Source organism: Carcharodon carcharias, chromosome 4 (genome assembly GCF_017639515.1).
Source record: "Carcharodon carcharias isolate sCarCar2 chromosome 4, sCarCar2.pri, whole genome shotgun sequence".
In the NCBI taxonomy this organism is placed as follows: Eukaryota; Metazoa; Chordata; class Chondrichthyes; order Lamniformes; family Lamnidae; genus Carcharodon; species Carcharodon carcharias.
Genome location: NC_054470.1, coordinates 196,725,607 through 196,797,695, shown reverse-complemented (window position 1 = coordinate 196,797,695; position 72,089 = coordinate 196,725,607). Strand labels below are relative to the sequence as shown.

The window sequence follows — 72,089 nt, the reverse complement described above, 5'->3', positions numbered from 1 at the left end:
TTTATATTTATTTAGGGAGGGGTCTGAATTCTGCATTTTATATTTATTTAGGGAGGGGACTGAATTCTACATTTTATAATTGTCTAGGGAGTGAACTGATTCAGCATTTTATAATTGCATATGGAGGGGACTGAACTCAGCATTTTATATTTATTTACGTAGGAGGCTGAATTCGGTATTTCATATTTAAAAAGGGTTGGGACTGAATTCTGCATTTTATATTTATTTAGGAAGGGGATTGAATTCTGAATTCTATGCTTATTTAGGGACGGGACTGAATTCTGCATTTTATGATTTTTTAGGGAGGGGCCTGAATTCTGCATTTTACGTTTATTTAGGGAGGGTACTGAACTCTGCATTTTGTATTTATATAGGGAGGGGACTGATGTCTGCATTTTATATTTATTTGTGGAGGGGACTGAATTTTGCATTTTATATTTATTTAGCGAGGGGACTGAATTCTGAATTTTCTATTTATATGAGGAGGTGACTGAATTCAGCAATTTATATTTATTTAAGCACAGGACTGAACTCTGCATTTTATACTTTTTTAGGGAGGGGACTGAATTCTGCAATTTATATTTATTTAAAGACCAGACTGAATTCTGCATTTTATATTTTTTTAGGGCGGGGACTCAATTCTGCATTCTATAATTATATAGGGAGGGGAATGAATTCTGCATTTTATATTTATTTAGGGAAGCAGCTGAATTCTGCATTTTATATTTATTTTGGTAGGGTACTGAATTCAGCTTTCTATATTTATTTAGGGTGGGGAGTGAATTCAGCATTTTATATTTATTTAGGGAGGGTACTGAATTCTGCATTCTATCTTTATTTAGGTAGTGGACTAAATTCTGCAATTTATTTTTATTTAGGGAGGGGACTGAATTCTGCATTTTATGTTTATTTATTGAGGGGACTGAATTCTGCATTTTATATTTATTTAGGGAGGGGACTGAATTCTGCTTTCTATATTTATTTAGGGAGGGGACTGTATTCTGCATTTTATGTTTATTTAGGGATATGACCTGAATTCTGCATTTTGTATTTATATAGGGAGGGGACTGATTTCTGCATTTTATGTTCATTTAGGGAGGGTTCTGAATTCTGTATTTTATATTTGTTTAGGTGGGGACTGAATTCTGCTTTTTATATTTATTTTGGTAGGGGACTGAATTCAGCTTTCTGTATTTATTTAGGGTGGGGAGTGAATTCAGCATTTTATATTTATTTAGGGAGGGGACTGAATTCTGCATTCTATAGTTATATAGGGAGGTGACTGAATTCAGCAATTTATATTTATTTAAAGACCGGACTGAATTCTGCATTTTATATTTTTTTAGGGAGGGGACTGAATACTGCATTTTATATTTATTCAGGGAGGGGACTGAATTCTGCATTCTATTTTTTAAATCGGGAGGGGAATTAATTCTGCAGAATATAATTAGTTAGGGAGCAGACTTAATTCTGCATTCTATCTTTATACAGGGAGTGGAATAAATTCTGCCAATTATTTTTATTTAGGGAGGGGACTAAATTCTGCTTTTTATGTTTATTTATGGAGGGGACTGAATTATGCATTTTAATTTTATTTAGGGAGGGGACTGAATTTTGCACTATATGCTTATTTAGGTAATGCACTGAATTCTGCATTTTATTTTCATTTAGGGAAGGGACTGAATTCTGCGTTTTAAGATTATTTAGGGTGGGTACTGAATTCTGCTTTTTATGTTTTTTACAGAGGGGTCTGATTTCTGCATTTTATATTTATTTATGGAGGGGACTGAATTTTGCATTTTATATTTATTTAGCGAGGTGACTGAATTCTGAATTTTCTATTTATATGAGGAGGTGACTGAATTCAGCAATTTATATTTATTTAAGCACAGGACTGAACTCTGCATTTTATATTTATAGAGGGAGTAGACTGAACTCTGCATTTTATATTTTTTTAGGGAGGGGACTGAATTCTGGATTTTATATTTATTTAGGGAGGGGACTGAATTCTGCATTCTTTATTTATATAGGGAGGGGACTGAATTCAGCAATTTATATTTATTTAAAGACCGGACTGAATTCTGCATTTTATATTTTTTTAGGGAGGGGACTGAATTCTGCATTCTATATTTATATAGGGAGGGGAATGAATTCAGCAATTTATATTTATTTAAGGACAGGACTGAATTCTGCATTTTATGTGTGTTTAGGGAGTGGACTGAATTCTGCATTTTATATTTATTATGGAGGGGACAGAATTCTGCATTCTCGATTTATTTAGGCAGGGGACTGAATTCTGCAATTCTTACTGATATCGGGAGTGGACTGACTTCTGCATTTTATGTTTATTTAGGGAGGGGACTGAATTCGGCATTTTTATTTACTTATGTGGTGGACTGAATTCAGCGTTTTATATTTATTTTGGGAGGGGACTGAATTCTGCATTTTATGTTTATTTAGGGAGGGGACTGAATTCTGCATTTTATATTTATTACGGAGGGGACAGAATTTTGCATTCTCGATTTATTTAGGCAGCGGACTGAATTCTGCAATTCTTACTGATATAGGGAGTGGACTGACTTCTGCATTTTATGTTTATTTAGGGAGGGGACTGAATTCTGCATTTTATTTTTATTTAGCGAGGGGATTGTATTCTGTATTGTATGTTTATTTGGGGGGGGACTGAATACTGCATTTTACATTTATTTAGGTGGGGAGTGAATTCTGCTATTTATATTTATTTAGGTAGGGACTGAATTCTGCTTTCTATATTTATTTAGGGTGGGGAGTGAATTCAGCAGTTTATATTTATTTTGGGAGGGACTGAATTCTGCAGAATATAATCATTTTGGGAGTGGACTGAATTATGCAGAATATAATTATTTAGGGAGTGGACTGAGTACTGCATTTTACATTTATTTAGGTGGGGACTGAATTTTGCATTCTATTTTTTAAATAGGGAGGGTAAATAATTCTGCAGAATATAATTATTGAGGGAGTGGACTGAATTCTGCAGAATATAATTATTTAGGGAGTGGACTGAATTCTGCATTTTACATTTATTTAGGTGGGGACTGAATTCTGCTTTTTATATTTATTTTGGGAAGGGACTGAATTCTGTTTTCTATATTTATTTAGGGTGGGGAGTGAATTCAGCATTTTATATTTATTTAGGGAGGGGACTGAATTCTGCATTTTATATTTATTTAGGGCGTGGACTAAATCCTGCAATTTGTTTTTATTTAGGGAGGGGACTGAATTCTGCGTTTTAATTTTATTTAGGGAGGGGACTGAATTTTGCACTATATGTTTATTTAGGGAGGGGAATAATTCTGCATTCTAGATTTATTTAGGGAATGGATTGAATTCTGCATTCTATATTTATTTAGGGAGGGGACTGAATTCTGCGTTTTAATTTTATTTAGGGAGGGGACTGAATTTTGCACTATATGTTTATTTAGGGAGGGGAATAATTCTGCATTCTAGATTTATTTAGGGAATGGATTGAATTCTGCATTCTATATTTATTTAGGGAGGGGACTGAATTCTGCATTCTATATTTATATAGGTTGGGGACATAATTCTGCATTCTAGATTTATTCAGGCAGGGGACTGAATTCTGCATTCTATATTTATTTTGGCGGTGTCTGAATTCTGCATTCTAAATTCATTGAGGGAGGGGACTGAACTTTGCATTTTATGTTTATTTAGGGAGGGGACAGAATTCTGAATTCTAGATTTATTTAGGGAGGGGACAGAATTCTGAATTCTAGATTTATTTAGGGAGGGGACTGAATTCTGCAAAATATAATCATTTAGGGAGTGGACTGAATTCTGCAGAATATAATTATTTAGGGAGTGGACTGAATACTGCATTTTACATTTATTCAGGGAGGGGACTGAATTCTGCATTCTATTTTTTATATAGGGAGGGGAAGGAATTCTGCAGAATATAATTATTTAGGGAGTGGACTGAATTCTGCAGAATATAATTATTTAGGGAATGGACTGAATAGTGCATTTTACATTTATTTAGGTGGGGACTGAATTCTGCTTTTTATATTTATTTAGGTAGGGGACTGAATTCTGCTTTCTATATTTATTTAGGGTGGGGAGTGAATCCTGCATTTTATATTTATTTAGGGAGTGGACTGAATTCTGCATTATATCTTTATTTAGGGAGTGGACTAAATTCTGCAATTTATTTTTATTTAGGGAGGGTACTGAATTCTGCATTTCATATTTACTTAGGGAGGGGACTGAATTCTGCATTTTATATTTACTTAGGGAGGGGACTGCATTCTGCATTTTATAATTGTCTAGGAACTGGACTGATTCTGCATTTTATAATTGTATATGGAGGGGACTGAACTCAGCCCTTTATATTTATTTACGTAGGAGGCTGAATTTTGCATTTCATAATTAAAAAGAGTTGGGACTGAATTCTGCATTTTATATTTATATAGGGAGGGGACTGAATTCTACATTTTATATTTATTTAGGGAAAGGACTGAATAATGCATTTTATGTTTATTTAGGGAGGGAACTGAATACTGCATTCTATATTGATTTAGGGAGGGGACAGAATTCAGCATTTTATGTTTATTTAGGCAGGGGACTGAATTGTCATTTTATATTTATTTAGCGATTGGACTGAACTCTGCATCCTGTATTTATTTAGGTAGTGGACTAAATTCAGCATTTTATTTTTATTTGGGGAGGGATCTAAATTCTGCATTTTATGTTTATTTAGGGAGGGGACTGAATTCTGCTTTTTATATTTATAGAGGGAGTAGACTGAATTCTGCATTTTATATTGATTTACGGAGATGACTGTATTCTGCATTTTATATTCATTTAGGGAGATGACTAAATTCTGTATTTTATATTTATAGAGGGAGGGGACTGAAATCTGCATTTTATATTGATTTAGGGAGATGACTGACTGTATTCTGCATTTTATAATTATATAGGGCGGGGACAGAATTCTGCATTTTATATTTATTTATGGAGGGAATTGAATTTTGCATTTTATATTTATTTATGGAGGGGACTGAATTCTGAATTTTCTATTTATATGAGGAGGTGACTGAATTCAGCAATTTATATTTATTTAAGCACAGGACTGAACTCTGCATTTTATATTTTTTTAGGGAGGGGACTTAATTATGGATTTTGTATTTATTTAGGGAGGGGAATGAATTCTGCATTCTTTATTTATATCGGGAGGGGACTGAAATCAGCAATTTATATTTATTTAGGTAGGGGACTGAATTCTGCATTCTATCTTTATTTAGGTAGTGGACTAAATTCTGCAATTTATTTTTATTTAGGGAGGGTACTGAATTCTGCATTTTATGTTTAGTTATGGAGGGGACTGAATTCTGCATTTTATATTTATTTGGGGAGGGGACTGAATACTGCATTTTCTATTTCTTTAGGGAGGGGATTGAAAACTGCATTTTATATTTCTTTAGGGAGGGGACTGAATTCTGCATTTTTATATTTATTTAGGGAGGGGACTGAATTCTGCATTTTATATTTATTTAGGGAGGGGACTGAATTCTGCATTTTTATATTTATTTATGGAGGATACTGAATTTTGTATTTTATATTTCTTTAGGAAGGGGACTGAATTCTGCATTTTATGTTTATTTAGCGAGGGTCTGAATTCTGCATTTTTATATTTATTTATGGAGGATACTGAATTCTGTATTTTATATTTCTTTAGGAAGGGGACTGAATTCTGCATTTTATGTTTATTTAGCGAGGGTCAGAGTTCTTCATTTTGTATTTATATAGGGAGGGGACTGATTTCTGCATTTTATGTTTATTTACGGAGGGGACTGAAATCTGCATTTTATGTTTATTTAGGGAGATGACCCGAATTCTGCATTTTATAATTATATAGGATGGGGACTGAATTCTGCATTTTATATTTATATAGGATATGGACTGAATTCTGTATTTTATATTTATTTTGGGAGGGTACTGTTTTCTGCATTTTATATTTAAAAAGAGAGTGGACTGAATTCTGCATTTGATATTTATTTAGGGAGGGGACTGAATTCTGCATTTTATATTTATTTAGGGCGGGGACTGAATTCTGCATTTTATAATTATATATGGAGGGGGCTGAACTCAGCACTATATATTTATTTAGGGATGGGGCTGAATTCTGGATTTTATTTTTATTTAGGGAGGGGAATGAATTTTGCATTTAATGTTTATTTAGGAAGGGGGCTGAATTCTGCGTTTTATATTTATTTATGGTGGGGACTGAATTTTGCATTTTATATTTATTAAGCGAGGGGACTGAAATCTGAATTTTCTATTTATATGAGGAGGTGACTGAATTCAGCAATTTATATTTATTTAAGCACAGGACTGAACTCTGCATTTTATATTTATAGAGGGAGTAGACTGAACTCTGCATTTTATATTTTTTTGCGGAGGGGACTGAATTCTGGATTTTATATTTATTTAGGGAGGGGACTGAATTCTGCATTTTATATTTATTTAAAGACCGGACTGAATTCTGCATTCTATATTTATTTAGGTAGTGGACTAAATCCTGCAATTTATTTTTATTTAGGGAGGGTACTGAATTCTGCGTTTTATATTTATTTATGGAGGGGACTGAATTTTGCATTTTATATTTATTTATGGAGGGGACTGAATTTTGCATTTTATATTTATTTAGCCAGGGGACTGAATTCTGAATTTTCTATTTATATGAGGAGGTGACTGAATTCAGCAATTTATAGTTATTTAAGCACAGGACTGAACTCTGCATTTTATATTTTTTTGGGGAGGGGACTGAATTCTGGATTTTATATTTATTTAGGGAGGGGACTGAATTCTGCATTTTATATTTATTTAAAGACCGGACTGAATTCTGCATTCTATATTTATTTAGGTAGTGGACTAAAATCTGCAATTTATTTTTATTTAGGGAAGGAACTGAATTCTGCATTTTATATTTATTTAGGGAGGGGACTGAATTCTGCATTTTATATTTATTTGGATGGGACTGAATACTGCATTTTATATTTCTATAGGGAGGGGACTGAATTCTGCATTTTATATTTCTATAGGGAGGGTACTGAATACTGCATTTTATATTTCTATAGGGAGGGGACTGAATTCTGCATTTTTATATTTATTTATGGAGGATACTGAATTCTGTATTTTATATTTCTTTAGGAAGGGGACTGAATTCTGCATTTTATGTTTATTTAGTGAGGGTCAGAGTTCTTCATTTTGTATTTATATAGGGAGGGGACTGATTTCTGCATTTTATGTTCATTTAGGGAGATCACCTAAAATCTGCATTTTATAATTATATGTTTAGGGGACTGAATTCTGTATTTTATATTTATTTAAGGAGGCGTCTGAATTCTGCATTTTATGTTTATTTAGGGAGGGGACTGAATTCTGCATTTTATGTTTATTTAGGGAGGGGACTGAATACTGTATTTTATATTTATCTAGGGATGGGACTGAATTCTGCATTTTATATTTCTTTAGTGAGGGGTCTCAATTCTGCATTTTATGTTTATTTAGTGAGGGGACTGAATTCTGCATTATATGTTTATTTAGGGAAGGGCATGAATTCTGTATTTTATATTTATTTGGGGAGGGGACTGAATTCTGCATTTTTATTTATCTAGGGAGGGTGCTGAATTCTGCATTTTATATTTAAAAAGGGATGGGACTGAATTCTGCATTTTATATTTATATAGGGAGATGACTGAATTCTGCATTTTATAATTATATAGGGAGTGGACTGAATTCTGTATATTATATTTATAAAGGGAGGAGACTGAATTCTGCATTTTATAATTATATAGGGAGATGACTGAATTCTGCATTTTATAATTATATAGGGAGTGGACTGAATTCTGTATATTATATTTATAAAGGGAGGAGACTGAATTCTGCATTTTATAATTATATAGGGAGTGGACTGAATTCTGCATTTTATATTTATTTAGGGGAATGACTGAATTATGCATTTTATAATTGTATAGTGAGGGTACTGATTTCTGCATTTTATGTTTATTTAGGGAGGGGACTGAATTCTGCATTTTATGTTTATTTAGGGAGGGGACTGAATACTGTATTTTATATTTATCTAGGGATGGGACTGAATTCTGCATTTTATATTTCTTTAGTGAGTGGTCTCAATTCTGCATTTTATGTTTATTTAGTGAGGGGACTGAATTCTGCATTATATGTTTATTTAGGGAAGGGCATGAATTCTGTATTTTATATTTATTTGGGGAGGGGACTGAATTCTGCATTTTTATTTATCTAGGGAGGGTGCTGAATTCTGCATTTTATATTTAAAAAGGGATGGGACTGAATTCTGCATTTTATATTTATATAGGGAGATGACTGAATTCTGCATTTTATAATTATATAGGGAGTGGACTGAATTCTGTATATTATATTTATAAAGGGAGGAGACTGAATTCTGCATTTTATAATTATATAGGGAGATGACTGAATTCTGCATTTTATAATTATATAGGGAGTGGACTGAATTCTGTATATTATATTTATAAAGGGAGGAGACTGAATTCTGCATTTTATAATTATATAGGGAGTGGACTGAATTCTGCATTTTATATTTATTTAGGGGAATGACTGAATTATGCATTTTATAATTGTATAGTGAGGGTACTGATTTCTGCATTTTATGTTTATTTAGGGAGGGGACTGAATTCTGCCTTTTATATTTATTTAGGGAGGGCACTGAATTCTGCATTCTATATTTATTTAGGGAGGGCATGTATTCTGCATTCTATGTTTATTTAGGGAGATGGCCCGAATTCTGCATTTTATAATTATATAGTGAGTGGACTGAATTCTGCATTTTATATTTAAAAATGGAGAGGACTGAATTCTGCATTTTATATTTATTTAGGGAGTGTACCGATTTCTGCATTTTATATTTATTTAAGGAAGGGGCTGAATTCTGCATTTTATTTTTATTTAAGGAAGGGTCTGAATTCTGCATTTTATATTTTTTTATGGAAGGGACTGAATTCTGCTTTTTATATTTATGTAGGGAGGGGACTGAATTCTGAATTCTATGTTTATTTAGGGAGGGTACTGAATTCTGCATTTTGTATTTATATAGGGAGGGGACTGATTTCTGCATTTTATGTTCATTTAGGGAGGGTTCTGAATTCTGTTTTTTATATTTCTTTAGGGAAGGGACTGAATTCTGCAGTTTATGTTTATTTAGGGAGGGGCATGAATTCTGCATTGAATATTTATTTAGGGAGGAGACTGAATTCTGCATTTTATGTTTATTTAGGGAGATGACCTGAATTCTGCATTTTAAAATTATATACGGAGGGGACTGAATTCTGCATTTTATATTTATATAGGCAGGGGACTGACTTCTGTATTTTATATTTATTTAGGGAGGCTACCAAATTCTGCATTTTATATTTATTAAGGGAGGGGGCTGAATTCTGCATTTATATTTAAAAAGGGAAGGGTCTGAATTTTGCATTTTTTATTTATTTAGGGTGGGTACAGAATTCTGCATTTTATATTTATTTTTGGAGGGGACTGATTTCTGCATTTTATGTTCATTTAGGGAGATCACCTGAAATCTGCATTTTATAATTATATGTTTAGGGGACTGAATTCTGTATTTTATATTTATTTAAGGAGGCGTCTGAATTCTGCATTTTATGTTTATTTAGGGATGGTACTGATTTCTGCATTTTATGTTTATTTAGCGAGGGGACTAAATTCTGCATTTTATGTTTATTGAGGGAGGGGACTGAATTCTGCATTTTATGTTTATTTAGGGAGGGCACTGAATTCTGAATTCTATGTTTATTTAGGGAGGGCACTGAATTCTGCATTTTGTATTTATATAGGGAGGGGACTGATTTCTGCATTTTATGTTCATTTAGGGAGGGTTCTGAATTCTGTTTTTTATATTTCTTTAGGGAAGGGACTGAATTCTGCAGTTTATGTTTATTTAGGGAGGGGCATGAATTCTGCATTGAATATTTATTTAGGGAGGAGACTGAATTCTGCATTTTATGTTTATTTAGGGAGATGACCTGAATTCTGCATTTTAAAATTATATACGGAGGGGAATGAATTCTGCATTTTATATTTATATAGGCAGGGGACTGACTTCTGTATTTTATATTTATTTAGGGAGGCTACCAAATTCTGCATTTTATATTTATTAAGGGAGGGGGCTGAATTCTGCATTTATATTTAAAAAGGGAAGGGTCTGAATTTTGCATTTTTTATTTATTTAGGGTGGGTACAGAATTCTGCATTTTATATTTATTTTTGGAGGGGACTGATTTCTGCATTTTATGTTCATTTAGGGAGATCACCTGAAATCTGCATTTTATAATTATATGTTTAGGGGACTGAATTCTGTATTTTATATTTATTTAAGGAGGCGTCTGAATTCTGCATTTTATGTTTATTTAGGGATGGTACTGATTTCTGCATTTTATGTTTATTTAGCGAGGGGACTAAATTCTGCATTTTATGTTTATTGAGGGAGGGGACTGAATTCTGCATTTTATGTTTATTTAGGGAGGGCACTGAATTCTGCATTATATATTTATTTAGGGAGGGCTTGTATTCTGCATTTTAAGTTTATTTAGGGAGATGACCTGAATCCTGCATTTTATAATTATATAGGATGGGGACTGAATTCTGCATTTTATGTTTATTTAGGGAGGGGACTGAAAACTGTATTTTATATTTCTTTAGTGAGGGGTCTCAATTCTGCATTTTATGTTTATTTAGTGAGGGGACTGAATTCTGTATTATATGTTTATTTAGGGAAGGGCATGAATTCTGTATTTTATATTTATTTGGGGAGGGGACTGAATTCTGCATTTTTATTTATCTAGGGAGGAGACTGAATTCTGCATTTTATATTTAAAAAGGGATGGGACTGAATTCTGTATATTATATTTATAAAGGGAGGAGACTGAATTCTGCACTTTATATTTATTTAGGGAGATGACTGAATTCTGCATTTTATATTTATTTAGGGAGATGACTGAATTCTGCATTTTATAATTATATAGGGAGTGGTCTGAATTCTGTATATTGTATTTATAAAGGGAGGAGACTGAATTCTGCATTTTATATTTATTTAGGGAGATCACTGAATTCTGCATTTTATAACTGTATAGGGAGGGGACTGAATTCTGCATTTTTATATTTATTTAGGGAGGGTACTGAACTGTGTATTTTATATTTATTTAGGAAGGGGACTGAATTCTGTATTTTACGTTTATTTAGCGAGGGGACTGAATTCTTTATTTTATGTTTATTTAGGGAGCGGACTGAATTCTGCAATTTATTTTTATTTAGGGAGGGTACTGAGTTCTGCATTTTATGTTTAGTTATGGAAGGGACTGAATTCTGCATTTTATATTTATTTAGGGAGGGGACTGAATTCTGCATTTTATAATTATTTAGGGAAGGAACTGAATTCTGCATTTTATATTTATTAAGGGAGGGGGCTGAATTCTGCATTTATATTTAAAAAAGGAAGGGACTGAATTTTGCATTTTATAATTATTTAGGGAGGGTACAGAATTCGGCATTTTATATTTATTTAGGGAGGGGACTAAATTCTGCATTTTTATATTTATTTAGGGAGGGGACTGAATTCTGCATTTTATATTTATTTAGGGAGGGGACTGAATTCTGCATTTTATATTTATTTAGGGAGGGGACTGAATACTGCTTTTTATATTTCTATAGAGAGGGGACTGTAATTCTGCATTTTTATATTTATTTAGGGAGGGTACTGAATTCTGTATTTTATATTTCTTTAGGAAGGGGACTGAATTCTGCATTTTATGCTTATTTAGCGAGGGTCTGAATTCTTTATTTTATGTTTATTTAGGGAGGGGACTGAATTCTGCATTTAATATTTATTTAGGGAGATGACTGAATTCTGCATTTTATAATTATATAGGGAGTGGACTGAATTCTGCATTTTATATTTATTTAGGGGAATGACTGAATTATGCATTTTATAATTGTATAGTGAGGGTACTGATTTCTGCATTTTATGTTTATTTAGGGAGGGGACTGAATTCTGCATTTTATGTTTATTTAGGAAGATGACCCGAATTCTGCATTTTATAATTATATAGGATGGGGACTGAATTCTGCATTTTATATATATATAGGTAGGGGACTGAATTCTGTATTTTATATTTATTTGGGGAGGGTACTGTTTTCTGCATTTTATATTTAAAAAGAGAGTGGACTGAATTCTGCATTTGATATTTATTTAGGGAGGGGACTGAATTCTGTATTTTATAATTATATATGGAGGGGGCTGAACTCAGCACTATATATTTATTTAGGGATGGGGCTGAATTCTGGATTTTATTTTTATTTAGGGAGGGGAATGAATTTTGCATTTAATGTTTATTTAGGAAGGGGGCTGAATTCTGCGTTTTATATTTATTTATGGTGGGGACTGAATTTTGCATTTTATATTTATTAAGCGAGGGGACTGAAATCTGAATTTTCTATTTATATGAGGAGGTGACTGAATTCAGCAATTTATATTTATTTAAGCACAGGACTGAACTCTGCATTTTATATTTATAGAGGGAGTAGACTGAACTCTGCATTTTATATTTTTTTGCGGAGGGGACTGAATTCTGGATTTTATATTTATTTAGGGAGGGGACTGAATTCTGCATTTTATATTTATTTAAAGACCGGACTGAATTCTGCGTTCTATATTTATTTAGGTAGTGGACTAAATCCTGCAATTTATTTTTATTTAGGGAGTGTACTGAATTCTGCATTTCATATTTATTTATGGAGGGGACTGAATTTTGCATTTTATATTTATTTAGCCAGGGGACTGAATTCTGAATTTTCTATTTATATGAGGAGGTGACTGAATTCAGCAATTTATAGTTATTTAAGCACAGGACTGAACTCTGCATTTTATATTTTTTGGGGAGGGGACTGAATTCTGGATTTTATATTTATTTAGGGAGGGGACTGAATTCTGCATTTTATATTTATTTAAAGAACGGACTGAATTCTGCATTCTATATTTATTTAGGGAGTGGACTAAAATCTGCAATTTATTTTTATTTAGGGAGGGGACTGAATACTGCATTTTATATTTATTTAGGGAGATGACTGAATTCTGCATTTTATAATTATATAGGGAGTGGTCTGAATTCTGTATATTATATTTATAAAGGGAGGAGACTGAATTCTGCATTTTATATTTATTTAGAGAGATCACTGAATTCTGCATTTTATAACTGTATAGGGAGGGGACTGAATTCTGCATTTTTATATTTATTTATGGAGGGTACTGAATTGTGTATTTTATATTTATTTAGGAAGGGGACTGAATTCTGTATTTTACGTTTATTTAGCGAGGGGACTGAATTCTTTATTTTATGTTTATTTAGGGAGCGGACTGAATTCTGCAATTTATTTTTATTTAGGGAGGGTACTGAGTTCTGCATTTTATGTTTAGTTATGGAAGGGACTGAATTCTGCATTTTATATTTATTTAGGGATGGGACTGAATACTGCATTTTATATTTCTATAGGGAGGGGACTGAATTCTGCATTTTATATTTCTATAGGGAGGGGACTGAATACTGCATTTTATATTTCTATAGGGAGGGGACTGAATTCTGCATTTTTATATTTATTTATGGAGGATACTGAATTCTGTATTTTATATTTCTTTAGGAAGGGGACTGAATTCTGCATTTTATGTTTATTTAGTGAGGGTCAGAGTTCTTCATTTTGTATTTATATAGGGAGGGGACTGATTTCTGCATTTTATGTTCATTTAGGGAGATCACCTAAAATCTGCATTTTATAATTATATGTTTAGGGGACTGAATTCTGTATTTTATATTTATTTAAGGAGGCGTCTGAATTCTGCATTTTATGTTTATTTAGGAAGGGGACTGAATTCTGCATTTTATGTTTATTTAGGGAGGGGACTGAATACTGTATTTTATATTTATCTAGGGATGGGACTGAATTCTGCATTTTATATTTCTTTAGTGAGGGGTCTCAATTCTGCATTTTATGTTTATTTAGTGAGGGGACTGAATTCTGTATTATATGTTTATTTAGGGAAGGGCATGAATTCTGTATTTTATATTTATTTGGGGAGGGGACTGAATTCTGCATTTTTATTTATCTAGGGAGGGTGCTGAATTCTGCATTTTATATTTAAAAAGGGATGGGACTGAATTCTGCATTTTATATTTATATAGGGAGATGACTGAATTCTGCATTTTATAATTATATAGGGAGTGGACTGAATTCTGTATATTATATTTATAAAGGGAGGAGACTGAATTCTGCATTTTAGACTTATGTAGGGAGATGACTGAATTCTGCATTTTATAATTATATAGGGAGTGGACTGAATTCTGTATATTATATTTATAAAGGGAGGAGACTGAATTCTGCATTTTATAATTATATAGGGAGTGGACTGAATTCTGCCTTTTATATTTATTTAGGGGAATGACTGAATTATGCATTTTATAATTGCATAGTGAGGGTACTGATTTCTGCATTTTATGTTTATTTAGGGAGGGCACTGAATTCTGCATTATATATTTATTTAGGGAGGGCTTGTATTCTGCATTTTAAGTTTATTTAGGGAGATGACCTGAATCCTGCATTTTATAATTATATAGGATGGGGACTGAATTCTGCATTTTATGTTTATTTAGGGAGGGGACTGAATACTGTATTTTATATTTCTTTAGTGAGGGGTCTCAATTCTGCATTTTATGTTTATTTAGTGAGGGGACTGAATTCTGCATTATATGTTTATTTAGGGAGGGGACTGAATACTGTATTTTATATTTCTTTAGTGAGGGGTCTCAATTCTGCATTTTATGTTTATTTAGGGAGGGGACTGAATACTGTATTTTATATTTCTTTAGTGAGGGGTCTCAATTCTGCATTTTATGTTTATTTAGTGAGGGGACTGAATTCTGTATTATATGTTTATTTAGGGAAGGGCATGAATTCTGTATTTTATATTTATTTGGGGAGGGGACTGAATTCTGCATTTTTATTTATCTAGGGAGGAGACTGAATTCTGCATTTTATATTTAAAAAGGGATGGGACTGAATTCTGTATATTATATTTATAAAGGGAGGAGACTGAATTCTGCACTTTATATTTATTTAGGGAGATGACTGAATTCTGCATTTTATATTTATTTAGGGAGATGACTGAATTCTGCATTTTATAATTATGTAGGGAGTGGTCTGAATTCTGTATATTATATTTATAAAGGGAGGAGACTGAATTCTGCATTTTATATTTATTTAGGGAGATCACTGAATTCTGCATTTTATAACTGTATAGGGAGGGGACTGAATTCTGCATTTTTATATTTATTTAGGGAGGGTACTGAATTGTGTATTTTATATTTATTTAGGAAGGGGACTGAATTCTGTATTTTACGTTTATTTAGCGAGGGGACTGAATTCTTTATTTTATGTTTATTTAGGGAGCGGACTGAATTCTGCAATTTATTTTTATTTAGGGAGGGTACTGAGTTCTGCATTTTATGTTTAGTTATGGAAGGGACTGAATTCTGCATTTTATATTTATTTAGGGAGGGGACTGAATTCTGCATTTTATAATTATTTAGGGAAGGAACTGAATTCTGCATTTTATATTTATTAAGGGAGGGGGCTGAATTCTGCATTTATATTTAAAAAAGGAAGGGACTGAATTTTGCATTTTATAATTATTTAGGGAGGGTACAGAATTCGGTATTTTATATTTATTTAGGGAGGGGACTGAAAACTGCATTTTATATTTCTTTAGGGAGGGGACTGAATTCTGCATTTTTATATTTATTTAGGGAGGGGACTGAATACTGCTTTTTATATTTCTGTAGAGAGGGGACTGAATTCTGCATTTTTATATTTATTTAGGGAGGGTACTGAATTCTGTATTTTATATTTCTTTAGGAAGGGGACTGAATTCTGCATTTTATGTTTATTTAGCGAGGGTCTGAATTCTTTATTTTATGTTTATTTAGGGAGGGGACTGAATTCTGCATTTAATATTTATTTAGGGAGATGACTGAATTCTGCATTTTGTAATTATATAGGGAGTGGACTGAATTCTGCATTTTATATTTATTTAGGGGAATGACTGAATTATGCATTTTATAATTGTATAGTGAGGGTACTGATTTCTGCATTTTATGTTTATTTAGGGAGGGGACTGAATTCTGCATTTTATGTTTATTTAGGAAGATGACCCGAATTCTGCATTTTATAATTATATAGGATGGGGACTGAATTCTGCATTTTATATATATATAGGTAGGGGACTGAATTCTGTATTTTATATTTATTTGGGGAGGGTACTGTTTTCTGCATTTTATATTTAAAAAGAGAGTGGACTGAATTCTGCATTTGATATTTGTTTAGGGAGGGGACTGAATTCTGCATTTTATAATTATATATGGAGGGGGCTGAACTCAGCACTATATATTTATTTAGGGATGGGGCTGAATTCTGGATTTTATTTTTATTTAGGGAGGGGAATGAATTTTGCATTTAATGTTTATTTAGGAAGGGGGCTGAATTCTGCGTTTTATATTTATTTATGGTGGGGACTGAATTTTGCATTTTATATTTATTAAGCGAGGGGACTGAAATCTGAATTTTCTATTTATATGAGGAGGTGACTGAATTCAGCAATTTATATTTATTTAAGCACAGGACTGAACTCTGCATTTTATATTTATAGAGGGAGTAGACTGAACTCTGCATTTTATATTTTTTTGCGGAGGGGACTGAATTCTGGATTTTATATTTATTTAGGGAGGGGACTGAATTCTGCATTTTATATTTATTTAAAGACCGGACTGAATTCTGCGTTCTATATTTATTTAGGTAGTGGACTAACTCCTGCAATTTATTTTTATTTAGGGAGGGTACTGAATTCTGCATTTCATATTTATTTATGGAGGGGACTGAATTTTGCATTTTATATTTATTTAGCCAGGGGACTGAATTCTGAATTTTCTATTTATATGAGGAGGTGACTGAATTCAGCAATTTATAGTTATTTAAGCACAGGACTGAACTCTGCATTTTATATTTTTTTGCGGAGGGGACTGAATTCTGGATTTTATATTTATTTAGGGAGGGGACTGAATTCTGCATTTTATATTTATTTAAAGACCGGACTGAATTCTGCATTCTATATTTATTTAGGTAGTGGACTAAAATCTGCAATTTATTTTTATTTAGGGAGGGGACTGAATACTGCATTTTATATTTATTTAGGGAAGGAACTGAATTCTGCATTTTATATTTATTTAGGGAGGGGACTGAATTCTGCATTTTATATTTATTTAGGGATGGGACTGAATACTGCATTTTATATTTCTATAGGGAGGGGACTGAATTCTGCATTTTATATTTCTATAGGGAGGGGACTGAATACTGCATTTTATATTTCTATAGGGAGGGGACTGAATTCTGCATTTTATATTTCTATAGGGAGGGGACTGAATTCTGCATTTTTATATTTATTTATGGAGGATACTGAATTCTGTATTTTATATTTCTTTAGGAAGGGGACTGAATTCTGCATTTTATGTTTATTTAGTGAGGGTCAGAGTTCTTCATTTTGTATTTATATAGGGAGGGGACTGATTTCTGCATTTTATGTTCATTTAGGGAGATCACCTAAAATCTGCATTTTATAATTATATGTTTAGGGGACTGAATTCTGTATTTTATATTTATTTAAGGAGGCGTCTGAATTCTGCATTTTATGTTTATTTAGGAAGGGGACTGAATTCTGCATTTTATGTTTATTTAGGGAGGGGACTGAATACTGTATTTTATATTTATCTAGGGATGGGACTGAATTCTGCATTTTATATTTCTTTAGTGAGGGGTCTCAATTCTGCATTTTATGTTTATTTAGTGAGGGGACTGAATTCTGCATTATATGTTTATTTAGGGAAGGGCATGAATTCTGTATTTTATATTTATTTGGGGAGGGGACTGAATTCTGCATTTTTATTTATCTAGGGAGGGTGCTGAATTCTGCATTTTATATTTAAAAAGGGATGGGACTGAATTCTGCATTTTATATTTATATAGGGAGATGACTGAATTCTGCATTTTATATTTATATAGGGAGTGGACTGAATTCTGTATATTATATTTATAAAGGGAGGAGACTGAATTCTGCATTTTATATTTATTTAGGGAGATGACTGAATCCTGCCTTTTATATTTATTTAGGGAGCGGACTGAATTCTGCATTGTATATATATTTAGGGAGGGGACTGCATTCTGTATTTTATATTTTTATTGGGAGGGGACTATATTCTGCATTTTATATTTATTTAGGAAGGGGGCTGAATTCTGCATTTTGTATTTAAAAAGGGAGGGGACTGAATTCTACATTTTATATTTAAAAAGGGAGGGGACTGAATTCTACATTTTATATTTAAAAAGGGAGGGGACTGAATTCTACATTTTATATTTAAATAGGGAGGGGACTGAATTCTGCAATTTAAATTCATTTTTGAGGGGCATTGAATTTTGCATTTAGTGAGGGACACTCTTCATTCTGTACTTTTAATTTCATCCCTCCAATCATGTTTCCATCTCTGCCACAGTGCAGAGACAGCTCTCGTCAGAATCAGGTGCTATTCCATCTCCTCCTTCTTGGTGTGCACGTAGCCTTTGACATGGTTGACGACACCATCATCCTCCAAGCCCTCTGCAGCTTTGTCCAGCTGGATAGCACAGCAATCAGCTGCTCTCATTCTTATCCACCCAATTGTGGCTAGTGAACCATCTCAGAACTGGGGAGGTTCGCTGGTGATTGCACAATGTTCGGCACATTCATGACTCCTCAGATACTGAAGCAGTCTATGTCCAAATGCAGCAAGACCTGGACAATATCCAGGCTTGGACTGACAAGTAGCAAGTAACATTCACACCACACAAGTGTCAGGCAATGACCATCTCAAACAAGAGAGAATCCAACCATCGTCCCTTGATGTTCAATGGCATTACCATCATTGAATCCCCCACTATCAATATTCTGGGGGTTACCATTGACCAGAAACTGATCTGAACTAGGCATATGAATACTGTGGCTACAAGAGCAGGTCAGAGGCTGGGAATCCTGCGACGAGTAACTCATCTCCTGACTCCCCAAAGCCTGTCCACCATCTACAAGGCACAAGTCAGGAGTGTGATGGAATACTCCCCACTTGCCTGGATGAGAGCAGCTCCCACAACACTCAAGAAGCTTGACACCATCCAGGACAAAGCAGCCCACTTGATTGGCCCCAAATCCCTCCACCACAGACACACAGTAGCAGCAGTGTGTGTACCATCTACAAGATGCACTGCAGGAATTCACCAATGCTTCTTAGACAGCATCTTCCAAACCCACGACCACTACCATCTAGAAGGACAAGGGCAGCAGATAGATGGGAACACCACCACCTGGAAGTTCCCCTCCAAGTCACTCACCATCCTGACTTGGAAATACATCACCGTTCCTTCACTGTTGCTGGGTCAAAATCTTGGAACTTCCTCCCTAACATGTCACGAAGAAATAACAATTTTCATAATATTATTGGAATTTATTGTAGAGTAACAATGGGGTGTGTGTGTGTGTGTGTGTTGGGGGGGGGGGGACTTAATTGAATTAAAAGCAGCTGGTCTTTAAGCTTGATGTAACAAAAGTGAAGCTAGATTTGAAATGTTAAGTAGGTAAACATAGGTGTAACGGGAACATTTGCATTTTCAAATGAGCCAGACTAACTTGAATTCAAAGGAAGGGGTGAAAAGTTTCTCCGGGCAGCAGAAGTTAAGAAACAGTGTTTATTTTTTCCAAAGATTACTGGTAAAATTGGTACCATGATGAATTTTATTATGAGAAAGGTCACGTCCAAAGACAAAGTGAAATAATGGGAATTTGCATTCAAATGGGAAAATATGTATAAAGGAGAGAAGGCTGTGTGTAAGGGAAGGCATTTTAATCTAACAAGTGTGAAAAGCCTTTAGCATCTATGGACAGAATTTTGCCCTTAATGGGCGGGCAGGCCCACCAGCTCATTGGCGGGCAGGCAGCCAATCGCCACCGCCAAAACAGGCCCCACCATTTTGAGTGAGCGGGCCACCTGACAGGTGGCGCTATGAGCTTCCTGTGTGGTGTTTTGGGGGGGGAAGGTGGGGGGGGGGGGTTGGAGGGATTCCCCATCTGTCAAAGTGCGCTCTGTCACGCATGCACATGAAAGAGTGCACATCTCCGAGACTAAGTCCTGTCTCAGGGAGAGCGCTGAAAGTTTTATAAACTTAAAAAATAGAAAAATAAAATAATTATTAACATGTCCCCCTCATGTGACAATGTCACACGAGATGGGACATGTTAATAAATATCTCATAAAATGTATTAAAGCTTTTTAAAACAAACATGAAGCCTCATCCCGCCAGTGGATGAGGTTTCTTGTATTATCAGAAATCCGCTGGGGCTCCTGGTCTGCCTGCCAGCCTTAAGGTTGGATGGGCAGGGCTTTTAATTACTCTGTCAATGGTCTCAATTGGGCATTGACAGGTCGGCGGGTAGACAGCTGATTTCACTGTCCATCCACCTTCCTGAATATCTAAATGGGGCAGGATGATGTCAGGAGTTCCTCCCAACATCCTCCCTCGTCATTTGCCCTTCGGCGAGCGGGCCCTGCCCCCAACTCACCAACGGAAAAATTCTGGCCCATGCCTCAAGCTGCTGCCTACAAAAAAGGAAGTTAAGAAAACTCACTTTGAATTGGATTGTCCAGGATATCGTGTTCCTTTGCCTGGGTTTTTTAAAATCTATGTGTCTTACTGTTGCCTTAACGAAAGTGTTACTGGGAGTTAGGTTAACGAGGGGATTTAGAAGTTATCATAGTAGTTATTGGTAGATCTACGTTTGTACTTAAAATCCATTCTTCTATTAATAATAGTTTAATTTAGTTTTGTAAGAAACCTATAAGACTCGGTGGTCTTATTACTACTGAATTCAAGGCAAGCATCTTGAAATTTATACAAATTGCAAAACAGTTGTGGCAGTTGTTTCAACTTTCCCTTTGGGGCTTGAGCGGTCCACATCCTGTGAATGAATAAAAAAAATCACCATCAATGCCTTCCCAAAAGGTTATCTCAAGTGTCCCCATGGGTCTATCCATGGCCCATCCTTTTTCTTATCCAGGTGCTGCAAGTGTATGGCAAGTGTATCCTTCCTTCCTTAGACACAGAGACCAATTTGTACACAATACTCCTGGTGCGGTCTCACCAAGGCTCTATACAGTTGCAGCAAGATATCTTTACTCCTGTACTCAAATCCTCTGGCGTTATAGGCCAACATAGCATTTGTTTTTTGCAACGCTTGCTGCACCTTGGGGTCAAATTTGACCCTGATATGAGCTTCTGCGCACATATCTGCACCATCACTAAGACTGCCTGTTTCCACCTCTGTAACAGTGCCCCTGCTTCAGCTCATCGACCACTGAAATCCTCTTCAATGCCTTTGTTACGTCTAGTCTTGACAATCTAACACACTCCTGACCAACCTCCCACATGCTACCCTTCATAAACTTGGGGTCGTCCAAAACTCTGCGCCTGTGTCCTTACTTGTACCAAGGTCAAATGTTGTTTTATGACGCTCCATCGAAACACCTTGAGATATTTTAATTTAAGGGCGCTATATAAGTGTAAGTTGTTGATGTTTAGGGACAAACAGCATTCATTTTGTAGTTTAATTCCTGAGCGACACTATCGATTCCGTGTGAAAATGACTTTTGGGAAGATGCTCTGAATTCTGAATTTCAATTCAATTTAGGGAGTTATTCTTCCATTTTAATTTCATTTAAACAGGAGCAATGTTAATATGACTTTAATTTATTTTCAGTTGGGACACCCAATTCTCTATTATAACTTCATTTGTGAGGCATTGTTCATTTGGAATTTTAATTTGGTTCAGAGCAGAGCAGCTATGTCTGCACCTTTAGGGAGTGCTGTGAAATCCTGTATTTTAATTTTGCTTTGGGAGAAACGCTATTAGTTTTACGCTGCATTATTTTAAGCAGCAGCATTGTTATAATGAAGGATTTATGATATGGAAGAGGAGGAAGCCTTTAGAAACACATAACATGGCTTCTGGAAAACATGCTTGCATGGTTTTTAAAGTTGTTACTTGTGGAAGTCTGTTTTCATTGTGTACTTGGACTTCCAGAGGTATCTCTCAATAGGTTACTTCATATGACAGACACTTGTGGTCAATTGGTTAGATGAGGCAATGGCTTCAATTCCTTGGTTAAAAACTTTTAGTTAATGATTGTTCACCAACCTGGAGTCATGCCAATTGTGGGAACACCCTAGGGACCACAGCCACTGTCCACAAACTTTAGTAATGACCAGGCAACAGTGTCGGGTGTATGATCAGTAGGTTTGCTGTTTATTTTTATCCTTTAACAGGATGTGGGCTTCGCTGGCTAGACCAGCATTTATTGCCCATCCCTAGTTGCCCTTGAGAAGGTGGTGGTGAGCAGCCTTCCTGAACCGCTGCAGTCCATGTGGTGTAGGTGCACCCACCGTGCTGTTAGGGAATTCCTGGATTTTGGACCCCCTCTGCAGAGGAACCTGTGGCTGCTCCTGATCCCAGGCAGGGAGAGGCTCCTAAACCTAGGCAGGAAGAGGGGAATCCCGGCCTTGCCACTGGGTTCCCATTTCCAGGTACCTAAAGCGGCCCCTCCCGTGCAGGAAAGCTGGAGGCTAACTGGAAAGTTCCAGTCAGCTGCCTTTAATTAGCCTCCTAAAGAGCCTGATTGGTTACCAGCTACATGCAACCCTGGTCCAATAGCCAAAAAAATAGACCGGAGCTGGGATTGAGCCAGGTAGCCGCACGCCAGGACTCATTTTTGACACTGCCCACCTCTGATCCCCACCCTGGTGAAGGCTGAAAATCCAGGCCCTGAACTTCCCACCTCACCTAGGCTACATGTTCCTCCTAATGTCCTGGGAATCACCTTTCCAGGAAAAACAACCCCGGTTTGTGTAATCCCAACTCGAAATTTTACCCTTGGTGTCGAGGTTTTCATTCTATTAAGTCTACACTGCACTCCCTCCAATACCAACCTGTCCTTCCTAAGGTGTGGGGCTCAGAGCTGCTCCCAGTGACTCTTGGTGTACTCTAAACAGGGCTTTGTGTAGCTGAAGGACAACTACAACCACCCCCGCCCCCCCCAACCCCTCGTATTCCAATCCTTGAGATGTGAAGAACAAAATTCCATTCACCTTTTTGATTATTTTCTGTTCTCTGTTAATGACATTTTAATGATCTGTATCCCAGGACACCCCCCCCCCCCAACCCGCAAAGTCTCTTATGATCTTTAGCGTTTCTGGCTTTTCCCCATTTCCAATAAATTTAAACAATTGAGAACACTTTAAATGTTTGAAACCAGATGTGAGCAGTGTTGGGACATCCTCCTGCAGAATGCTGAACTTCTGTGTGTCCTTAACTTTCATCAGATAAATTGAATCCAAAGCAGAATTTTATCCAATTCCATCGTTTCCGGTAAAGAATAAACCTTGTGACTCCAGACACAGTCTGGAATAATCTTTACATCAGAAACATTTTCAACAGCTTAGTGGTTAATATATAACTAGAGCTGATACAGAACATTGATAGCAACTGGCTAGACACCCACCTCCTCCTACCTCATGTTCAAGTGCAGTGTGAATATTTACTGACCTTGAGGTGTTAAACAGGTAAGTTCGACAGCCGAATGCTAAAAGCACAGAGTTGCCCCCTCTGCTGTTTAAATGGACAGCAATTAATGGCTGATTAGGTTTTATTTGCCATCCGCAGCTTTAGACTCAGCCTCTCGCACTTTCAACAGCCTCGGTAAAACTCAAATAATCAGTCTGGACAAATTCACCTTAACACTTTTATTTGGAGGAGACAGGGCGGGAAAAAAAAGCTAGGTAAAGATGGGCAGGGTCTTGCTTCACACAGCCCCTGACAACTGAGCTGGACAGGGGCCTGAGTGCAACTTGCCAACTCTTCTCTTTCACTGGAAGGGGATATACGATCTAACTAAAAAAGGGTCCTCAAATGTGCCGGGCCATCAGTGTGAGGGGTGTCAGTGATGTATGTCCAATAGGGCATTGTGGTACTTCCTGCAGTCGCCTGGGGATAGGCAGGAATGCTGGCTTTGTTTGGAAGGCAGAGCAACCCAATTGCTCTGTACGATTTATTATTAATACAATTACAGGGATGACATCAGTGTAAAACCTTGCGCACACACATACACGCTTGTACACACACGCGTACACTCGTACACACACGCGCACACAATAATTTAAAGCCTCCTTTAACATAAGCAGGCACCACTGGCTCTCTCGAATAATCAGTGTGGTATATTGCTATTTAGTTCAGCTGGGAGGGGTGTGGGAGGTCAGAGCTGGATAATCCCCTCCATGCTGCTGTACATACAAAGATGTTCACAGAACACAAATACAAATAGCGAGAAATCAGAAATAAAACTGGTAAAGTCTAAAACATGGGAGGCAGCCAGTTCAGCGGTGTGGCAGGCTGGTTATGTTTGCTGGTATCACATGTGGCTCCGTGTCACTGGATCCGATTCTTGTGCCTGCAAAGCCCTTGGCACCTTTCATTATCTAAAAAAGCACTGTTTACATCCAACTCTTCTTGCGTAGGGATGGTGATGTTTTCTATATAATTTTTGAGTGTGGGCCAGGAATCTTCATCACTGTTCTCTCCAGTCCTCAGTCCTGCAGCCACTAAAGGAGGGAAACGATAAGGCAGAGGAGCTGAAAATTCCCAGCCATCAAGCACAAATCCCAGGATAGCTGAAGCCTGCAGCAGCTGGGCTGGTCAGTTCCTGCAGTTCCTGATATAAGATTTATCTGACTGTGGGGTAACAACGGCAATAATAACCCTTTTCAAAAATTCCACACCCTGAAATTCAAAACAGCCCTGAAGGAATTAGATTGTAAAACTCGGCTGAGCTTCAAGGGCCCCTGAGTGCTGGACTTGGGGTTCTGCAGTATCTGGGGCGGGGGGGGCCATGCTGGACGACCGATTGAACCTGCAGAATTCAAACTGCAGACAACGTGCTAAGCGGACTTTTCTCCTTCACACACTAGAAACACAGAGCTTCTAGAATTTTCTGCTTCAAAATTTGCCAAGAAAGGGTTAGCTTTCTGACAGGGTTGCTGCTGAAGAGCCTGGATGGAGATTGATGAAAGTACTGGGATTTGCAATGCACACTCTGACGAGGGGGGTGATTTCCCCCACTACCGGTTTTACACTGTGTCAGTGCTGCCAAGTCAGGCCTAGCAGTCTCCCTCTCGCCCAGTCAGCAGCTGTACTAAACCAGATCTGCCAGATGTGGGCCCACAAGGGCTCACGGCCGCGAGGAACTGGTTAAATACGGAGTCTCAAAATCCGGCAAATCTGACTTGGTGTTGCTGCCGGCTACAGAACACAGGGAGAGGAACATGAATCATAATTCCACCATTACAGAGGGCAAAACAGGGCATGTGGCATGAGGATGACTGATAAACACAAACTGAATGGACCAAACGGCTCATTTCCAAATTGTAATTTCTATGGAAAGAGGAACAGCAGCAGCAGCCTTTAAAGAGCCGATCAGAACTTGCTGAGATATGTTGAGGGAGGGGCATGGGTCCCATTCCAAACCCTTAGACTTTTCCTCCTGGTAGATTTACCGACTTTGCAACAACCCAACGGACAGTTGGCCTTCGGATCCCCTTTTGAGCGTGTGCCCTTTTGGGAAGTGCAAAGTCAGAGAAATTATCCTTATACATGTGATAGAAAAACACAATAATTTGAAAAACTACTTGTTAACATTTGGTGAAATGTAAACCATCACCCCTTGTCTAGCTGAGGCACTGAATTATTTCTCTCTCTGATTCTGACCACATTATAGTGATTTCCTAGGCTTGGTGTAAGCCTGTTCTGTCAGATCTCCATTGCCTTCAGACCTGTGACATTGGTCGGAGGTTTGTAGATACCTGTCCGAGAGAAATGCATGTTCATTACCTTGGTGTGAATCATAGGAAGTTTATTTTACAAACCAAAAACATCATCAGACCCATTAAGACAGAATCATTCCCACCCCTCACCATCTTTACCCTAACTACCTCATCTCCCACCCCAAGTCACTCATCTCCCACTTTCCTGACCCCCAAACTCCTTTGTCCACCCACTCCCTTCACCTTCCTCAACCCCCAACACTCTCACCCACGCCCTCATGACACATCATCGCCCACCCATTCCCCTAAACCCATCCTCCCAGTCCCCAATATTCCCTCACCGGACTTGCTCAAGACCCCAATCACTGTACAGATATCTCCCTGGGAGAGAGGAACTGAGAGAGTCCAGTGTACAGATATCTCCCTGGGAGAGAGGGACTGAGTAAATCAAGTGTACAGATATCTCCCTGGGAGAGAGGGACTGAGTAAATCAAGTGTACAGATATCTCCCTGGGAGAGAGGAACTGAGAGTCCAGTGTACAGATATCTCCCTTGGGGAAGAGAGACTGAGAGAGTCCAGTGTACAGATATCTCCATGGGGGAGAGGAACTGAGAAAGTCCAATGTATAGATACCTCCCTGGGGGTGATGAAACAAGAGGCAACAGTATACAGATATCTCTAGGGGGGGAAGTTCGAGATCCCAGTCAATGTTTGGTTAAAGAGAATTGTTCCAAACCCTGCCACAATATTGAATGTGAAAGTTAAAAGGGAGACAAAGCCAGATGAGTCCCAGGATACTCTCACTGAAATCACATGATCACTGAAATCACTGGATACTCACACTGAAATCACATCCAGTACATTTCTGAATCTCTTCAACAGTCACTCCTTCAAATATTTCAATCAACGTCAATCCTTTGTTCTTATCAACATCGAAGACAGCCTGCCAATGTTAAAACAGATGTTACAGAATCACACCTCTCAGATTCTGAGGAATATTAGGCAGCTGTGTATCCCAGTGCAGAATCAGACAGACTCCAAGCTAATGCATTCCTGACAGACCCATCAGAATCTGACAATTTATAGTTTTACACAATCACATAAAATTAGAAGCAGCCCCGAACTGTCTGAATTCATTCAGGAGTCTCCCAGACTCATAACCAGCCCCCAGGTGTAATTTCCAACAATGTTCACTGCCCCGAATTTTTAAAATTCTTTCCATGGGATGTGTGGGCTTCGCTGGCTGGACTACATTTATTGCCCATCCCTAGTAGCCCTTGAGAAGGTGGTGGTGAGCTGCCTTCTTGAACCGCTGCAGGCCATGTGGTGTAGGTACACCCACAGTGCTGTTAGGGAGGGAGTTCCAGGATTTTGACCCAGTGACAGTGAAGGAACAGTGATATATTTCCAAGTCAGGATGGTGAGTGACTTGGAGGGGAACTTCCAGGTGGTGGTGTTCCCATGTGTCTGCTGCCCTTGTCCTTCTAGATGGTAGTGGTCATGGGTTTGGAAGGTGCTGTCGAAGGAGCCTTGGTGAGTTCATGCAGTACATCTTGTAGATGGTACACACTGCTGCTACTGTGCATTGGTGGTGGAGGGAGTGAATGTTTGTAGATTTTTAAAAATTCATTCATGAGATCTGGGCATCACTGGCCAGGCCAGCATTCATTACCCATCCCTAATTGCTCTTGTTCAGATGGCATTTTAAGAGTCCACAACATTGCTGTGGGTCTGGAGTCACGTGTAGGCCAGACCAGGTAAAAATTACAGATTTCCTTCCCTAAAGGGCATTAGTAAACCAGATGGGTTTTTACAACAATTGTTTCATGGTCATCATTAGACTTTTAATTGAATTCAAATTTCACCATCTGCTGTGGTGGGATTTGAACCCAGGTCCCCAGAGCATTACCCTGGGTCCCCGGATTACCAGTCCCGTGATAATACCACTACGCCAGCACCTCCCCCAGATCTGGTGCCAATCAAGTGGGCCGCTTCCGCCTGGATGGTGCTCAGCTTCTTGAGTGTAGTGGCAGCTGCACCCATCCATGAAGGTGGGGAGTATTCCAACACACTCCTGACTTGTGCCTTGTAAATGGTGGACAGGCCTTGGGAGAGTCAGGAGGTGAGTTACTTGCCGGAAGGTTCCTAGCCTCTGACCTGCTCTTGTAGCCACAGTATTTATATGGCTGGTCCAGTTCAGTTTCTGGTCAATGGTAACACCCAGGATATTGATAATTGAGGATTCAGTGATGGTAATGCCACTAAATGTAAAGAAGCAACAGTTAGACACACTCCTGTTGGAGATGGTCACTGCCTGGCACTTGTGTGGCGTGAATGTTACTTGCCACTTGTCAGCCCAAGCCTGGATATTGTCCAGGTCTTGCTGCATTTGGACATGGACTGCTTCAATATCTGAGGAGTTGTGAATGGTGCTGAACATTGTGCAATCATCAGCGAACATCCCCACTTCTGGCCTTATGATGGAAGGAAGGTCATTGATGAAGCAGCTGAAGATGGTCAGGCCGAGGACACTGAAGTTTACTTCTCAACTCAGGTACAGTCCTGATCTGTGCAGCTGTCACCTTCATAATTATTTACAAATCTCAGTTATGCCCGCACCAACTGAGCTGTGCTAGATACACAATAAAACACTACACAGTCCCCATCAAACACTCCCAGGACAGGTACAGCACAGGGTTAGATACAGAGTAAATATCCCTCTACACCGTCCCCATCAAACACTCCCAGGACAGGTACAGCACGGGGTTAGATACAGAGTAAAGCTCCCTCTACACCGTCCCCATCAAACACTCCCAGGACAGGTACAGCACAGGGTTAGATACAGAGTAAAGCTCCTTCTACACCGTCCCCATCAAACACTCCCAGGACAGGGACAGCACAGGGTTAGATACAGAGTAAATCTCCCTCTACACTGTCCCTATCAAATACTCCCAGGACAGGTACAGCACGGGGTTAGATACAGAGTAAATATCCCTCTACACTGTCCCCATCAAACACTCCCAGGACAGGTACAGCACAGGGTTAGATACAGAGTAAAGATCCCTCTACACTGTCCCCATCAAACACTCCCAGGACAGGGACAGCACGGGGTTAGATACAGAGTAAAGCTCCTTCTACACCGTCCCCATCAAACACTCCCAGGACAGGTACAGCACAGGGTTAGATACAGAGTAAAGCTCACTCCACACTGTCCCCATCAAACACTCCCAGGGCAGGTACAGCACAGGGTTAGATACAGAGTAAAGCTCACTCCACACTGTCCTCATCAAACACTCCCAGGGCAGGTACAGCACAGGGTTAGATACAGAGTAAAGCTCACTCCACACTGTCCTCATCAAACACTCCCAGGACAGGGACAGCACGGGGTTAGATACAGAGTAAATATCCCTCTACACCGTCCCCATCAAACACTCCCAGGGCAGGTACAGCACAGGGTTAGATACAGAGTAAAGCTCACTCCACACTGTCCTCATCAAACACTCCCATGGCAGGTACAGCACAGGGTTAGATACAGAGTAAATATCCCTCTACACTGTCCCCATCAAACACTCCCAGGACAGGTACAGCATGGGGTTGGATATATATTGCAAGATATAAACTGAATACCTGTTAGATACGTTAAATAAATGGGTTTTGGGGCTGGATGTGATATGTATTAATGAATGATTCTAAACGCTAAACCAGCCACGCAGTTGGTTTAATATGTCACTCATTGCCTGTGGCGTGGAGATAAATATTTTGATTTAAATTCAATGCACCAGCAGCAGCAGCAGCAATTCATGTGGAGGGATCAATGGAGAAAGAAAAGGGAAAGAGAATATTGGAAATTGACAGGGAAAGGTAGAAAAATGGAAAAAATAAATCTGGGAGCACTTGGGAGGGTATGGGGAGATGGGAAGGGTTCTGAAAAGGGAGGGAGAGACAGAGTACCAATTTAATCTAAAAGGGAGAAACACTGTCACTGTCAGATACAGAGCAAAACAGAGAAAATGAGACAGGGAAATCGAGGGATAGAACAGGTAAAAGGATATAGGGGTAGAGAAATGTGTGAGGGAGAGAGAGACTGACTGATAAAGGGGATGTAGATGAATCAACTACAGATAAGCTCCCAAGCAAAGCTAGTTCTGGAACTTTCTCTCCAACCTTGAAATGTCATTAAGCACCACAGCCTGAACCTTGTCAGGCAGACTCTGTTGTGATCATGCCGCAACAGCAGGAGACATTACACAAGCCGCTCAACTGAAATCGTGGATTTGTAGAACAATATGTTCCAAACACTGACTCTCTACATTAACTGCTCTTAAAGAGGTCGTAACCTTCGCTCTGCCTGAGCTACACTTTATGCAAATGTGTCGTGATGAGTCAAGGAGGGCGAGACGAGGCCAGCCGATACACAATAAGAGCATAAGAAATGGGGCAGGAGGAGGCCATTCAGCCCTTCCAGCCTGCTCCATCATTCATCAAGAACCTGCCTGAACCTCTACATAGCTCCACCTTTCCAATTCATGTAACCCTCAAAACCCCAAAATCCATCACTCTCTGTCTAGAATGCATTCAACGATGGAGCACCTACAGCCCTCTGAGGTAGAGAAATCCAAAGATTCACAACCCTCTGAGTGAAGTAGTTTCTCCTCATCTCAGTTCTGAACAATCAGCCCCTTATCCTGAGACTGTGGCCCCGGGTTTTAGACTCTCCGACCAATGGATACAATCTCTCAGCTTCCACCCCTGTCAAACCCCCTCATGGTGTTGCAGGTTTCAATGAGATCACCTCTCATCCTTCTCCAGAGGATATAAACCCAATTTACTCGACCTTTCTGCATAGGACCAGCCCCTCAACCCAGGGACCAATCTGGTGAAACTTCTTACCAAGGCCTTGTACAACTGTGGCAAGACTTCTTTATTCACTGACCAACATGCCACTTGCCTTCCCAATCACTTGCCGCACCTACAGGCTGACTTTCCCGGTGTTCCTTGCTGAGTACACTCAAGTCTCTCTGAACATCAACGTTGACAAGTTTCACAGCTGCTAAAAAATATTCTGCTTTTCTATTCTTACAACCAAAGTGAATAACTTCACACTTCCTCACGTTATACTCCATCTGACACATTTGGCCCACTCACTTAACCTGTCTATATTTCTACAAACTCTGTGTCCTCCTCACAGCTTATCTTCCCACCTTGCTTTGTATCATCAGCAAATGTACATCCATTAATAAATCACAACTCAGTGTATGTACAGGGCGTGGGAATACTCAACATCGAGATTTTGTCATTAAAAGCGGGCTCTATGAGACTAAATACATCATCTACCCACTGAGATAGTCAGAGCAGGGAAAGTCAAACTGCAAACCCTGTGTGTGATACAGAGTTAGCTGATCTCAGTCCTCTGGGAACCACAGTACTACAGGAAAGTACTTCAAATCTCCCAAAGCCTTTCTCTCTGCTACATTAACTCACACATCACACCAATTTGTATATCAAATAACCCTGCTTCTTTCACCATTATTAACTACATTCTGATTAGTTGATCTTTTCAAAGTTCCTTATTTTTTGAGAGAAGTTTGCTTGGGGATAAGGTGACGATTTCCTTTCCATTAATCCCAATGTACTTGTGTTGCTGCTCTTTTCTGGTCTCAATTTCAAGGAAGATTCTGAGCTTACCTTCTTTAAATATTTAAGATCCCCTAATAAACCCCAATTCCCCTGCCCCTTGTCGGCATTCCGCAGGGATCGTTCCCTCCGGGACAGCCTGGTCCACTCCTCCATCACCCCCAAACCTCAACCCCCTCCCACAGCACCTTCCCATGCAACCGCAGAAGGTGCAACACCTGCCCCTTTACTTCCCCCCTCCTCACCATCCAAGGGCCCAAACACTCCTTTCTAGTGAAGCAGCATTTCCCTCAATTTAGTCTACTGCATTCGTTGCTCCCAATGAGGTTTCCTCTACATTGGAGAGACCAAATGCAGACTGGGTGACCGCTTTGCGGAACACCTTCGGTCTGTCCGCAAGAATGACCCAGACCTCCCTGTCGCTTGCCATTTTAACACACCACCCTGCTCTCTTGCCCACATGTCTGTCCTTGGCTTGCTGCATTGTTCCAGTGAAGCCCAACGCAAACTGGAGGAACAACACCTCATCTGCCGACTAGGCACTTTACAGCCTTCCGGACTGAATATTGAGTTCAACAACTTCAGACCCTGAACTCTATCATCATCCATTTTGATTATTTTTTTGCTAAGTGACAGTCTGGATCTTATTTTTTCTTTCAGATTGAGCTGACCTTTATTCTGCTATTAACACCGACTCTGGACCAATGTTTTGTTTCTTTACTACTATCATCATCACTCCCTTGCCTTTGGTGCTATGAAATCTTTGTCATTTAATCTTCCCTGCCCTCTAACCTATACCTGCCCCTCCCCCCCTTTTCAGCAGCATAAAACCCATCATACTCCTACCCACCTTCAGTTCTGAAGGATCATATTGGGTTCGAAATGTTAACTCTGTTTCTCTCTCCACAGATGCTACCAGACCTGCTTAATGAGGTCTCCATTTAACCTGGGCTCCAGACTCTGGAGCTTGCTGTAATTTGAAAGCATAAGAATGAGGAGTGGGACTAGGTCACATGGCCCAAGTGAGCCTGCATCACCATTCAATAAGATCAGGGCTGACCTTCAAACTCAATTCCACCTTCCCCCCTGCTCACCATATCCCTCGCTTCTCTTCGAATTCAAAAAGCTATCCATTTGAACCTTTAATATATTCAGTGACCGCCTGTCCACACCTCCAGAGAATTCCAAAGATTAACAACCCTCCAACTGAAGAAATTTCTCCTCATCTGCCAGAAATGTCAACCCCTTATCCTGAGATTATCACTCCCAGTTCTCTTTATTTAAAATGGGCTGGCATTTCCTTCATCTCCTGCTTGATGCTGACGTCTGGCAGTGTGAAGGGTAGTTTCCGGTAAGTGAAAGGAAGGTGCTCCTTAGACATCACCTTCCAAACCCACGACCACCACCATCTAGAAGGACATGGGCAGCAAACACATGGGAACACCACCACCTGGAAGTTTCCCTCCAAGTCACTCACCATCCTGACTTGGAAATATATCACCATTCCTTCACTGTCGCTGGGTCAAAATCCTGGAACTCCCTCCCTAACAGCACTGTGGGTGTACCTACACCACATGGACTGCAGCGGTTCAAGAAGGCAGCTCAACACCACCTTCTCAAGGGCAATAAACTCTGGCCTTGCCAACAAAGCCTACATTGTGAGAGTGAACTTATTTTTAAACTCCCAGGTGTAAATGTGTGAAGAGGGGACCCTTACCTTCTCGGTGATGATGCGATTCACACATCGTTTTCCAGTTAGGGGTAAAGTACACTTGTCCAGGATCTTGTGCGCTCCACCCTGCAGCAGAGACATGGTGCTTTATTTTACTGTTAGCACAGTCGGCAGTCTACTAGTGGCTAGTATATTTTACACGGGCCTTCCACTGATTGGTTTGGCACTATTCAGGCACAATTCTCTGTCTCAGAGGCTGTAACAAGGTGCGAGCGTTCAGGCCAGATCCTGCCGTTGAGGGGGTTGGGGTGCAGGAGGAGTACGACTGGTGCTAAATACTAGTCAGGAAACCTCTCGACAGAGAGGTCATCCTGCACCTTCTTCGGAAAGGACTCCTCACGGCTGCCTCCCTGAGAATTCCGATCAGGGCGCTGTCCTCACTCCAATTCCCAAGGAAGGGATATGGGTGGCGAGGAGGCCTCGATAAAACGCTGCGGTTCCACCGGGCCTTTCAACAGAAGATGCTCCGTCAATCTCCCAGCTGCTGCACAGGACTCCTCAGTTGCTGCCAGCCAGAGCGTCAATAAAAACCCAACCGGCGCACAAGTCTCTTTCCCCGGAGGAAACCTGCCATCTTTACCAGGTCGGGCCTATACGTGACTCCAGACCTATATCTTAACTGCTCTCTGAACTGGTCTAAAAACCAGTGTGATGAAGGATGGGAAATAAACACTGGCCCTGACAGCAATGCCCACAGCCAGGGGCTGACGGAACAATCTAGAGAATATCTCCCTCAGGGTCAGTCAGGACGACTTCAGCCGCTAGGCCCCTGCTGGCGTTAACACAATAACTTAGCAAGGCCCAGCAACTCGAGGGACAGTGATGGGCACCCTCACTATCTCTCCCCCTCAGCCCCCATCCCAAACCCCACATCCGCCACCCCCCCCCTGCCCCCCCACCCGCACCCCTCCCCCAGACAAACTGTTTGCATTGCCTTAGCAGAGTGCTCCATGGTAACCACCACTTTTGTGTCCGCACTAGCCACCAGGTCCATGGCTCCACCCATTCCTTTTACCATCTTACCCTGGAAGAGAAAAGAGATGACTTTAGACACAGCAGTGGGAGTGGAGAGCCAGAAACCACCACAATAACCCCACTCCACATGGGGTTAAGAGGGCAGGCGTATCACCGGGGCTCAATCCACAAATTCAAAGCAGAATTCTGACCACAGTCCAGCGTCCAGGGGCTGGAGAAACAATCTTGAGAATATTTCCCTCAGGTTCAATCAGGCCAACTTCAGTGTAAGGTCCCTGCTGGTGGAACACAATAACTCAGCAAGGCCCAGCACGAGGGACAGTGAAGATATGAAGCTTGGGAGTGTTGTGAACTGTGGGGAGGAGGGTGTGGAACTTCAAAAGGACGTAGACAAGTTGGTGGAGTGGGCAGATAGGTGGCCGATGAAGTTCAATGTGGAGAAGTGTGGGGTGATGCATTTTGGTAGGAAGAACATGGACAGACAATATAAAATAAGGGGTGACATTTTGAAGGGGGTGCAGGAGCAGAAAGACCTGGGTGTATATGTTCATAGATCATTAAAGGTGGCAGGACAAGTGGAGACAGTGGTTAATAAAGCAGATAGTATCCTGGGCTTTATTAATACGGACATAGAGTACAAGAGCAGGGAGGTTATGCTGAATTTATATAAGACACTGGTTAGACCTCAGCTGGAATATTGTGTACAGTTCTGGGCACCACACTATAGGAAGGATGTGAACACATTGGAGACAGTGTAGAAGAGGTTTACAAGAATGGTTCCAGGGATGAGAAACTTCAGCTATGAGGATTGATTGGAGAGGTTGGGACAGTTTTCCTTGGAGAGGAGAAGGCTGAGAGGAGATTTGATAGAGATGTTCAAAATCACGAGGGGGCTGGACAGAGTAGATAGGGAGAAGCTGTTCCCGCTTGCGAAAGGATCAAGAACGAGAGGGCACAGATTTAAAGTGATTTGCAAAAGAAGCAAGTGCGATGTGAGAAAAAACTTTTTCACACAGCGAGTGGTTCGGGTCTGGAATGCACGGCCTGGAAGTGTGGTGGAGGCAGGTTCAATCGAGGCATTCAAGAGGGTATTTGATTATTTGAATAGAAAAAATGTGCAGGGGTAAAGGGAAAAGGCAGGGCAATGGCACTAGATCACAATGCTCATTTGGAGAGCCGGTGCAGACATGATGGGCCGAATGGCCTCCTTCTGTGCCGTTAAGATTCTGTGACTTCTTCCAGGCCTCCTGCTCACTAACTAAAAATGAGGTTCCACTCAGAGCCTGTGTGAAGGGCAGTACAGTGCCAGGGTGCTGAGGTGGGGTGGGGAGGGACCACTGTGGGGGGCGCAGGGTGCATGAACTGCTGGCCTGCTCGCTTTCCACCGGGCAGCAGTGATTAGAATCAGACTTTCCTCAAGAGTCTCAGCAGGACAAAAAATAAAGCCAAAAAAAAAACAAACTCTAAAAATAAATTGATGAAATGGAACGTTAAAAGAAACAATGACCTTGAGAACACTACCAACAAATCACATGCCTGAGAGGTACAGACTCCAGGCAGCCTGACCGGCTGCTGCAGAATTCTGTGTCTAACAGAATGGAAAAAAAGCTTCAGGCAGTGCCAGCAAACTGAACAATCGCTGGTTAACTGCTGACGCATTAAAGGAGAACAAATGTCTTCCTGAATCAATGCGCAATTACAAACAAGTCTAAAAGTAGCTATCTGCACAATGCCTGGCATCTGCCCACCCCTCAGGGAGGTATCTTTATTTACCTTCATTCACGGCTTGCGGGCACCAATGGCCAGGCTAGCATTTATTGCCCATCCCTAGTTGCCCTTGAGAAGGTGAAGTTGAGCCGCCTTCTTGAGCCGCTACAGTCCCTGTAGTGCTGGAACACCAACAGTGCTGTTAGGGAGGGAGTTCCAGGATTATGGATCTGCCCAGTGACAGCCAGTGATTCCCTGTCCACTCAGGGAGATATCTGCACAGTGACTGCCAGTGATTTCCTGTGCCCCTCAGGAAGATATCTGCACAGTGACTGCCAGTGATTCCCTGTCCACTGAGGGGGATATCTGCCCAGTGACAGCCAGTGATTCCCTGTCCACTCAGGGGGATATCTGCCCAGTGACTGCCAGTCATTTCCTGTGCCCCTCAGGGAGATATCTGCCCAGTGACTGCCAGTGATTTCCTGTGCCCCTTAGGGAGATATCTGCCCAGTGACTGCCAGTGATTTCCTGTGCCCCTCAGGGAGATATCTGCACAGTGACTGCCAGTGATTTCCTGTGCCCCTCAGGGAGATATCTGCACAGTGACTGCCAGTGATTCCCTGTCCACTGAGGGGGATATCTGCCCAGTGACTGCCAGTGATTCCCTGTCCACTCAGGGAGATATCTGCACAGTGACAGCCAGTGATTCCCTGTCCACTCAGGGGGATATCTGCCCAGTGACTGCCAGTCATTTCCTGTGCTCCTCAGGGAGCTACCTGCACAGTGACTGCCAGTGATTTCCTGTCCACTCAGGGAGATATCTGCCCAGTGACTGCCAGTGATTTCCTGTGCCCCTTAGGGAGATATCTGCCCAGTGACTGCCAGTGATTTCCTGTGCCCCTCAGGGAGATATCTGCACAGTGACTGCCAGTGATTCCCTGTCCACTCAGGGAGATATCTGCCCAGTGACTGCCAGTGATTTCCTGTGCCCCTCAGGGAGATATCTGCCCAGTGACTGCCAGTGATTCCCTGTCCACTCAGGGGGATATCTGCCCAGTGACTGCCAGTGATTCCCTGTCCACACAGGGGGATATCTGCCCAGTGACTGCCAGTGATTCCCTGTCCACTCAGGGGGATATCTGCCCAGTGACTTCCTGTCCACTCAGGGGGATATCTGCCCAGTGATTGCCAGTGATTCCCTGTCCACTCAGGGGGATATCTGCCCAGTGACTTCCTGTCCACTCAGGGGAATATCTGCCCAGTGACTGCCAGTGATTCCCTGTCCACTCAGGGGGATATCTGCTCAGTGACTGCCAGTGATTTCCTGTCCACACAGGAGGATATCTGCACAATGACTGCCAGTGATTCCCTGTCCACTCAGGGGGATATCTGCACAGTGACTGCCAGCGATTCCTTGCACCCTAACAGGGATTACAACAACTTCTTGCATCAAGATTAAACGTCCCAAGGTCTTTCAGGGTAGTGCGATAAAACAAATATTGTCACTGAGCTCCAGAAAGATACATTAGGGCAGGCCCGGTCAAAGGGACAGGGTTTAAGGATCATTTTAAAAGTGAGCAAAGGCAGGTAAGGTAGTGAGGTGTTGAGGTTGGAGGACGAGGGACCTAGGCACACTTGTAACCGGATGGGAAATTCAATCCTCAACAGTCTCACACAGCCAGGATTAGAGGAACGCAAATATCACAACAGGAATGCAGGGTACACGAGGTTGTACAGATAAGGAGGGCAGAGGCCACAGCAGGATTTGCAAACAAGAAAGAGGATTTGGAGACGAAGGTGCTGCTTTAACCAGAACCCCACACAGGTGAGCAGCAATTGAGGATAAGGGTGCACGGGGCTCGGATCGGGAAGGAGGAGGGCAGCAGAGTTCTGATGGTCTCAGGTTTACAGAGGTTGGAATGTGGGACGGCGGCCAGGAGTGCGTCGGGATAGTCGATGGAATGAATGAGGGTTTCTGCAGTCGATGAGCTGAGGCAAGAACGAACGCTGGCGATGTTACCGAGGTGGAAATAAGCGGGACTTAGTGATGCTGCAGACATGAGGTTTGTGAAGAGTCCAGTTCGGCCTCAGAACAGGGGTGAAGTCAGTGTCTTGTGAACAGGGTATGGGGGGGGGGTACCACAGGTGGAGGGCTGAATTTTTCTGGCGCCTGGAAGCGGGGTTGGAGGTTGGGTGGTGGGGGGGGGGGGGCGGGAGGCGAGTACGGGAGCCTCATCAGGATGAATCCCCGCTGCATTCCCATGGGCAGGCTGGGAGCGAGGAGGTCTTCCCACCCCCATGGAAATCAGCAACCAATTCGTGCAATTTGGACTCCACCTCGGGGCCATGTAGTGACGGTGCTGGGGTTTTACCGATGCCGGGGTGGGTCCTGGTGAGTGCGGAAGCTGCCGACTCAATCTTGGTGCCCTCCTGTTGGCAGGTCAGGATGCATAAGAGCCGGAGGCTCCACACGCCAACAGCGGGCTCTGGGAACAAAAGGCCACAGTCCATGAATGGTCCGATGGAGGGGGTTTCCCCTCCAACCCAATGGTCGGCCCAGCTTCAGGCCTCGTTCATTAATCACCTCCACGCAGCCAGAGGGCGCCACCATGTGGAGGTCGGTCTGGGCAGTGACCACCTTTCCCAGTGCGGCTGCCAACCTGACATCATACCCGGCCCTCCGATTGGACCTGCGGTCTCAGGAGACCGCCCACCATCCCTAATAGGCAGCCTCCTCATTGGCTGCCTCCTGGAGGGTTGGGGAGGGTAGCACAAGGACATTTACAGATCCCCGTGAAAACCCGACATCAGGGTCCTGACACCCAAAGGAAAATCCACGCCAGTCATGTGAACTGAGAAAACAGATCCCCGGCTGACACATTGCTACCGACATCTCGCGGTTTACACCGGTCTCGGGTTAAAGGCACCCAGTCGCTGTTCTATCAGTGCGACTAACATCCCGGAATACCTGTAAATAGTTTCGAAGGCAGCATAATATCAAACAACGTCAGAGTATGTCGAACAACTGCCAATACTACGTGGAAGGGATCTCACTCACCGGAATCATCCAATTGGCCAAATCACCAAACTTCGAAACCTGCATTCCACCAAGCATTGTCATATTCACGTGTCCCCTGCAGTAAAGGATTCACAGAGCACACAGACAACAACTTAATGGAGAAAATCACATTTCAAATCAGCTCCTCACAACAAGGAACTTTACTATTACTGCAGTCACACATGCAGTCCCAGGACAGGTACAGCACGGGGTTAGATACAGAGTAAAGCTCCCTCTACACTGTCCCCATCAAACACTCCCAGGACAGGTACAGCACGGGGTTAGATACAGAGTAAAGCTCCCTGTACACCATCCCCATCAAACACTCCCAGGACAGGTACAGCACGGGGTTAGATACAGAGTAAAGCTCCCTCTACACTGTCCCATCAGACACTGACAGGGCAGGTACCTTGTTTCATGAATATGGATGCGCTCGAAATTCGGCCCTTGACCACCCGAAGAATTCATTCCCTATTTGGTGTTTTTCGGGTTGGATTTCAGGTTCAGACTTTCAAGTAAATGTATTTTCAAGCAAGTCATGGAATGTTGCTGAACCAAAGCGCATGTAACTGACCATGTACCCGCTGGTCTGCAGCTTTGGTGTTTTTTCGAATCGGTTGACCAGCCTGCGTTACATTTTCCGGTCGGATCTCTATCCCTTCGGTCCCACCCATTCCCAGCACTTTAACTTGTTCCACATACTGAAGACCTCTGGCTCAGCTCCCTGGATTCAAGGCTCAAAGTCGAATCCAATCCAGAAACCCATGATTTTGCAGTGGCTTCTACCAACCAAGTGAAGTTCATGGACAACCACAGGAACAGACAACTATCAGTATACCATTGACCAGAAACTGAACTAGACTAGCCCTATAAATACTGGGGCTACAAGAGCAGGTCAGAGGCTAGGAATCCTGCAGCAAGTAACTCATCTCCTGACTCCCCAAACCCTGTCCACCATCTACAAGGCACAAGTCAGGAGTGTGATGGAATACTCCCCACTTGCCTGGATGAATGCAGCTCCCACAACACTCAAGAAGCTCGACACCATCCAGGACAAAGCAGCTCCACTTGATCGCTAACTCTTCCACCACAGTCAACATTCATTCCCTCCACCACCGACGCAAAGCAGCAACAGTGTGTACCATCTACTCCACTGACAGGACCTTCCAAGACTACGACCTCAATCATCTAGAAGGACAAGGGAAGCAGATGCATAGGAACACCACCAACTACAAGTTCCCCACCAAGCCACAGACCATCCCTGCTTTGAACTATATCACCGTTACTTCACTGTCGCTGGGTCAAAATCCCTGAAATCCCCCTCAAGAGCACTGTGGGTGTACCTATACCACATGGACTGCAGTGGTTTGTTATAACTGTTTACGTGGGTTATATTAAGGGTTAGGAATGTAGAGCTTTGGTTTTAGTTTAAGGGGAATTGGTGTTCACAGAATCACACAGTGTAGAAGAGGCCCTTCAGCCCATCGAGTCTGCAGCCACACGTGAGAAACACCTGACCTACCTACTTAATCCCAATTACCAGCACTTGGCCCATAGCCTTGAATGTTATGAGGTGTCAAGTGCTCATCCAGGTACTTTTTAAAGGATGTGAGGCAACCCGCCTCCACCACCCTCCCAGGCAGTGCATTCCAGACCCTCACCACCCTCTGGGTAAAAAGGTTTTTCCTCACATCCCCCTAAACCTCCTGCCCCTCACCTTGAACTTATGCCCCCTTGTGACTGACCCTTCAACTAAGGGGAACAGCTGCTCCCTATCCACCCTGTCCATGCCCCTCATAATCTTGTACACCTCGATCAGGTCGCCCCTCAGTCTTCTCTGCTCCAACAAAAACAACCCAAGTCTATCCAACCTCTCTTCATAAATTAAATGTTTCATCCCAGGCAACATCCTGGTGAATCTCCTCTGCACCCCCTCCAGTGCAATCACATCCTTCCTATAATGTGGTGACCAGAACTGCACACAGTACTCCAGCTGTGGCCTCACCAAGGTTCTATACAACTCCAACATGACCTCCCTACTTTTGTAATCTATGCCTCGATTGATAAAGGCAAGTGTCCCATATCCCTTTTTCACCACCCCACTAACATGCCCCTCCACCTTCAGAGATCTATGGACACACACGCCAAGGTCCCTTTGTTCCTCAGAACTTCCTAGTGCCATGCCGTTCATTGAATACTTCCTTGTCAAATTACTCCTTCCAAAGTGTATCACCTCATACTTTTCAGGGTTAAATTCCATCTGCCACTTATCTGCCCAGTTAACCATCCTGTTGGTGAACCCGCATGGGTTGCCCCCTTTCAGTTTAGTTTAGTACATACGAACATTTGAACAAGGAGTGGGAGTAGGTCATTCAGCCCCTTGAGCCTGCTCCACCATTTAATAAGATCATGGTTGACCTGATAGTAACCTGAAACCTGCATCCCACCTACCCCCGATAACCTATCACCCCCTTGATTACCAAGAATCCTTTCACCTCTGTTCAGACTCTGCTTCCACCACCTTTTCAGGTGAGTTCCAAAGACTCACAATCCTGAGTGAAAAAGTTTTCACCTCATCTGTTGTAAATGAGCGACCCCTTATTTTGAAACAGTGACCCCTAGTTCTAGATTCTCCCACAAGAGGAAACATCCTCTTCACATCCACCCTGTCAAGTACCCTCAGGATCTTAAAGGTTTCAATCAAGTCACCTCTTACTCTTCTAAACTCCAGCGGATACAAGCCTAACCCGTCTAACCTTTCCTCATAAGACAACCTGCCCACTCCAGGTATTAGTCTGGTAAATCTTCTCTGAACTGTTTCCAATGCATTTACACCTTTCCTTAAATAAGGTGACAGGTACTGTACATAATACTCCAGATGTGATCTCACCAATGCCCTGAAGCAAAACCTCCCTACTTTTATATTCAATTTCTCTCACAATAAACAGTAACATTCTATTAGCTTTCCTAATAACCTGCTGTACCTGCAGACTAGCCTTTTGTGATTCATGCACTAGGACACCCAGATCCCTCTGAATCTCAAATTTGCAATCTCTCACCATTTAGATAATATGCTTCTCTTTTATTCTTCCTGACAAAATGGACAATTTCATGTTTTTGTACATTATACTCCATTTGCCAGATCTTTGCCCACTCATTTAACTTATCTTTTTGTATCGTCCTTATGTCCTCTGTAACCCCCTTATGTCCTGTGTGTTTACAAACCATTTTTGACTTTTTTGACCCAGCTGAGAAGATTTTGGATGCAAGAAAGCCCTGAGGTTGCTATGGAGAGAATTGCTGAGGGTTGAGCTATACTCTAAAAGGGAAACTTTTGAGTTTTGTTAATTTTTTAGGAAAAAGGGTAACAGAAGCTGATCTGGAGACCGCAGACATCCAGTCTCGTGTTTAACCAGAGAGCTCAGTTCATGATGTTGAGCGAGGAAAAGAGGGAGTTCTAGGGAATTGGGTAGGACCAACTAGCTCTGCAAAAAGAGAGAAGTCCAACTGGAATAGATGCCAAAGACGTGTGTGTGTGTGTGTGTGTGTGTGTGTGTGCACGCGTGTGTGCGCGTGTGTCTGCGTGTGCGCGTGTGTCTGCGTGTGCGCGCGTGTCTGCGTGTGCGCGCGTGTCTGCGTGTGCGCGCGTGTCTGCGTGTGCGCGCGTGTCTGCGTGTGCGCGCGTGTCTGCGTGTGCGCGCGTCTGCGTGTGCGCGCGTCTGCGTGTGAGCGTCTGCGTGTCTGTGTCTGTGTGTTTGTGTGCGCGCGCGCGTCTGCGTGCGTGCTCGTGTCTGTGTGCGCGCTCGTGTCTGTGCGGCACGCGTGTCGGCACGCGTGTCTGCGTGCGCGTGTCTGTGTGCGTGCGTGTCTGTGCACGCGCATGTCTGTGCGGCACGCGTGTCGGCACACGTGTTGGCGCGCGCGTGTGTGTGCGCGCATGTCTGTGTGCGCGCTCGTGTCTGTGCGCGCTCGTGTCTGTGCGGCGCGCGTGTCTGTGCGGCGCGCGTGTCTGTGCGGCGTGCGTGTCTGTGCGGCGCGCGTGTCTGTGCGGCGCGCGTGTGCCTGTGTGTGCGTGTGCCTGTGCGCGCGCGCGTCTGTGCGCGCGCGTGTCTGTGCGCGCGCGTGCCTGTGTGCGCGCGTGTGCCTGTGTGCGCGCGCGTGTCTGTGTGCGCGCGCGTGTCTGTGTGCGCGCGCGTGTCTATGTGCGTGTGCTTGTGTTTTTGTGTGTGTGTGTCTGTGTGCGTGTGTTTTTGTGTGTGTGTGTCTGTGTGCACGTGTGTCTGTGTGCGTTTGTGTGTGTGTCTGTGTGCACGTGTGTCTGTGTGCGTGCGTGTATGTGTGCACGTCTGTGTGCGCGTGTCTGTGCGTGCGCGCGCGCGCGTGTGTGTGCGTGCACGTGCGTGCGTATCTGTTGGGTGATGGGGTGTCACTGTCAGCAACAAATTTTACCTTGTATTATTTGGTAGGAATATACCACAGACCTGAGCTGTGACCCAGTTTGGCCAAGTACAGGGGAAAAGGAATTGCTAGAGGATGAGTATATTTAAAAGCCTATCAGAGTGAAAGCCACAGTAAAATGGCTAAGCTGGGATAAGTCTCTTTGATTGAGTTTAAGGTAGAAGCTCAGATTGTTTAGAATCATTATCCTATTTTCACAGTGTAGCTATTAACTCATTATCGCTCACGTTAGTTTTGTTCAAGTCTGTATAGTTAAGATTCTTTTGGTGTTTCAATTTAATCTGAGAGTCCTGCTGCTTATGTCCTTACCCTTGGTTTTTCCACACATTCTATTCTTTAAGTGGTTATGGTCTAATCAAACCACTATTCTCATAACTGGGATCATAACAGGTTCAAAGAGGCAGCTCACCACCCCTTCTCAAGGGCAATTAAGGATGGGCAATAGAGGCTGGCCTGGCCAATGAGACTCACATCCCGATGAAAAGGCAGTACGACAGCAGTAATCATCACCTACCCTCGGATCATGGCAAAGGACTCGTCACTGGAGAAGAAGGAAGCACCTGGCAGTACAGTCACCGTCTCTTTACCTAACAGGTAAAACAGAAAGATTCAACATCAGCTCGAGTCCTACACCACGAGAATAGGTAAACAGATAAAGGACACTGACACCCAGTGAATGGAGACTGGGTTACACAGTGACTCCACAGTGAATTAGGTAATCAACCACAGTCCACATGAGACCATGGGCAGCTCTCTGTTAGAGAGCGCAAGAGAGAGAGAGAGGGGGCGAGAGAGAGGGGGCGAGAGGGAGGGGGCGAGAGAGAGGGGGCGAGAGAGAGGGGGCGAGAGAGAGGGGGCGAGAGAGAGGGGGCGAGAGAGAGGGGGCGAGAGAGAGGGGGCAAGAGAGAGGGGGCGAGAGAGAGGGGGCGAGAGAGAGGGGGCGAGAGAGAGGGGGCGAGAGGGGCGAGAGAGAGGGGGCGAGAGAGAGGGGGCGCGAGAGAGGGGGCGCGAGAGAGGGGGCGAGAGAGAGGGGGCGAGAGAGAGGGGGCGAGAGAGAGGGGGCGAGAGAGAGGGGGCGAGAGAGAGGGGGCGAGAGAGAGGGGGGCGAGAGAGAGGGGGCGAGAGAGGGGGGGCGAGAGAGGGGGGGCGAGAGAGGGGGGGGCGAGAGAGGGGGGGGCGAGAGGGGGGGGCGAGAGGGGGGGGCGAGAGAGGGGGGGGCGAGAGGGGGGGGGCGAGAGGGGGGGGCGAGAGGGGGGGGCGAGAGGGGGGGGCGAGAGGGGGGGGCGAGGAGGGGGGGGGAGGGGGGGGGCGAGAGGGGGGGGCGAGAGAGGGGGGGCGAGAGAGGGGGGGGCGGAGAGAGGAGGGGGGGCCGAGAGAGGGGGGGCCGAGAGGGGGGGGGGCGAGAGAGGGGGGGCGAGAGAGGGGGGGGCGAGAGAGGGGGGGGGCGAGAGAGGGGGGGGCGAGAGGGGGGGGGGGGTGGGGGGGGGAGGGGGGGGGGTGGGGGGGGGGGGGGGGGGGGGGGGGGGGGGGGGGGGGGGGGGGGGGGGGGGGGGGGGGGGGGGGGGGGGGGCGAGAGGGGGGGGGGGGGGGGGGGGGGGGGGGGGGGGGGGCGAGAGGGGGGGGCGAGGAGGGGGGGGGGGGGGGGGGGGGGGGCGAGAGGGGGGGGCGAGAGAGGGGGGCCAGAGAGAGGGGGGGGGGGGGGGGGGGGGGGGGGGCGGAGAGAGGGGGGGGCGGAGAGGGGGTGGGTGGGCGAGAGAGGGGGGGCTGGCGAGAGAGAGGGGGGGGGCGGAGAGAGTGGGGGGGGGGCGAGAAGAGGGGGGGGGGGGGGGGGGGGGGGGGGGGGGGTGGGGGCGAGAGAGGGGGGGGGGGCGAGAGAGAGGGGGCGAGAGGCGAGAGAGGGGGCGAGAGGGGGCGAGGGGCGGGGGGGCGAGAGAGAGGGGGCGAGAGAGGGGGGGGCGAGAGAGAGGGGGCGAGAGGAGGGGGGCGAGGAGAGAGGGGGCGCGAGGAGGGGGGAGGAGAGGGGGGGAGAGAGGGGGCGAGGGGGGCGAGGAGGGGGCGAGAGGGGCGAGAGGGGCGAGAGAGGGGGGGCGAGAGAGGGGGGGCGGAGAGAGAGGGGGGGGGGGCGAGAGAGGGGGGGCGAGAGAGGGGAGAGAGGGAGGGGGCGAGGGAGAGCGAGAGGGGGGGCGAGAGAGGGGGGGGGAGGGAGAGGGGGGGGGCGGGCGAGAGAGGGGGGGGCGAGAGAGGGGGAGCGAGAGAGAGAGGGGGGCGAGGAGAGAGAGGGGGCGAGGAGAGAGGGGGCGAGAGGGGAGCGAGAGAGAGGGGGCGAGAGGGGCGAGAGAGCGGAGAGAGGCGAGAGAGGCGAGAGGAGAGAGGGGGGGAGGGCGAGAGAGGGGGGGCGAGAGAGAGGAGGGAGGGGAGGGCGAGAGGGAGAGGGGGGGGAGCGAGAGAGGGGGGGGCGAGAGCGAGAGAGGGGGGGAGCGAGAGGGAGAGAGGGGAGGGCGAGAGAGGCGGGGCGAGAGAGGGAGGGAGAGCGAGAGAGAGAGGGGGGGGCGAGAGCGAGAGGGGGGGCGAGAGAGAGAGAGGGAGGGGGCGAGAGGGGGGGGGGGCGAGAGCGAGAGGAGAGGGGGGGGGCGAGAGAGGGGGGGGCGAGAGAGGGGGGGGCGAGAGAGAGGGAGAGCGAGAGGGAGAGCGAGAGGGAGAGAGGGGGGGGGAGAGGAGAGGGGGGAGCGAGAGGGGGGGGGGCGGAGAGGGGGGGGGGCGAGAGGGGGGAGGCGAGAGGGGGGGAGCGAGAGGGAGGGAGGGCGAGAGCGGGGGGGGAGCGAGAGGGAGGGAGAGCGAAAGAGAGGGGGCGGAGAGGGAGAGGGTGAGAGAGCGAGAGGGAGAGCGAGACCAGGGGAGAGAGAGAGGGAGAGCGAGAGCGAGGAGAGGAGAGCGAGAGGAGGGAGCGAGGAGGGGAGCGGAGAGAGAGAGCGCGAGAGAGAGCGAGAGAGAGAGCGAGCGAGAGAGCGAGAGGAGAGCGCGAGAGAGAGAGAGCGCGAGGGGGCGAGAGAGAGAGAGAGCGAGAGGGAGAGCGAGAGGGAGAGCGAGAGGGAGAGGGGAGAGAGCGAGAGGAGAAGAGAGCGAGAGAGGAGAGAGAGGGAGAGGAGAGGGAGAGCGGAGGGAGAGAGAGCGAGAGGAGAGAGAGCGAGAGAGCGAGAGAGCGAGATCGAGGGCGAGAGCGAGAGCGAGAGCGAGAGGGAGAGAGCGAGAGCGAGAGCGAGAGCGAGAGCGAGAGCGGGAGAGGGAGAGGGAGAGGGAGAGCGGAGAGGAGAGGGAGAGGGAGAGGGAGAGCGAGAGGCGAGAGCGAGAGGCGAGGGGAGAGCGAGAGGGAGAGCGAGAGGGAGAGGGAGGGAGCGGAGAGCGAGAGGGAGAGCGAGAGGGAGAGCGAGAGCGAGAGCGAGAGCGAGAGCGAGAGGGAGAGCGAGAGGGAGAGCGAGAGGGAGAGCGAGAGGGAGAGCGAGAGGGAGAGCGAGAGGGAGAGCGAGAGGGAGAGCGAGAGAGAGAGGGAGAGCGAGAGGGAGAGCGAGAGGGAGAGCGAGAGGGAGAGCGAGAGGGAGAGCGAGAGGGAGAGCGAGAGGGAGAGCGAGAGCGAAAGGGAGACGGAGAGCGAGAGGGAGACGCGAGAGCGAGAGGAGTGCGAGAGGGAGAGCGAGAGGCAGAGCGAGAGGCGAGAGCGAGAGAGAGCGAGAGAGCGAGAGAGAGAGGAGAGAGGGGAGAGGGAGCGCGCGAGCGGGCGAGAGGGAGAGCGAGAGCGAGAGGAGGGCGAGTGGGAGAGCGAGAGGGAGGGCGAGATGGAGAGAGGGAGAGAGGCGGAGAGAGGTAGAGAGGGAGAGAGGGGAGAGGGAGCGAGAGAGAGGGCGAGAGGGAGAGCGCGAGAGGGGGAGAGGGGAGCGCGAGAGAGGGGGAGAGGGGAGAGCGCGCGGAGAGGGGGGAGAGGAGAGGAGCGCGAGAGGGCGAGAGGGAGAGAGCAAGAGCGAGAGGGGCGAGAGGGAGCGCGCGAGAGGGGGAGAGGGAGCGCGCGAGAGGGGGAGAGGGAGCGCGCGAGAGGGGGAGAGGGAGCGCGCGAGAGGGCGAGAGGGAGCGCGCGAGAGGGCGAGAGGGAGCGCGCGAGAGGGCGAGAGGGAGCGCGCGAGAGGGCGAGAGGGAGAGCGCGCGAGAGAGGGCGAGAGGGAGCGCGCGAGAGGGCGAGAGAGGGCGAGAGGAGAGCGCGCGAGAGGGCGAGAGGGAGAGCGAGCGCGAGAGGGAGCGGCGAGAGGGAGCGCGCGAGAGGGCGAGAGGGGGAGCGCGGCGAGAGGCGCGAGAGGGAGCGCGCGAGAGAGGGCGAGAGGGAGCGCGCGAGAGGGCGAGAGGGAGCGCGCGAGAGGGCGAGAGGGAGCGGCGAGGGAGCGCGCGAGAGAGGGCGAGAGGGAGCGCGCGAGAGGGCGAGAGGGAGCGCGCGAGAGGGCGAGAGGGAGCGCGCGAGAGGGCGAGAGGGAGCGCGCGAGAGGGCGAGAGGGAGCGCGCGAGAGGGCGAGAGGGAGCGCGCGAGAGGGCGAGAGGGAGCGCGCGAGAGGGCGAGAGGGAGCGCGCGAGAGAGGGCGAGAGGGAGCGCGCGAGAGGGCGAGAGGGAGAGCGAGAGCGGGCGAGAGGGAGAGAGCGAGAGCGAGAGAGGGCGAGAGGGAGAGAGCAAGAGCGAGAGAGGGCGAGAGGGAGCGCGCGAGAGGGCGAGAGGGAGCGCGCGAGAGGGCGAGAGGGAGCGCGCGAGAGGGCGAGAGGGAGCGCGCGAGAGGGCGAGAGGGAGCGCGCGAGAGGGCGAGAGGGAGCGCGCGAGAGGGCGAGAGCGAGCGCGCGAGAGGGCGAGAGCGAGCGCGCGAGAGGGCGAGAGCGAGCGCGCGAGAGGGCGAGAGCGAGCGCGAGAGCGAGCGCGCGAGAGGGCGAGAGCGAGCGCGCGAGAGGGCGAGAGCGAGAGGGCGAGAGCGAGCGCACGAGAGGGCGAGAGCGAGCGCACGAGAGGGAGAGAGCGAGCGCGAGACGGAGAGTGGTAAGTTGAAACGTAGGACCTCAGAAGGTAGTATTCTCAGGATTACTGCCAGTGCCATGTGCTGGTCAGAGTAGAAATAGCAGGATATATCGGATGAATACGTGGCTGAAGAGATGATGTGAGGGGCAGGGTTTCAGATTCCTGGGACATTGGGATCGGTTCTGGGGGAGGTGGGACCGGTACAAACTGGACGGGTTACACCTGGGCAGGACTGGGACTGATGTCCTAGGGGGAATATTTGTTAGAGTGGTTGGGGAGGGTTTAAAATAAAATGGCAGGGGGATGGGAACCTATGCGAGGAGTCAGAGGAGGGGGAATCAAAGACAAGAACAAACGACAGAAAGCGGAATAAGAAAAGTGATAGTCAGAGAAATCAAGGACAAGGATCAAACAGGGCCTCAGTGAAAAATAGTGGGAATGGGACAAGTAATGTTAAAAAGACAAGCCTTAAGGCATTGTGCCTTAACATGAGGAGCATTAGCAATAAAGTGGATGAATTAACTGCGCAAATAGATGTAAACAGGTATGATATAGTCGGGATTACGGAGACATGGCTGCAGGGTGACCAGGGCTGGGAACGGAACATCCAGGGGTATTCAGTATTTAGGAAGGACAGACAAAAAGGAATAGGTGGTGGAGTTGCAATGCTGGTTAAAGAGGAAATTAACACAATAGTGAGGAAAGATATTAGCTCCGACGATGTGGAATCTGTACGGGTAGAGCTGAGAAATGCTAAGGGGTAAAAAGGTTATTGGGGGTTGTATATAGACCCCCAAACTGTAGTGGTGATGTTGGGAATGGCATTAAACAGGAAATTAGAGATGCATGTAATAAAGGAACATCTGTAATTATGGGTGACTTTAATCTGCATATAGATTGGGCAAACCAAATTAGTAACAATACCGTAGAGGAGGAATTCCTGGAGTGTATATGGGATGGTTTTCTGGACCAATACATTGAGGAACCAACGAGAGAACAGACCACCCTAGACTGGGTATTGTGTAATGAGAAAGGAATAATTGGCAATCTAGTTCTGTGAGGTCCCTTGGGGATGAGCGACCATAATATGATAGAATTCTTCATCAAGATGGAGAGTGACGTAGTTGATTCTGAGACTTGGGGCCCTGAATCTTAATAAAGGAAACTACGATGGTATGAGGCGCGAGTTGGCTATGATGGATTGGGAAACGTTACTTAAAGGGATGACGGTGGATAGGCAATGGCAAACATTCAAAGACGCATGGGGTGAACTGCAACAATTGTTTATTCCTGTCTGGTGCAAAAGTAAAACAGGAAAGGTGGCCAAACCATGGCTTACAAGGGAAATTAGAGATAGTATTAGATCCAAGGAAGAGGCATACTAATTGGATAAAAAATACAACTGACCTGAGGATTCGAAGCAGTTTAGAATTCAGCAAAGGAGGACCAAGGGATTGATTAAGAAGGAGAAAATAGAGTACAAGAGTAAGCTTGCAGGGAATATAAAAACTGACTGTAAAAGTTTCTATAGGTATGTGAAGAGAAAAAGATTGGTGAAGACAAATGTAGGTCCCTTACAGTCAGAAACAGGGGAACTTATAATGGGGAACAAAGAAATGGCTGAGCAACTAAATACATACTTTGGTTCTGTCTTCACAAAGGAGGACACAAATAACATAGCAGAAATGTTGGGGAACACAGGGTTTAGTGAGAGGGAGGAACTGAAAGAAATCAGTATTAGTAGGGAAATGGTGTTGGGTAAATTGATGGGATTGAAGGCCGATAAATTCCCGGGGCCTGATAATCTACATCCCAGAGCATTTAAGGAAGTGGCCCTAGAAATAGTGGATGCATTGGTGGTCATCTTCCGAGATTCTATAGACTCTGGAGAAGTTCCTACAGATTAGAGGGTAGCTAATGTAACCCCACTATTTAAAAAGGGAGGTAGAGAGAAAACAGGGAATTATAGACCAGTCAGCCTGACGTGGGTAGTGGGGAAAATTCTCGAGTCCATTATAAAAGATTTAACAGCTGAGCACTTGGAAAACAGTGGCAGAATCGGACAGAGTCAGCATGGATTTATGAAAGGGAAATCATACTTGACAAATCTACTGGAATTTTTCGAGGATGTAACTAATAGAGTTGATGAGAGGGAGCCAGTGGATGTGGTTTATTTGGACTTTCAGAAGGCTTTTGACAAAGTCCCATATAAGAGATTAGCGTGTCAAATTAAAGCGCAAGGTATTGGGGGTAGTGTATTGAGATGGATAGAAAACTGGTTGGCAGACAGAAAACAAAGAGTAGGAATAAACGGATTTTTTTCTGAACGGTAGACAGTGACTAGTGGGGTACCGCAGGGATCGGTGCTGGGACCCCAGTTATTCACAATATATATTAATGATTTAGATCAGGGAACTAAATGTAATATCTCCAAATTTGCAGATGACACAAAGCTGGGTGGGAGGGTGAGCTGTGAGGAGGATGCAGAGATGCTTCAGTGTGCTTTGGACAAGCTGAGTGAGTGGGCAAATGCATGGCAGATGCAGTATAATGTGGATAAATGTGAGGTTATACACTTTGGTAGCAAAAACAGGAAGGCAGATTATTATCTGAATGGCTATAAATTGAGAGAGGGGAATGTGCACCGAGACCTGGGTGTCCTTGTACACCAGTCGCTGAAGGTAAGCATGCAGGTGCAGCAGGTGGTAAAGAAGGCAAATGGTATATTGGCCTTCATAGCCAGAGGGTTCGAGTACAGGAACAGGGATGTCTTGCTGCAATTGTACAGGGCCTTGGTGAGACCACAGCTGGAATATTGTGTGCAGTTTTGGTCTCCTTATCTGAGGAAGGATGTACTTGCTATAGAGGGAGAGCAGCGAAGGTTTACCCGACTGATTCCTGGGATGGTGGGAGTGACGTATGAGGAGAGATTGAGTGGATTAGGATTATATTCGCTGGAGTTCAGAAGAATGAGGGGGGATCTCATAGAAACCTATAAAATTCTAACCAGACTAGACAGGGTAGATGCAGGATGGATGTTCCCGATGGTGGGGGAGTCCAGAACCAGGGGTCACAGTCTGAGGATATGGGGTAGACCATTTAGGACTGAGATGAGGAGAAATTTCTTCACCCAGAGAGTGGTGGGCCTGTGGAATTCACTACCACAGAAAGTAGTTGAGGCCAAAACATTGTATGTTTTCAAGAAGGAGTTAGATATAGCTCTTGGGGCGAAAGGCATCAAAAGATGGGGAGAAAGCAGGAGCAGGCTATTGAGTTGGATGATCAGCCATGATCATAATGAATGGTGGAGCAGGCTCGAAGGGCCGAATGGCCTAATCCTGCTCCTAGTTTCTATATTTATGTTTCCATGGCACTAACTGACCTCCTCCTCCCTACTCCATAGAAACCGAGTTCCAGAGAGACCCAGTGAAGTGAATCTGGTTCAATTGTGGAACAGCTCCACCAATAATGAGTGCTCGAGCTCAGTAATCCTTGCCCCTCCCCATCATCTCACTGCTCCATGGCTCGCTTACCTGCATTAATCAGGTCTGCATCTTCCTCACCCTCAAGTGGATATGGACCCTGCAAAGATGGTGATGGTTAACCAGTGGATACAAATATTGGCCCCACCTTCAAGTCTCTATCAGTCAGCAAGCTCCCTTCATCCATTGTGCCAATGTCCCAATACTGATTCTCAGGCAATCTCAGCCTCTGTCTCAGCCTAGCTGCTGATATTTACTGGAATTGCATGATCTTCTTCTGTACTGAACTGTTTCCTCTTTCATTCTGAACACTTTACCCAGCTGGGTCACTAACATCCTTTAGGGAAGGAAATCTGCTGCCCTTACCCGGTCTGGCCTACACGTGACTCCAGACCCACAGCAACGTGGTTGACTCTTAGCTGCCCTCCGTAATGGCCCAGCAAACTCCTCAGTTCAAGGGCAATTAGGGATGGGTAACAAATGCTGGCCTTGCCAGCGACACCCACACCCCATGGAAGAATTAAAAAAACGTGGCAAATCTCAACTCTTTTTTAAAAAAAACAGAAAAACACAAAGTGGTCTGGTTTCCCGAACAGTTTACAAAAGGGAATGTATCTCATCATTGTCTCTCTGCAAATTTACATGACACACTACAATGGCTTTCGTTTCTCTTGGAGGACAGTTTATTATTACAAGGAGCAGGTTCATGAGGCGCTCTCCACACATTGTCTGTGTCCAGAGAAAGGAGCCCTCATCACTGTAAAACACTGCAGCCACATAGGGAGCTGAGTGCTGGGAACCAGGCACAAGGCAGGAGGGGGCTGTGCTCGGAGGGGAGGGGGCAACAGCTGCACCTTAAAAACTAGGAAGTGGTCAAAGATATTGACCGTTTAAACGCTCTCAAAAGAATGCAGAAATCTCACACTCAACTGCTACATCCTCAAGCAGATTCTTGGAGATTCATATATTTGATCGGCTGCTTTTGGTAGATTGATGGCTCCCTGGAAGATGGAACTCAATGAACATTGAGGGGTGGGGGGGAATGTTGCACGGGGAGGTAGGTCTAAATGCAGACCTTCCTGCTCTCCTCTTAGACCACAGGGCATCTTAAGGAGGGAATCAATGATTGTAACCAACTTTAGCCAAAGGTGCTCAACAAATGCTTCAGCCTCGTCTTTTGCACTCAAGTGTTGGGCTCCGTCTGCGTTGAGGATGGGGATGCTCGTGGAACATTGTCTTCCTCCCATCAGTTGTTTAACCGCCCACCACCATTCACCACCAAGTGTGAGAGGACTGCAGAGCTTTGCCAAGAAACCCAGCCACTTTCTCCAGGTAACGGTCTCAGTATAAACTCTTCCTGCTCTCAAATAAACAGGGCCGTCCATCATGATGGCCAGGAATCCCCTCCTCACGCCACTATCCAGATGCAATGGACATCTGTCCGCACTTCCATCAGCGCTGGAACCCTGCCTTCTGGATCGGGCACCATTGGCGTAGGAGTGATGAGCTTCCAGTGTGATTCCTGTTACCCAGAGGGAGTGTGCTGCTGCCCAGCCACAAATCCCAGTTGTCCCACGTCATAACAAGAGGGAGAGCCATTATTCATACTCAGATGGAGAAAGGGCAGCCAGCATGGGAAAAGGGAAATATAAGTTAGCAATGAGAGAGCAGTAGGGCCTGAGGGGAACAGATGGAGTGGACAGGATAAAATTGTTTCCCTTGGTGCAGAATTCTAGAACCAGGGGACGTAGATTCAAGATAAGTGGCAGAAGCTGCAGGGGGGACATGAGGAAGAGCTTTTATACGCAGAGGGTAGTGGGTGTCTGGAATTCACTGCCCAAGTTGGTGGTAGAGGCAGAAACTCTAAACTCGTTTAAAAAGTACCTGGATCTGCACCTAAAGTGCTGTAAGCTGCAGGGCTATGGGCCGGGTGCAGGAAGGTGGGATTAGGAAGAGCACCTGGGTGCCCTCGGGCTGGCATGGACAAGATGGGCAGATTGGCCTCCTTCTGGGCTGTAACTTTTCCATGGTTCTATGGCCTCACCAGCCCCTCACTCCACCGCTAACCTGCCCAATCTCAGGGGAGATTCCAAATCAAAGTCTAACTGAATGAATCCGGGTATTTCACTAAAAGGTCGAACTGACTGGCAGTGCTTCGACGTGAAGCATACGGTATTCGAACGGTTAATAATTCAGGGACCAAGTTCTTATTTTAAGCACGAAAAGTGAAGTTCCGGGAAAACCCAGCAGGGGACAGCATCTGCGGAGAGAGAAACTGAGCTTGGGACTCGAAGGAATGTCAGATTGGATGCAAAACATCTGTTTCTCTCTCCACAGATGTTTTCCCAGCATTTTCTCTTTTTATTTCAGATTTCCAGCGTCTGCAACATTTTGATTTTTTTTCCTTTCATGGGATGTGGGGGGGGTCTCCAGCAAGGCCAGATTCAGGGGTGTTGCCCATCCCTAACTGCCCTTGAACTGAGTGGCTTGCTCTGCCAGTTCAGGGGGCATTTAAGAGTGGCCCTTACCTGGTCTGGCCTACCCGTGGCTCCAGACCCACAGCAATGTGGTTGACCCTGTGCCGCTCTCTGTCACCGACGCTTGCTCAGAATAACTGACCACGTCAGCCAAGTCCATAACCCAGAAACGAACAAGATATGACAGCGGCACAATTCTACCAACTGGGCTTTAATTTACATCCTACAGCCATTCTGCTTCACTGAATTTGGTACTCAGGTTTTAATAGGAATCATTCAAAGGTGATTCTGTGGGAAAATAAAACAGAAAGCTCAAAGTGTGACGCCATTGTGGCACTGCCCCCTGTGAACCTTGTGTTCTTACCAATCCCAGAACACCGTTCTCGCTCTGCAGATGGACAGTGATCTCCGGGCGGATGAAGTTGCTGGCCAGCATTGGCATTCCAATGCCCAGGTTAGCTGGAATGTTCCGGTTAAGTCTAATACAGGGCTCAAAGGGAAGTCAGAATCGACGCCTGTACAGAAACCAACTCTAAATGTGGAACCATAAGACCATAAGAAATAGGAGCAGAAATTAGGCCAATCGGCCCATCGAGTCTGCTCTGCCATTCAATCATGGCTGATAGGTTTCTCAACCCCATTCTCCCGCCTTCTCCCTGTAACCTTTGATCCCCTTACCAATCAAGAACATATCTATCTCGGTCTTAAATACACTCAATGACCTGACCTCCACAGCCCTCTGTGGCAATGAATTCCATAGATTCACCACTCTCTGGCTAAAGAAGTTTCTCCTCATCTCTGTTCTAAAAGGTCTTCTCTTTACTCTGAGGCTGTGCCCTCGGGTCCTAGTCTCTCATACCAATCGAAACATCTTCCCCACGTCCACTCTATCCAGGCCTTTCAGTATTCTGTAAGTTTCAATCCGATCCCCCCTCATCCTTCTAAACTCCACCGAGTATAGAGCCCGGATGGTTCATGTGTGAGTGAGTGGGTGGCTTTAACAGCTGCAGTACCATCAGAATTTAGGGGGAGGAAAAGACCATTTGAATTAAGAAATCTATCTCCATTTGCCAGCTCGATCCCACGCACTCTCCACACCCCATCAATCGCTTCTTGATTTAATCTCTCTCTCTCTAATTATCTCCTGACTCCATTTGTAGTCCCAGCTTCAACGGTCTCTCTGGCAGATTACTCCACGACTTTGGATGAAGGAGACTTGCTCCTAACTTCCTAAATCCCCGCACCCCCTGGGATTTGAACCCTTACCACCGGGGACATTCTGCCTGAGTCGAGTATGTCAGCTCCCAAAGCACCAACAGGTCACCCCGGCAACTCCTCAGTCAAAAGCAAACCAACTCAACCTCCTTAACCTTCGCTCCGGGGTAAAATTCCCAATGTGCTGAGACATCCTCCCTCCCCTCCCCAAGGCAGTCACACCTGCCCTATGAGCAGATTTGGTGGTATGTAGCTGACTCTAACCAGGGCCTTACACAGCAACACAACCTCATTACATTCTATTAAATAGTCGGATAATATAACCAACGCCTTCTTGTGACTGCAGCCAAACTCTGAGTGGGTGGCTTTGCTGATCTAACGGTTATAATCCCTTGAATATCTCTCTTGTTCACACTGTGCCATTTAAGAACAAAATATTCCCCCAATCTCTAAACCTTTAAAAGCCTGGGAGCTGAGCCAGTAGGTTGTGTTCACGTTAAAGGATACCATACATACCATCCTCAAACTCCAGTGCAGCTCTCCGAATGATCCTTTCCCTCGTGACGTCCGCTTCCGTTGTCGGTTTGGGGTTACAACTTCCCGTCTGTCGAAAAGTTCGTCTCTGAACGTAAAAGAACATCTTACAAATACTGCAGAGCGGAAGCTTCTGGAAGGAAGCAGTGTGGGAACACTGCGCACGAGAAAGGTCACGACCATAGGAAAAGTCCAGGTTGCGACCTGACGTTTTGGGAACTATTGCAAGTAAACGCAGGATCAGGAGAAAGAATCCCAAGTAAGCCCCCAGGACCGGCCATATCACATTCCGAGCCCAGAATAGGGACCCACCAGGTCACAGGGAGGAAAGTCATCAACACCTCCCCAAAGTGGAACATGCCACCCCGTTACACTCCGGTCTAATTTTTTTGCCCCGTGTCAACCTCATGTTTGGTCTCTGCTTCCAGGTCCGAGCAGTAAATTGTAAGGTAATCTGGGCTGTCCTGTGGCTGAAAATCAGTCTCTGACAATGGAGCCCCCACCCTGCCTTCTGGGAGCCTTATAAAGTAATCGCATTTACCCCGGCCGGGGGAAGTTTTGATCTGGCTTGGCTGGGAGAGGTGAACCTCTGCTGGAGAGCAGAGAGTGATTTTGAGACTGTCCCTTTAATGCTACATAAGTTGTGTATTCAAGACGGAGATAGATAGGCTCTTGATTGGTAAGGGGATCAAAGGTTACGGGGAGAAGGCGGGAGAATGGGGTTGAGAAACTTATCAGCCATGATTGAATGGCGATGGGCCGAATGGCCTAGTTTCTGCTCCTATGTCTTATGGTCTTACATATCTGTGTGGTGTAGGGCAAAAGCGTTTCGTAAGGCATATTTTGGTTGCATTAGTTAGATGATATGAAACTTAAGACCATAAGACATAGGAGCAGAAGTAGGCCATTCAGCCCATTGAGTCTGATCCACCATTCAATGAGATCATGGCTGATCTGATAACCCTCAACTCCACTTTCCTGCCTTTTCCCATAACCCTCGTTCCCTTCCTGATTAAAAATCTGTTTATCTCAGTCCTGAATATAGTTAAGCTTACCTTTTCTCTAGTTTCAGTTGTAAAGTTGCCAGTTACTTAACGTTTGATCTGCTTTGATTTTAACTTGTTTGTTTCACAACATTATCTTAAAAAGTGAAATTTTATCTTTTGGTTCAGTCATTTGAGAAATTCATCTTTTAAGAAGCGGGTTAACAAGCCATTCTGTTGTAGCAAACCACCACAGAAAGCACTGTGGGTGTACCTACACCACATGGACTGCAGCTCACCACCACCTTCTCAAGGGCAATTAGGGATAGGCAATAAATGCTGGTCCAGCCAGCGAAGTCCACATCCAAGAACGAATGAAAAAAAAAAACACCTCTACATCTTTCTGCCTCAATATGATGAATGACTTTAAGAACTGTCGTAGAATCAGACTTCTTACGGCACAGAAGAAGGCCATTCAGAGCGCTGTGTCTATGTTGGCTCTACGAAGGAGCAATGTACCTAGTGTCATTCTCCTGCCTTCTCCCCGTAACCCTGCACTTTCTTCCTTTTCAGATAATGATCCAATTCCCTCTGACCCTGCCTCCCCCACACTCTCAGGCCGTGCATTCCAGACCCTAGCCACTCGCTGTGAGGAAAACTTTCTCATGTCTCCATTACTTCTTTTGCCAATCACCTTAAATCTGTGCCCTCTGGTTCTCGATCCTTCCACCAATGGGAACAGTTTCTCCCCATCCACTCTGCCCAGACCCCTCATGATTTTGAACATCTCAATCAAATCTCTTCTCAACCTTCTCTTCTCTAAGGAAGACAATCCCAACTTCTCCAATCTAACTTCATAACTGAAGTTCCTCATCCCTGGAACCATTCTTGTGAATCTTTTCCGCACTCTCTCTAAAGCCTTCACATCCTTCCTCAGGTGTGGTGCCCAGAACTGGACACAACACCAGTGGTATTTGAGGCCAAACCAGTGTCTTATACACATTTAAAATAATTTCACTGCTCTTGTACTCTGCGCTCCTATTAATAAAGCCCAGGATACTGTCTGCTTTATTACCCTCTCTCTCAACCTGTCCTGCCACCTTCAATGGTTTATGCACAACAACACCCAGTTCCCTCTGCTCCTGCACTCCTTGAGAATGGGCGACTTTATTTTATATTGTCTCCCCGCATTCCTCCTACAAAATGAATCACTTCACATTTCTCTGCATTAAATTTCATCTGTCACCTGTCCGCCCATTCCACCAACCTGTCTTTGTCCATTTGAAGTTCTACACTGTCCTCCTCACAGTTTGTATCGTCTGCAAACACAAACTGTGCCCTGTACACCAAGACCAAGCTCATTAATATATATCAGGAAGCCACAGACCACGACTGCCGGCTGTTCACCCTCCCTCCTCAGGGTACTCTGCAGCCGCTAAGTGACATCCTTGACCCTGGCACCAGGGAGGAAACACACCATCCTGGAGTCATGCCTACAGCCACAGAGACTGTTCCTCTAACTATCGAATCACCGATCACTATTGCTCGTCCAGTCTTCCTTGTACCCCCTGTACAGCTGAGACACTCGTGGTGCTATGGACTTGGCTCTGGCTGCACTCCCCAGATGAACCATCACACTCATCGGTGTTCAGAACTGAAAACTGGTTTGAGAGTGGGATGCACACAGGGGACTCCTGCACTCCCTACCTGTAACTTTCTGACTGTCCGATGGTCAGCCCTTCCCTCACTGCCTACACACTCTTAAGCGTCAAGAGTGCCCACATCTATAAACATGCTATTTACTAAGCTCTCAACCTCATGGATGCACCTCAGTGACACCAGCTGGTGCTCAAGCTACGAAACCCGGAGTTTAAGCTGCTGCAGCTCATAGCTCTTCCTGTGCATGTGTGAACACAGGCTGAATTGCAGTGTTTCTCACACGGCACAGGATGTGCACTTCAGAGGACAGGAGGGCCCTGCCTCTTGTTACATGGCAGCCAAACACTAGTGAGATAAATGACCGGGTCATCTATTTTTGACCGTACTGGCACAGGGCCCGAGCAGGACTATCTGCAGTTTCTTTGAATGCTGCCTGGTGATCGTTCACATTCAGCTGAACGGGCAGACTGGGTCTTGGCTTCCATGTCCGAGCAGAAGGGCAACACCTCTGGTCAAGGCTGCACTCCCATGTACGGTAACGTCAGGCACTGTACTGGAGTGGGGCTTAAACAAACGACCTCCTGTCTCTGAAAGCGTTAAGACCAGCAGTCAGAGCAATGCTGCCAAACACACAGCATTCCTTCAAATACAGAAACCCCATGAACTGAGATCATATCCAGTTGTTGTAGGGGGGGATCCTGCTGTGTTCAAAGTGGCAGCTTTGCTTGCCATGATAACAATTATTGCACCTCAGAGTAATTCATTGACAAGGCAGCTTGGAGAGAAATGATGAGCTCCCACATCAACACAGGTTGTTTTTTTTTGGCTCAAGTTTATACACAGATCAGGGCCCTGTGCAAGGCCAGCAACCTTGCCCTGCTCACCTCAATCCTCTTCTCATACTTGCTTCCCTTTATGACTCTCTGTACATAGATACTGGGGATGTGCACATCTTCAGGGGCAAAGGCTCCAGTGTCAACAATCTCCTCAACCTGTTAAAGACAGAGAGAGAGAACAAGAGGTACAGCCGTCAACAGTGTTCCCTCCTCCACTTGCTGTCGATTCTCCAACTCTTTCCATTTGGGATGGGCTTTGATTCACAGCCACTGACAAAAAACAACTCCACGCAACAGATGGTTCTGTACATGAGCAGAAACTGAGAGTGTCAGCCGCTCCACTGACCCTGTGACACTACCCAATTGTTCCAGCTTTGAGCACTCAATCTTATCACACATGGATGAATGCTGGACCTTCAAGAGCACTCAAGTCCTCTTCAGCACAAACACAGGGTGTCAATCACACTCAGAAACCCAGAGAACAACATGCTGCAGCACAGGGGACACTACTGAGACTGTCTAAGGAAGACTCGGGGGTTAGTGTAGAGGGAGCTTTACTCTGTATCTAACCCCGTGCTGTACCTGTCCTGGGAGTGTTTGATGGGGCCAGTTTAGAGGGAGATTTACTCTGTATCTAACCCCGTGCTGTACCTGTCCTGGGAGTGTTTGATGGGGACAGTGTAGAGGGAGATTTACTCTGTATCTAACCCCGTGCTGTACCTGTCCTGGGAGTGTTTGATGGGGACAGTGTAGAGGGAGCTTTACTCTGTATCTAACCCCGTGCTGTACCTGTCCTGGGAGTGTTTGATGGGGACAGTGTAGAGGGAGCATTACTCTGTATCACTCCTGTTTTGATGCAGTAACATGCTACACCTTGATGTGTGATCATGCTCACTAAAGTATTCCTTCATTTCCCAGTATTGTTTCCTATTGGATAATTAAATTTTCATTAGTGAATTCAGTTTCCCATGTTACTCAGAAGCACTAACCGTGTGCTTTCTGCTTGTCTGTGAACGGAATGGGTGAAAGGCTTCCTCTGGATATGGAGCCCACACAGTCTGCCTGGGGTCATGTGATGTAAAATGTGACTGAATTAAACCAGCACATGAAACTGTTATTCTTCAAAGAATATCTAATCTCACTGCTAAACAACCAAAACCAAACTTCAAACAAATTGCCTATCACTGTCCCACCTCTGTGCTGCAGATCCCAGTAATCTTTCTGCCAGTGACGTATCAGTGACTGATGGTGCTGCGTTGGTTGCTAGGTTACCTCCCTCTTCATCTCCACTCTATGTGCCTGGTGTCTCTAATTCACATGCACTAGGAGATAGAATTGATGGCTGCATTGAGAGACAGTCATGTGGAGGGTGCAGAGTAGCTTTAGCAACTCTTTGTCTAGCACATGCACACACTGTCTCGCTCAGTAAAGTTCCATCTACAGGTTAAGAAAAAGCTATCTTAAAAGTACTAACCACATGCAGACCATGTGAACTGCAGCTGTTGAAGGCAGTTCACCAGCTCCTTTGAGGGCACTTAGGGAAGGACAATAAATGCTGGCCCAGCCAGCAAAGCCCACATCCCTTGAAAGACCAAAATAATGTAGACAGACACATAAGGACAGAAGAAATATCAGCTGGAGTTGTTCATTTGAACCTTTGTGCCTGCTCAATCATTCACTCTGACTTCCTACTTTATCTCCATACCCCTCAATTCCCTTAATACCCACAGATCTATCACTCTCAGTCTTGAATATATTCAATGATAAAGCATCCACAGCTCTCTGGAGTAGAGATTCTAAAAATTCACAACTGTTTTCTGAAGAAAATTCTCAGTCCTAAATGGTCAACCTCTCATTCTGAGTCTGTGACACTGTGTTCTCGATTACCGAGCCAAGAGAAACATCCTCTCAGAATCTACGCTGTCAAATCCCTTAAGAACCTTTTAGGTTTCAATTAGATCACCTTTCATTCTTCCACACACACACTCACTCACTCACACACGTACCTCCACCACAGTCACTTTAGCAGCTTTACACATGGGTTGGTTGAAATTCCGTGCAGTTTTCCTGAAAGGGAACATACAGATGTGAGAGGGCAGTCCAGAGCACCAGGCCAATCCCAACAGCCCAGAGCACCGGGCCAATCCCAACAGCCCAGAGCACCGGGCCAATCCCAACAGCCCAGAGCGCCGGGCCAATCCCAACAGCCCAGAGCGCCGGGCCAATCCCAACAGCCCAGAGCGCCGGGCCAATCCCAACAGCCCAGAGCGCCGGGCCAATCCCAACAGCCCAGAGCGCTGGGCCAATCCCAACAGCCCAGAGCACCGGGCCAATCCCAACAGCCCAGAGCGCCGGGCCAATCCCAACAGCCCAGAGCGCCGGGCCAATCCCAACAGCCCAGAGCGCTGGGCCAGTCCCAACAGCCCAGAGCACCGGGCCAATCCCAACAGCCCAGAGCACCCAGCCAATCCCAACAGCCCAGAGTACCCAGCCAATCCCAACAGCCCAGAGCACCAGGCCAATCCCAAAGCAGTCTTCAAAGGCCAGCTCTCTGACCTCGATTTGCAAGATGGATGCATTGTCCTACTATACTGTAACCTGGTAAAGTGCATGTACATCACTCCACCCTGAACACACAGATGCTTGTAAAGAGATCAGCTCTACAGGCACAGAACCCCCCCTCCCGGTCCTGCAGCAAATTGCCAGAGAGTCACAGAGGTCTACAGCAAAGAAAAAGGCCCTTCGGCCACTCTTGACATATCATCCAAGATGGTTAGTTGGCAACTATTCAACCATGGGAGAAATTACACCTGTCCTCACCCACACACAAAAGTTCAATACGATCACAACAGGTTTCAAACAGTCAGAACTCGGTCGGACAGAACTTGAATATTGCTGAAAAGAGACACATTGCCAAAGCTTTTTATCTTCCTCTCATCGGGACAAACACAAGAATGTCAAATTTCAAACAATCACAACAATTTATACTGCAGGAGAAAAGAGTGCTGATTGGTTTGACGCGTTCTCTGCCAACAAAAGGAATATGTTCAAGCCTTGAGCCTCTGAACTGCCCAGGGACTTGGAGAGCGAATAGTTCTTCTCTGCTTTCTCCATGGCAACACCTTGGCCAATCAGAGTCAGCTTGCCAACTAATCAGCACCTGTTTCTCCTGTAGTATAAATGGCTGTGATCGTTTGAACTTTGGTATTCTTGCATTTGTCCTGATGAGGGCAAGATGAAAATCTTCAGTAACGTGTGTCTCTCTTTTCAGCAGGGACAGGAAACAATGTGTTCTACGTTATGGCCAGAATTGAAACAACAGCTTAAGCTGAGTTTCTTGTGCTCCGATCCTGGGTAGGGCGGTGGGCTGAGTACTGACCTTTTAGCTCAGGGATCTCGGTGTGACTGGATAATAAAAGCATCCTGTGTCTGGTCTCCTGTAAAACGAGTAGGTTGGCCTGTTTCAGCCCACACGCCTGACAATTAAAACTGCATTTAATTCATCCACCTCCAATCCCTATCCTATTAGCACCAAGGAGCTTCTAACTCTCTACTCACTACGCAATGCTGGAGTTAGGTTTACTTCAGTATAAATAACATTTAACTTGAGCACTGCTGAATAGAGACATGCTGTCAAAGCTTTTCATCTTGCACTCATCGGGACAGATTCACAAGAATACCAAGTGTAAAGGGAACAACAATTTATACTACGTTGAAAGAGAGTGCTGATTGGTCAGCAAGTGGACTCTCAGAATCACACAGAGCAGAAGAGGCCCTTCAGCCCATCGAGTCTGCACCGACATGTGAGAAACACCTGACCTACCTACCTAATCCCATTTATCAGCACTTGGCCCACAGCCTTGAATGTTATGATGTGCCAAGTGCTCATCCAGGTACTTTTTAAAGGATGTGAGGCAACCCACCTCCACCACCCTCCCAGGCAGCGCATTCCAGACCGTCACCACACTCTGGGTAAAAAAGTTTTTCCTCACATCCCCCCTAAACCTCCTGCCCCTCACCTTGAACTTATGCCCCCTCGTGACTGACCCTTCAACTAAGGGGAACAGCTGCTCCAGCTGCTCCCTACTCTGACTGGCGGAAGTGTTGCCATGGAGAATGCACTAGGGAACAATTAACTGACAGGATTTTGTTTAAATTTAAACCAGGCAGGTTGACTCTGATTGGTCAAGGTATTGTCATGAGGAATGAATCAGGGAATGGCTGTCCCACAAGCTTTTGTTTAGTTCAAAATGGCGCAATGTGGGGACAGACTCTGTTTACAAAGGACAGGGCCCTGTGTGTGAATGTATCTAGCATGCATAAGTGAGCCACCCTGCGAGCCCAACTGATAATCTTAAATTGGTTCTCAGTGTAATTCTTAGCAAAATCACGATTGTTTAGTAAGTGTCGTCCAATTGCAGAATCACATCTAAGGTTGGACACTATGAGTTTTGCAATCACGGGCTGATTAAGTATGGTTAGCTCCGTGCCCGTTGTGAACAGCGGAAGGGACAAGTTTGATACAATCCACCAGTCTTGACATACGGCCTACATACCTAGCATCACACTGGCACTGAAATTCATACACCACGTTACTCATTTGTGTGATAGGCAGAACGTCTTTTTGGCTTGACGGCCGCATCCTGTTAGTGACGAATACCACTCGTGGTTGCTACTGTACAGTAGCAGCGTGAAACAGTTAGCTTCACCCGTTGCTCAAATGTTTAAGATACCTTACCCCTTCCAGGGTAATCTGAGATAGACTGGGCACCTTTCAGGGGCAGAAGTGGCAGCCTTAGGCCCGTTCAGGAGTTTACACGATATACATCGAGCAATGATGGGATGAGGGTCACCATTATCCTGCCTTTGCTGTGACCTGTCTCAGCATCGAACTTGCCCGGCCAGCAAAGGGCTCGGGCCCTACTTATGAGGGTGCCGGTAAGAAAGCGTTTAACTTCTGACGAATTAACACCCCTGCCTCAATCCCGGCCCCCCTCTCGATTCAGCCCCGGCCCAGCTGCCTCCGATTGGGATCGTGCATCAGAAGGATGAATTACCTGAACACAATGTTCCCAGTCTGATCCGCTTTCCAGGCCTTAACCAGTGCAAAGTCCCCAGTGATTCCTTTCTCCAAGATGTAGTGCCGGCCATTGAACTCCCTCACCTGGGAGAGAAAGAAAACAAAATGGTATCAAACCATCAGATCCTGTCACGCTCACGCAATATGGACCACTCAAAATGGGCACTTTTCCTTAAAACGCAATAGAGCCGAGAGGTCAGGTGGCCTTTCCTTTCCTGTCAATACACGTGAAACTACACAAAACAACTAGGCTAACCTTCATTTCTGAACAAGTCATTAACATGCAAATGAGCTTGTGGGAGAAGTCACGAAAACATAAGTGACCTTTCTTGTGGTTAACAGCTGACCTTCTCAAAACAATGGAAGAAACTGCTTTCAAAATACCGCTTGTAGACTTTTTGGCTTTGGAGTTGAAAACAGAGAATTGGTATGGAAACATCCTATTCTATCATGACGGCAAGTGAACAGGTGAAACTCGAACCCCATTATTTGACAATGGTCTAGTTTTCAGAAACCATTTGTGAAGACAGTAGACGGAAACAGTCTGATCACATGAGAGAAACTAGCTTTCTGATAAGGATACTCATTAAGGCATATTTGTGGAGCAGCAAGGGAGAAAGATCTAGACCAGCAAACGCACAAGACCCTGCAGAAGAAGCAGCAATAGGTAGAGAATTCAGGTTGGCCTTTACCTCTCTACTTGAGGAACTGAGCCAGGGTTTCACTACATGGGTTCGAATGTCTTTCACTGGAGTGGAACGAGAGAAATCTTCCACTGCAAGCAATAATCTACTGCAAATGCAACTTCCTAAACATCCAGACCCTATTCTTCAGTGGACCAAGAGAAAAGACCATAAGACGTTAAGAGAAGAAATTAGGCCATTCGACCCATCGAGTCTGCTCCACCATTCAATCATGGCTGATAAATTTCTCAACCCCATTCTCCCGCCTTCTCCCTGTAACCTTTGATCCCCTTACCAATCAAGAACCTATCTATCTCGGTCTTAAATACACTCAATGACCTGGCCTCCACAGCCTTCTGCGGCAATGAATTCCATAGATTCACCACTCTCTGGCTAAAGAAGTTTCTCCTCATCTCTGTTCTAAAAGGTCTTCCCTTTACTCTGAGGCTGTGCCCTCGGGCCCTAGTCTCTCCTACTAATGGAAACATCTTCCCCATGTCCACTCTATCCAGGCCTTTCAGTATTCTGGAAGTGTCAACCAGATCCCCCCTCATCCTTCTAAACACCATCGAGTATAGACCCAGAGTCCTCAAATGTTCCTCATATGTTAAGCCTTTCATTCCTGGGATCGTTCTCGTGAACCTCCTCTGGACCCTCTCCAGGGTCAGCACATCCTTCCTGAGATACGGGGCCCAGAATTGCTCACAATATTCTAAATGTGGTCTGACCAGAGCCTTATAAAGCCTCAGCAGCACATCCCTGCTTTTATATTCTAACCTTCTCGAAATAAATGCCAACATTGCATTTACCTTCCTAACTACCGACTCAACCTGCAAGTTAACCTTAAGAGAATCCTGGACTAGGACTCTCAAGTCCCTTTGCGCTCCAGATTTCTGAATTCTTTCCCCATTTAGAAAACAGTCTATGCCTCTATTCTTCCTACCAAAGTTCATGACTTCACACTTCCCCACGTTGTATTCCATCTGCCACTTCTTTGCCCATTCTCTTAACCTGTCCAAATCCTTCTGCAGCCTCCCTGCCTCCTCAATACTCCCTGTCCCTCCACCTATCTTTGTATCATCTGCAAACTTAGCCAGAATGCCCTCAGTTCCTTCATCTAGATCATTAATGTATAAAGTGAAAAGTTGTGGTCCCAACACTGACCCCTGCGGAACTCCACTAGTCACCGGCCGCCATCCTGAGAAGGACCCCCTTATCCCCAATCTCTGCCTCCTGCCAGACAGCCAATCTTCTATCCATGCTAGTACCTTGCCTCTTGGGCTCTTATCTTACTGAGCAGCATCCTGTGCGGCACCTTGTCAAAGGCCTTCTGGAAGTCCAAGTAGATAACATCCATTGGCTCTCCTTTGTCTAACCTACGCGTTACCTCCTCAAAGAATTCTAACAGATTTGTCAGGCATGACCTCCCCTTGATGAAACCATGCTGACTTTGCCCTATTTTACCATGCACTTCCAAGTATTCTGAAATCTCATCCTTAATAATGGACTCTAAAATCTTACCAACAACCGAGGTCAGGCTAATCGGCCTGTAATTTCCATCTGTTGCCTCACTCGCTTCTTAAACAGGGGGGTTACATTAGCGATTTTCCAGTCCTCTGGGACCCTCCCTGACTCCAGTGATTCCTGAAAGATCACCACTAACGCCTCCACTATCTCTTCAGCTATCTCCTTCAGAACTCTGGGGTGTAATCCATCTGGTCTAGGTGATTTATCCACCTTCAGACCTTTCAGTTTCCCTAGCACCTTCTCCTTGGTAATCGCCACCATACTCACCTCTGCCCCCCGACTCTTTGGGGATGTTACTCGTGTCTTCCACTGTGAAGACTGACGCAAAGTATCTATTCAGTTCCTCCGCCATTTCTTTGTTCCTCACTACTACTTCTCCAGCATCATTTTCTAGCAGCCCAATGTCCACCTCATAGACATTCCACAAATTCCTTTTCTTGGGATCCACTACCAACCTGATTTTCCCAGGCTACCTGCACATTGAAATCCCCCTTGTTCACTGTAACCTTGCCTTTCTTACACACCTTTTCTATCTCTTGGTTTATCATGTGCCCCACATCCTGTTCGGAGACCTGTACATAACTCCCATTATGGATTTTTTACCTTTGAGGTTCCTCAACTCTACCCATACAGATTCTACATCATCTGACCCTACGTCATTTCTTGCTATCGATTTAATTTAATTTCTTACTGACAATGCAACCCCACCCCCTCTGCCAACCTGCCTATCTTTTCAATAGGATGTATATCCTTGGATATTTAGCTCCCAGCCCTGATCCCCTTGCAGCCATGTCTCCGTGATGCCCACCACATCATACCTGCCAATTTCAATCTGCGCCACAAGCTCATTTACCTTATTTCATATACTGCATGCATTCAGATACAACATCTTCAGTCCTGTATTTCCAGTCCCTTCTCATTATCGTCCCTTTATCTGATGTGCCTGAAGTTAGATTCCTTTCCCTTTCCAAACACTCTGTCCTATTTTGTGTTCTGGAGACTTTAATAGCCTCTCCTGGGCTCTCCTTTCTTTTCAGTTTTTTCATAATTTTCCATGAAGTTGAATCCACCCCCACACGCTAACCTGCTGCTTTGTTTCCCATTAGTCATACTTCTTGGAGTTTTACCCTTCCCTTCCCACCACCGCCCCCCACCACCCCCCCCCAACACCGTGCCCCCCTCACGCCCTCAACCCCCACTTTCTAGTTTAAAGTCCTGTTGACCACCCTATTTACCCTTTTTGCTAGAACATTGGTCCTAGATCGGTTCAGGTGGAGACTATGCCAAATGGTACAGATCCCTCCTGTTCCAATACTGATGCTAGTGCCCCACGAAATGGAACCCCTCTTTCCAGCACCACTCCTTTAGCCATGTTTACTTCCCTTATTCTCACGTCCCTATGCCAATTTGCACGTGGCTCGGGTAGTAATCCGGAGATTATAACCCTTGAGGACCTGTTCTTTAATTTAGTTCCTAGTTCCTGATAATCCCCAAACAGGTCCTCTTTCCTAGTCTTACCTATGTTATTTGTCCCGACGTGGACCACAACAACTGGATCCTCCCCCTCACTCTCCAATATCCTTTCAAGCTGGTCAGAAATATCCCTCACCTTGGCACCGGGCAGGCAACATACCATGCGGGACTCTCGATCCTGCTTACAAAGGAAGCTATCAATTCCCCTAATTATAGAAACAAAAATACCTGGAAAAACTCAGCACGTCTGGCAGCATCTGTTCTGTTGAAGGGTCATGAGGACTCGAAACGTCAACTGTGCTCTTCTCCGCCGATGCTGTCTGACCTGCAGGTATTTCTGTTTCTATTTTTGTTTAGGATTTCCAGCATCCGCAGTTCTTTGCTTTTATCTCTAATTATAGAATCCCCTACAACTACCACTTGTCTTTTTGCTCCCCCCTCTTGAATGGCCTCCTGTGCTACGGTGCTGGATCATTCTCCCTATAGCCCTCTTCCTCATCCACACAGGGAGCAAGTACCTCATACCTGTTGGACAAGGTCAAGAGCTGAGGCTCCTCTGTTCCTGAACACAGGATCCCTCTACCTGCCTCACTCGCAGTCACAACCTGCTGACCCTGACCACTGACCAGACTTGAGGTACTTAATATACCGGGTGTGACGAAGCGTCCAGGTAATTCTCCCCCTCCCAGATGTGCCGCAGCATCCGGAGCACGGACTCCAGCTCATCAATTCTGAGCCGGAGTTCCTCCAGCAACCAACACTTGCTGCAGATGTGTAAAAGGAATTACAGACCCTCAATGTTTCAAGACTTCAACTCGGGGGGGAAAAGCAAGTGTGACAGGGAACTTCAGGACTTTTACAATCTAAGTGCACGCTATCGTCAGTAAGCATGATCTTTTCTTGACTGCTTGTATATGCCTGTGTGCGCCTGTATGATGGTGAAGGCGGGTGTGATTGTCAATACCAGGTGTTGAAGAATAAACATTTATTTTCCTTCCAAAAACTTACCAGAAAACCTGTCATTTGTCTGTTCTTTACAGTTTTAACCCTTGGGCCATGTCTCCCCCCTCGGTAATAAGCTCCAGAATACAGACCTGCCGGGGGGGGGGGGGGGGGGGGGGTGGCAAGATAGAGTGGGGAGCGAGACGGGGGAGGGGGAGCGAGACAGGGGTTTGAGTTCGGGGGAGGGGGAGTAAACCGGGGGTTTGGGTGTGGGGGGGAGAGAGCCAGGGGGGTTTGGGTGGGGGGTTTGGGTGTGTGGGGGAGGGGGGGAGGTAGTGAGCCAGGGGGGTTTGGGTGTGTGGGGGAGGGGGGAGTGAGCCAGGGGGGTTTGGGTGTGTGGGGGAGGGGGGAGGTAGTGAGCCAGGGGGGTTTGGGTGTGTGGGGGAGGGGGGGAGGTAGTGAGCCAGGGGGGTTTGGGTGTGTGGGGGAGGGGGGAGTGAGCCAGGGGGGTTTGGGTGTGTGGGGGAGGGGGGAGTGAGCCAGGGGGGTTTGGGTGTGTGGGGGAGGGGGGGAGGTAGTGAGCCAGGGGGGTTTGGGTGTGTGGGGGAGGGGGGGAGTGAGCCAGGGGGGTTTGGGTGTGTGGGGGAGGGGGGAGTGAGCCAGGGGGGTTTGGGTGTGTGGGGGAGGGGGGAGTGAGCCAGGGGGGTTTGGGTGTGTGGGGGAGGGGGGAGTGAGCCAGGGGGGTTTGGGTGTGTGGGGGAGGGGGGGAGGTAGTGAGCCAGGGGGGTTTGGGTGTGTGGGGGAGGGGGGGAGGTAGTGAGCCAGGGGGGTTTGGGTGTGTGGGGGAGGGGGGAGTGAGCCAGGGGGGTTTGGGTGTGTGGGGGAGGGGGGGAGTGAGCCAGGGGGGTTTGGGTGTGTGGGGGAGGGGGGAGTGAGCCAGGGGGGTTTGGGTGTGTGGGGGAGGGGGGAGTGAGCCAGGGGGGTTTGGGTGTGTGGGGGAGGGGGGAGGTAGTGAGCCAGGGGGGTTTGGGGTGTGTGGGGGAGGGGGGATGTGAGCCAGGGGGGTTTGGGTGTGTGGGGGAGGGGGGGAGGTAGTGAGCCAGGGGGGTTTGGGTGTGTGGGGGAGGGGGGGAGGTAGTGAGCCAGGGGGGTTTGGGTGTGTGGGGGAGGGGGGAGTGAGCCAGGGGGGTTTGGGTGTGTGGGGGAGGGGGGAGTGAGCCAGGGGGGTTTGGGTGTGTGGGGGAGGGGGGAGTGAGCCAGGGGGGTTTGGGTGTGTGGGGGAGGGGGGGAGGTAGTGAGCCAGGGGGGGTTTGGGTGTGTGGGGGAGGGGGGAGTGAGCCAGGGGGGTTTGGGTGTGTGGGGGAGGGGGGGAGGTAGTGAGCCAGGGGGGTTTGGGTGTGTGGGGGAGGGGGGGAGGTAGTGAGCCAGGGGGGTTTGGGTGTGTGGGGGAGGGGGGGAGGTAGTGAGCCAGGGGGGTTTGGGTGTGTGGGGGAGGGGGGAGTGAGCCAGGGGGGTTTGGGTGTGTGGGGGAGGGGGGGAGTGAGCCAGGGGGGTTTGGGTGTGTGGGGGAGGGGGGGAGTGAGCCAGGGGGGTTTGGGTGTGTGGGGGAGGGGGGAGTGAGCCAGGGGGGTTTGGGTGTGTGGGGGAGGGGGGAGGTAGTGAGCCAGGGGGGTTTGGGTGTGTGGGGGAGGGGGGAGTGAGCCAGGGGGGTTTGGGTGTGTGGGGGAGGGGGGGAGTGAGCCAGGGGGGTTTGGGTGTGTGGGGGAGGGGGGGAGGTAGTGAGCCAGGGGGGTTTGGGTGTGTGGGGGAGGGGGGAGGTAGTGAGCCAGGGGGGTTTGGGTGTGTGGGGGAGGGGGGAGTGAGCCAGGGGGGTTTGGGTGTGTGGGGGAGGGGGGAGTGAGCCAGGGGGGTTTGGGTGTGTGGGGGAGGGGGGGAGGTAGTGAGCCAGGGGGGTTTGGGTGTGTGGGGGAGGGGGGAGTGAGCCAGGGGGGTTTGGGTGTGTGGGGGAGGGGGGAGTGAGCCAGGGGGGTTTGGGTGTGTGGGGGAGGGGGGAGTGAGCCAGGGGGGTTTGGGTGTGTGGGGGAGGGGGGGAGGTAGTGAGCCAGGGGGGTTTGGGTGTGTGGGGGAGGGGGGAGGTAGTGAGCCAGGGGGGTTTGGGTGTGTGGGGGAGGGGGGAGGTAGTGAGCCAGGGGGGTTTGGGTGTGTGGGGGAGGGGGGAGGTAGTGAGCCAGGGGGGTTTGGGTGTGTGGGGGAGGGGGGGAGGTAGTGAGCCAGGGGGGTTTGGGTGTGTGGGGGAGGGGGGAGTGAGCCAGGGGGGTTTGGGTGTGTGGGGGAGGGGGGGAGGTAGTGAGCCAGGGGGGTTTGGGTGTGTGGGGGAGGGGGGAGTGAGCCAGGGGGGTTTGGGTGTGTGGGGGGAGGGGGGGAGGTAGTGAGCCAGGGGGGTTTGGTGTGTGTGGGGGAGGGGGGAGGTAGTGAGCCAGGGG

The 72,089-nt window shown here is 45.9% G+C and overlaps 1 protein-coding gene across 1 annotated transcript; it reads right to left on the bottom strand.

Annotated features, from left to right (window-relative positions):
* Positions 1-24,024: 24,024 nt before the first annotated feature.
* On the bottom strand, positions 24,025-67,739 carry LOC121276827 (succinyl-CoA:3-ketoacid coenzyme A transferase 1, mitochondrial-like). The gene is made up of 13 exons (XM_041185371.1): positions 67,647-67,739; positions 64,959-65,065; positions 61,908-61,968; positions 59,950-60,057; positions 56,397-56,511; positions 55,039-55,133; positions 52,249-52,297; positions 44,192-44,264; positions 39,220-39,295; positions 34,414-34,503; positions 33,465-33,545; positions 26,955-27,056; positions 24,025-26,151 (listed from the first exon to the last, which is right to left on the bottom strand). Exons 1-13 carry the CDS (start codon positions 67,737-67,739, stop codon positions 26,116-26,118), a joined length of 1,086 nt encoding a protein of 361 aa, XP_041041305.1. The 3' UTR covers positions 24,025-26,115.
* Positions 67,740-72,089: the final 4,350 nt, after the last annotated feature.

What these genes read in the sequence shown, in the direction of transcription:
- LOC121276827 (XM_041185371.1), bottom strand. Translation starts at nt 67,739, where the DNA reads ATGATAAACCAAGAGATAGAAAAGGTGTGTAAGAAAGGCAAGGTTACA. An exon ending in GTTTGAGGATGGTATGTATG is followed by an intron (nt 55,134 to 56,396) that starts GTATCCTTTAAC and finishes GGAACATTCCAG; the next exon opens with CTAACCTGGGCATTGGAATG. An exon ending in TCCTTTGCCATGATCCGAGG is followed by an intron (nt 39,296 to 44,191) that starts GTAGGTGATGAT and finishes CCTTTACTGCAG; the next exon opens with GGGACACGTGAATATGACAA.